At 50.6% G+C, this 68,013-nt stretch overlaps 1 protein-coding gene across 1 annotated transcript; it reads right to left on the reverse strand.

The window, feature by feature from the left end:
* Positions 1–15,264: 15,264 nt before the first annotated feature.
* B4GALT5 (beta-1,4-galactosyltransferase 5) lies at positions 15,265–53,090 on the reverse strand. Its single transcript, XM_061442102.1, has 9 exons — positions 52,916–53,090; positions 28,362–28,496; positions 24,119–24,232; positions 23,215–23,339; positions 22,430–22,546; positions 21,418–21,605; positions 21,069–21,191; positions 20,565–20,666; positions 15,265–18,365 (listed from the first exon to the last, which is right to left on the reverse strand). The coding sequence occupies exons 1-9, from the start codon at positions 53,040–53,042 to the stop codon at positions 18,218–18,220; spliced, it is 1,179 nt and encodes a 392-aa protein (XP_061298086.1). The 5' UTR covers positions 53,043–53,090; the 3' UTR covers positions 15,265–18,217.
* Positions 53,091–68,013: the final 14,923 nt, after the last annotated feature.

Genomic DNA, 68,013 nt, shown 5'->3' on the forward strand with positions numbered 1-68,013 from the left:
AGGTTGGAGCCATCTTAAGATCACATTTATGGATGCTTGGATGGCTTCTTTTTGAGGGTGACAGGGACATTTCTCCTTTGCCTTGGATTTGCAGCCTGAGACCTTCTCCTAAAGGTAGCTTTATGTGCTGCGTCTTTCAGCTCATTGCTTACCTGTCATTTTGCTTTTTAAAATGCATCTGGAAAAGGTGGAGCAAACCAGGTTTGACAAGTGCTCAAACCAGCAGTGAGCACCTGTCCAGCGAGCAGAAACCCCTCTCAAGTCCTTCAGCACAAAGAGGCTCAAATCCACCCCCAACTCTAAGCTTAGGCAGCAGAATTCCCCACAGCCTTGCAGCAAAACTTTTACCTCAGTGTCTGACCCCACCATCCCTGCCCCATTGAGACTCATTTTCCAGCGTGACTAAGCATCTAAAAAGCTCAGTGGTTTAGAAATCGCTATAATCTCTGAACTTCTTGTGTTGGAGTGCTCTGAAAAGCATTTTGCTGCCCAAACTCCTCATGATAACCCAGAATTAAAAATCCTGGTGAATGCTTTATTTTCTGCCCAGAGCAGTTACAACACAGCTCTTCTGTAAAGCACTTGTGTGCGAAGGGCAGAGGATCTGGCAGGGAGGCCTTTGAAATCCCTGCCTGTGCTCCTGCCAGCTCCAGAGGGGGATTCAGCAGGGAGGTTCCCTGGGGAAGGCAGAAATCACTGCCGCCTGGCTGCAAGCAGATGAAGAGATGTGGTCTGGCCGAGCTCCTGCAGGTAGTGAGAGCCTTTGGGGAAGCAGTCGTGGGTGCTCCCATCCGCTTGCTGTTCAAGTCCCTGCTGGCTGGGAAGGGCAGGGGCCTGAAGGGAAGAGGAGGAGAGGTCCCAGGTTACAAACCAGCAGCATGGCCCCCAGCTTGGGAAGCATCTCCTGCTCCATGCAGCAGGGGCACAGCGGTCACAGCCACAGAGCAAAAGCACCCAGCCCAGTGAATCACATCATGGAGGGCTGGTTTAAGGGCAGTGATGAGACATGAGAACTTGACATGGTCACAGCCTTCACTAACTGGGGACTAACTCCTGTCCCCATGTCTTCCCTGTCTTTCAGGCTGCAAGCCTCTGACCATCCCCATTCACATGGTCCCTGGCACGGTGAGGTTTCCCTCCCTGCTCCTAGCATTTATGTTTTGCCATTCCAGTAACCAAAGTAATAATGGCAAAGATTCCTTAGGATTATTGCATTAGAGATTCTTATTTTAAGAGAGTTGCCAGCTTCCCTACCTTTTTCTATTTACATGCATTAAATATTAACAATCCAGCCAACATAATGCAAAATTTAAAAGGCCTTTAATTCAGGCAGTTATGCCCCAGTAAATCAGAAAATCCCATCAAATTCCCAAGATTATCACTCCTCAACATGTTTCAAGAGCAAGCAGCCATTTCAGTGGTCCACAATTGTTCTCCAAAATCCTTCGACGGCCTATCAAGTTCAAGCTTAGTCCCCATTTTCAACTTACCTCCTCACTCCTGATGGGATGTGGAACAAGGCAGAGTACCCAGCCGTAGCCCTGGGGAGCTGCTGGCCTTTGGGGCTGTGTGAGGCTGTTGAGGGGTGACCCTCTCACACCTCTGCCTTGGGGATAACAGCTGGAAGCACTGACGTCCTCTGCCCTGGCACCTGGACTAGGAAAAGCCCACCTTCCTTCTTCCCTTCAATGTCAACACAGATCCTCTGCTCGGAGGCCGTTGCTTGCTTGCTGGAAGGAGCAGGGTGTTTCTCCACCCCTTACACACCACCTGTATCACCCTGCATGCTGGGGAGCACAAAGCATGTGGAGATGCTCTCTCCAGGTTTATTCACCCTGCCTCTGTTTTCTGGCATGTTCACAATGGTCAGCCACAGTCTTGCGCTGGAAAACCAGAGGTGAGTGAACCAAGCCCATCCCAGCACTCACTTGTGCATCTCACAGATGGCTGCTCCTCAAACAGGCTCTTTCTCTTGCACATAAAAAGTGAAGGTGGTTCTTAATCAAAATCAATAGAGAAGGTTAATTAAATACCTCTGCTCAGCAATATATCAAAGCCTCCTCCTCAAGCCCAGCGTGTGTGCGGGTGATCTTTGCCTGCCTTGCCCAGTCAGATCACTTTGATAGAGGAAGGGCTGTGCAAGGGGGGGACTTAGGGAAACCAGCAGCAATTCAGCTTTTCTGATTACTAAGGGCAACACAAGTATCATTTCAATAGATCTTATGGTTCATAAAGCAGCTACAATTTATTCTTAGCCGAAAGCTATTTATCCTGCATGGGAGTTTTTCTCCTTTCTCCGGAAAAAGACTGGGTAAAACATGAATTGACTTTTGGGGTGCCACATGGGACTACACAAACCCTGGTCTTTGCCCTCCTGAACCCTGCCTTCAAAGGAAAGGAGGAAGGGAGGTGGATGGTAGCAGTTCAGAGACCTATGTGGGCTGAGTGAATCCCAAGGGCTGGGGGCTGCAGGGAACATGCTGCCTCTGAGAGCAATTACCCAGGGTCCCAGCAGCTGCTTTTTCAGTTAAAACAGCCAACAGCCCCAAGGAACACTGCAGACAGGGGAATTCAGACATGCATTGGAGAAAGCACGATTTTCGAGCTTGCATAGTTTCTTCGGTGTAATAAATGTATTTTATTCTGTAATAAAAACTAGATTTGCTTGAAGCATCTGTAACAATAACTTGAGGATAGCTCAGCTGTTCCGCTTTTCCAGCCCTGGGGGCTAGCAGCTCCCCTCCACCTCTTCTCTATGGCTGCTCAGATGACTTGGCTTCTGACGAGTCACTGTAGAAGGAACCATGAGTGGGTCCTACCGCAGCCATGCAAAGACTCAAAGTAATGTTACACAGGTCATGGACCACTGAGCATGTGGCATTAGAAACGCTGTCCTTTGGTTTCTCTTTCTTGCTTACCAAAGATCCTGGCTTTGTCTTGTACAGATGTGCGTGCAGAGAGGATGTGCACCGGCCACCCTGCTTTAAAGTCAGAATCAACAGTATGAACAACAGGTCTCAAAGGATCTTTTCTTAAAGCAGCCATCTTCATGGATTTTAATTTAGCAAACCAAGAAAGACCAGCTCAGTTTGCAAGAAATTGACTAAAACAAAAGTTTCCCTGTGGAAAAAGATTAATTAGGATAGAAACAAGGACAAACAAGCAGCAATGCCTTGGGAGCCATCCCAGAAACTTCAGTGGTTTGTTTTACAAGTCTTTGCAGCGCAATCTGAGACCAAATCTCCCAACCATTTGCTTCATCAGGAGAAATGTGATGCTCCAACCCTAATATGGACTAAAGCACATTTTTGGGGGGTGACTTTGTAGATACAAATAAATCTTTTGGCCTGCTCAGTTTCCAGGATTTAATGCAGTCTTTCCATACCCTGCAGAAGCACCCCCAAAATAGAGCAGGAGGCTGTCTTGGCAGTGAGCAGCCTGGAAAGCTGCAGCATGGGAGGAGATGTACTTTCTAGCCAGTGCCTTGCAGGAGGTCATGTACAAACATCAGTAATTACAGGCAAAGCAAGCCATAGTCCTTCCGTGCCTTTGTGCTGGGTACCACCAGGCTTACCAAAGGCACTGCTTTGGCTCTCAGGAAAAATAGGTCTCTCCAGGTGTGGAATAAAGGGTCATAAAACCAGCTACTGCCTCCTCTTCCCCGCTTCAAACATAGCTGTCCTGCTGGGGAAAGCTGCATGGGGCAGCAGCTCCCTGGTGCTATGAGAAGGCGCCACAGCAGCTCTGAGCCAAGCAGATTGCACAGGCTCCAGCCCTTGGGGAACACCAATGCAAACAGAGCCAAGACTTAAACACCCAACTGAGCATCTCCTGCCCAGCCGTGCTGTGTGCAGGTCTCCTGGACCAGCCCGTGTTCGGGCTAGGAGCCTGAACTCCAACAGGAATTTTTCCCAGCATCTAAATACTGCACTAATGCACTTTATACGTACACAGGTGGGATGCTGAGTCACTCCAGAGCATCTTCCCTCCAGTTCTCACTTGCTATGTTGCCATCAAGGAACATCAGCTCTCTGCCCAGCCCCTGGGGCTCACTCTAGAAATAAAATCACAGTGTTGTGAGTACTTGAGCTCATGAGTCCATTAGCTATATTTAGTTCCCATCTTCCCAAGGATTTGCAAGAAAATGGATGAATGTGCAAACTTAATTGCAAGTTACATCCTATAGATTCTGACAGTTATGTTCTCCCTTGAAATATGCCTCCAGGATGCAGTTCTTTTTGAGTGTATCTAGTGTTTAGTTACTCAAAATGACTGCACAGCATGCTGGACCTCCCCCAAGCACCCCCAGACACTCGGCATCAAAGCTTCAGTCTCAGAGCTACAAAGCGGAGTGCAACATTTTCTACCAGCTCTTCATCGCAACGGACTAGTCAATACATTACTTGGTTAAAAAGCAGCAGTTAACTATTATCAACAAGCATATGGAGAAGTGGAAGATGACCAGGGAATGGAAGGCAAGCTCTTGCTGGTTTACTCAGTTTTCAATTTATATTGAACCCTGATGTCCTTTTCTGGCTGTGGCATCCCGAAACAGCATCTTGCCTTGTTAAACCCCATTATTTGTAATCTGATCTCTTTCAACTCCAGTTCAGAAGAGGCCAAGAGGAGGAAAATACATCTAAAATGATAAAACAGTCACTTCAGAAGAACCCACTTCTGCTTCTGCATTTGGAAGACACCTGCTTGACCGACCCAAGTTATTCCGTGTTCAGCTACTTGTATCTTTGCCAAAATTAGACCTGTTGAGCTTGGAATTTTCCATGTCATTTGTTGGTCTCTAGTAGGAATAAAAGGCCATTTCAGGAAAATTAGCTATTTTCAATGACCAGATCAAGGAAAAATTACACATTAACAGGGACGAGATGGTTATTGGAAAAGAAATAAAAAAAGTGAGAGATTCATCTGACATTCTCAGGTTGCACCTCTCTCAGATTAACAGGAGAGAAGAATTAGGATTTTATGGGAAAACACTAATTTTAGCATTTCATATCAATCAGATGCTTGATTTTGCAATCCAAATATCCTTCTAGCAAACTAAAGGAATGAAATTACTCTTGACTGCACTGGCTACAGTGGAGTCAGGATCTTAGGAGCTCTCGCTCTATATTGCGCCAGTAAATAATTCCTGCAGTCTGGGACTCTTCTTGGTCAATGGTATAAAACCCAGCACCTAATTAAAAAGATGAGTATGAATTTGTAAAAGCATCCGTACAGTTTGCTGAGGAATAAGCATAAATTTAACAGATGGTTTCGCTGTGTGATCATACACTGGAGATACCAAAGGTATCCGGTGATTTTTCTATGTGATGGTCTTTCTCCAAGGCTAAGGGACTTCAGCTGGATTCATCAGCATCACCATCACCAGGAGTACACTTTGGAGGAGAGCCACAGTCCAGACTTGATGCACGCTTACTGCTTGATGCCACTGACTGCACACTGTTGTCCAACACACTTGCCCCTGCTCCCCATGGCATGCTGCAGTACTGAGGAACCCTCCTCCTGGAAATCTTTCTTGGTGTTGTCTGCATTGAGAAATCTGCTCTATTTAAGCTCCTTGGAAAAAAAAAATGCCACATCCCAACCATTTGATCCATCCCTGGTGCAGCCAGCTTGGTGCATGTCCCTTGGTTCTTTGGAGTCTCCTGACCTCATGGGAATGGAACAGTAGCAGGGGGTCACAGGGAGGAAGACCCCAGAGGGGTCAGTTCTTTGGACAGCATTTCAAAGGAAAAAGAAATAGGGTAGCTCACAAAACCAGGGCAGCCCCTTCACTGGAACTTTCCTTTGGCAAATAACAAGCCCCTGCACAGAGTAAGCTTGATGTGGTGCTCTGGTGTGGTTTGTCTCCATCCTTGCCCATCTCTACCTCTTGTATTGTCCCCAGAGCAGTGATGGTCCCCTCCCAGCCTCCACGGCAAAGCTGCAGCAGGGAAGAAGCTGCTTCAGCAGTTAAATGTTCCCCATTCTTGCTAGAGGATTTTGTCTTTCAGTCCAACCTATCCAAGGATTTTCAATGAGCCAGACCAGCATTTGGAGCCCACACACCAAACCTCTGTATGGAGCAGGACCACCAGACCCAGTATTAGTGGGTGTCCTGACCTCACACACAACACCTACCGGAGTTTGCATTGCTGCAGGGCTGGATCCATTTCTCCCCTTTCTGACCATAGCAGCGAGAAGGCAGCAAAGCCCATTTGCTCCTGTGTTATAGAAGGCAGGACAGAGGGGAGCTATGGGGTAAAACTGGTTCTATATTTAAGGCCTGCATTGGGTTGTTATGGCAACAGGAATTCCAGCCACCACCGCGGGCTCCTCCGAACGCCTCCCCGCTATCCTCTGCGGAGCCCAACTCTGCATCACTCAGCAGCCGCCTGCCTAACACTAGGGCTGAAGGGGAGGGGAAAGGAATGTGCAACTCATCTTGTCACAGAAAGCTCTTTCCTCCAGAAGTGAAAAGCAAATGAGAAGAAAAAGCTTAAATAAATATGCCTACAGATACAGGCACTGAAAGCCAAGTCTGGCAGCAGAAAGGCTCAGACCCTTTCAGCTGATGGGCCCACAGGGGCTGGGAGCCACCAGCACAACAAAACCCACTTGGTGTTTCCCCAGGGGGGACAGCCACATGGCTCTTGATGAAGGCAAGGTGCCCAGGGGGTTCATCCCAGAGGAATGGGAATGAACCCCTCCTTCCATACCCACTACTGGTCCTCACCAGGGCAGACCAGAGGCTCGCACATACGCTACCAGCAGTCTGTCTGTTGTGGTGCTGCCTCCCCAAGCTCAGTGTCCTTTGTCTGACTGTTGAAAGTCTGCGTTTCATCCATGCAGCAATAGGAGTGACCAGAGATAAAGAAAACAGCCTCTAAGGAGAGATGGAGGGAAACAGGTCAGCTAACTTGTGAAAACAGAAGGTGGAGCGGAGATGGAGTAACAGTTTTCCATTCATAAAGATTCCTGTGGAAGAGAAGGATGACTTGCTTTCCATATCTGCTGAGAGCCAGACAAAATAAAAGGATGGAAGAATTAGGATGGCTGTTGGGAAAAACCTTCAAATCAGAAGCACAGTAAAGCCCTGGGGTAGCCTGCCCAAGGAGACATCATTAAGACTTCCAAGAACAAGGTGCTTCATCATCTGTTAGGGATGGTCTAGACATATTGATCTCGGCCTGGTACAGGAGGATGGATTAGGGTACGTCTTCATGTCTCTTCCTGCCATACAGAGCTGTGATTTTTCTATGAGAACCTCATGTGTGCATTCACACTGTTCTTACACACACCACAGCAACCATTTACAGCAACCAGAGTCTTCACTGCAGTGACTGGAATTAGGTCTGGTATTTTAGGAGGCAGCTGAGGTTCCTGTTGTCACCCCTGGCATCACTTCACTTTGCACACTCAGCAGTTTTCAACTTGCCTTTTCCTGGCCACACCAGCCTGGATGCTGTGTCCCCAGCAGCAGCATTCACAGGTCTCTGCTCCATTTCCTCCCAGCTGATGTCCTTAAATTAGCAAAACCCATTATTAACCTATCAATCACAACCTAGCACTTAGATACGGCTGTAATGCAATAACACCTTTCCTGCAGCCCATCAATTCCTGTTCTTCTAAGCTGCTTCTGTTAAACAGCCTTGCTTGCTCTGGAGTTAACAGCAGCTCATTGCATCCTACCAAGAGTCAAGACTCCCTTGCTTACTGCATTAAAGAAGTCAGGAGACTGCGCACAACATCCCCGTGCACCTGAACGGCCTGCATTCACTAATAAGGTCTACAGACCTCTTGTGCTGTTGTATAAACCTCTTTACCTTGCACGCCACACCAGCTCTATGCACAATGGCAAAACCATGCACAGCGTGCAATGGCTGCAGACCACGGACACAGGGCAGCACCTCTGTTCGAGGCACTCAGTCCCCTTAAACACAGTGTCCCAAGCTGTCCAAAAGTTTTCTTTTCTGGTAAATTCAATTCTATGAACATAAAGCTTGGATTTATTGGTAACCAAAGCATGCAGAAGAGGTGCACCAGCCCCTGGTTACATCCATGGATCAGCTTTGCAGCTTCTCCTCTGCTTCTAGCTACTTTTTCTATTCACCTTGAACTGCTGCCACGGCTGCAGGATGCTTTAGGAGAAATAGGAGAGGCCAAAAAACCACAGGGCCTACTTTACCCTAAAAATAAACCCCCGAGAGGAGTCAGAGTTATTAAAATGGTGAGTAGATGAACTCACCAGCTCTGTTGGTGAGCCCCCAGAAAGCACGGGGAGCAAAACACAAATCAGTGTCAGCACCACTGTGGTGACAAATGCCACCATCCCAGGTCACACACAGCACCGAGTACTACAGCTGGCTGTGAAACAGCCTCTTGACAGTGAAAACACAGTTACTGCAGTGTAAGACAGAGGAAACACAGCCCATCGGCAGCGCAGCAAAGTATCAGATTGGCCAGAGTTGGGTATTTTTGTTCTTGTTGATAAATAAATGTGAAGAAATGTGATGATTAAGTGGAAGCAAAACAGCACTGTTATCAATACAGGGTGCCTATGCAGTACATTAAACCCAAGTAATGTAAAGAGCAGAGCATACCACATAAATAATTGATTCTCTTTTGGTAAGCACACTGCCACTTTAGCTGCCTAAGTCCTCAAGAAGGGGCTGCTCTTTAATTAAAATGTAGGCATTTACAAATGCACGTGGGCCTTTAATCATTCATATTTGGCTTGGCTGTGCACTAGAAAGAATAAAGCGGCTTTCATCTTTCTGTAGATTACACCCAGCAAACTGCCAGGGCTGTGAATGAGCCCAGGAAGTCTGTGTTGTGACGAGGGTGTTTCGGTCCCCTGTGCAGCAGAAAGGCATCTGGGAAGATGCATCTGCTGAGGTCAAACCAAAACCAGAACAAAGTTCTGGAGAGCCAAAGCGATGCAGAATCAAGCTGCCTCAGTGCCTGTATTAAAGCGGGTGCTCCCCAGCAATTAGGGATATTATGAAGGCAGATAACCAGAGTGCAGATGATTTCAAAGGGTTTAATTGCTTTCTTCCTAATGACACGGCAGGAAGAGCCCTCTCCCTCTTTCTCCAAACCTCTGGCTCAATGGGAACTTCTCAGCTGGTTTGTGGGGGTCTCAATCTGGCCTAGGAGATGGCAGTGCAGTGGGAAACTCAGCCCTGGTCTGAGCAGTAATGTCCTCAAAGCAGATTCCAGCCCAAAATACTGTGCACAAAGTAAATCAAATGCATTCAATGCTCATTATTTTGAAATCCCTGGGTTTGTACCTTAAGCTGCTGAGTCTTGAGAGCCCAGCACCACGAAAGCAGCATTTACCTGCATGGTCTGCTGTGAGGCATAGGTCCATGCATGGATCCTGGACTGCTCTGCCCCAACCTTCAAGAGCTTCAACAGCTCACAGTGGCCAATGATCAATTCCACAGGTTTTGTATGCACTGAGTGATCTAAGCCTGCCTCAAAGCAGATCAATCACAGTATTTCAATGAAAATTAACAAAGGAATATTTAGGTTAAAACAGCCCAGGGACCATAACCCACTCTACTGAGAGCTTGCATCCCACAGGGAGGTGAGAGCAAAGGAAGGGTTTGCAGCTGAGGTTCTGTGCTGATGACGTGTGGCTGCTCAGGGAGAGGCTGCAGCTGAACCTAGTGGCACCGAGCATCAAGAGAGGATTCTCCTTCACCTCTGCCCAGCCAAGCACGTCCACCTGCATGGACCAGAGCTGGGGCTCTGCCCTGCCTCTCCCCTCCTGCTCCCAGCTGCGCTGCTGCTCTGGCTTTTCACAAGCAGAAGTTTCCAGAGATGCCCTTTGACAATGGCAGCCTCCTTCTCCACTGCACAGAAGCAGAAATTCAGGTATTCAGGTGCTAACGTACAGCCTTGCTGCAGCAGAAATGCAGCCAGGAATGCAAAGTCTTGCTGCAGCCACTTCGCACTATGTATCTGCAGCTAGGAAACCAAGCCTGAACTGATGTGGGTATGCATACCACAGAAACACCCATCTCCTTTCCCAGGTGCTTTCCCAGGTTGTCCCAGCATACATCCCAACCTCCCATGCAGGCAGACAGCCAGACTGTCACAAACACATTTCACAGCCCACTCAGAGCTCATAAAGCCACAGAGGACTCAGCTCCCCCCAGTTTCCCTCTGATAGCCAAACAGTTTATCCAAACAGAGCATCAGAACGTGGGGGACTTCAGCTCCTTTCTAGGCTTGGCCAGGTCTCTGCTGGGGGGCCAGAAGTGCCAGTGATTCCTGGAGGATGCTGCACTCTCCTAAAAGACAGAGGAAGGAGCACCACAGAGGCAGGTGACTGAGAAAGACTGGTGCAGTGAGCAGGATGGGGACTCCAGCTGAGCCCCAGGGAGAGCAAGGGTGCTGGCAGTGGTGCCCTACTACAACACCAGCCACAAGAGCACTTGGGCTTCTAAGCCCGTTCCTGTGAAGAAGTGGCTCCAGCTCCCTGTGTCCATCTCCTGGCGTGACAAAGAGCTTGCAGCTCTCAGGAGGCTGACGGCGTTAGAGCTAGGCTTGTTTATCTGATGTTCCTACAGAGTAATATCAAATCAGACTGCAGTTTATGCCAGGGGAGGAGGAAAGCGGGAGCTGGAAAACGTCCAAGCTTTAAAGCGTTTTATTCTAGCTTTGACATTGTTTGAAAGAAGAACAACGTTGTGTTGATAAATATTAATGGAGAAAAGGATTAAACAGAAGGGTAAAATGAAGAGGAAACATCGTACCGGCCTTTGAGGACAAGCATCTCTCTTCAACACAGAACTGCCCCGGATCGTGGCCACAGGACAACAAAATCCTCCGCAGGCCCAGTTCTGCCCCGTGGAGGGGCAAGGAAAGGGAGATCCTTACCCGACATCACCGAGGGGACGCGGGTTTGGGGTGTCCCCAGCGCCGGGGCCGGGCTCGCTCCTCCCGCAGCCCGCCGCCAGGGGGGGCCTTGGGACCGCGCTGCCGCCAGCACCGGGCCCGCAGCATCCCCGGGCCCCGCAGCATCTCTGGGCCCCGCAGCATCCCCGGGCCTCACCGCGGCTAGGGCCCGCTCGCAGCTCGGAGGAGCTGGGGGCCACCCCGCTCAGCTGAGCGCTCCCCACAACGGCCGGCCCATTGCAGAGCATCTCCCAGGCCCTCCTCTGAGCTGCTCAGGGTCTCCTCCACGCCCGGTCCCCAGCCCCGATGCTCCCAGCCCCATCAGCATGCCGGCCTGGGGCGAGGGGACCAGGTCAGGGTCCTGTGTAGCTCTGCCTCACTATTCCTCCTCCTCTGGGTGGGACGGGACCTGCGGGCACAGCTCCTCATCAAGGTGGGAGCGCTAATTGCTCTCCCCGACTGCACTGCTCAGCCCGGATTCTGGGTTGCTCTGAAGCTCTTGCTTATTTGCAGCCTGTTGAAATCAAGGCTGCTCTCACCCACCTCAGGTTAGGTCTGAGCTGTATCTCTGCAGCTTTTCCTTTTTACCCCATCCCTGGGATTGTCCGGCTCGCAGAGGTTTGGCAGGAGGGCAGCAGATGCAGCCATCCTGTGTGCTCCATAGGTGGGGTGCAGCCCCTTCGCAGGGTGTGTGGTTGCTTTCATTGGCAACGACCACCTCAGGCAGGGAGGCAGAGAGCAGCTCGGTGGGGATTCACTCAGGCAAAAGCTGACCTGTGTTCAGGTAACTCCCCTGCTCCCCTCGGGCAGAGCCCTCAGCTCCCCATGCGCCCAGTGCCAGATGGAATCACTGCTCATTGAGCTGCTGTAAACCCTGGCTCCTTGACTCCCCTCTACATGGGCTCTAAGCCCCAATAGAAATAAGCTCTGTTAAAGACAGGTGGCTCCATCCCCCTCTGGGCTCGGCTGGCTCTGGGGTTATGGCATCTCCAGGCTGCTCAGTCACCTGTGAAGAGTTTCCAGCAGCTCTGAATTATAAATGAATTTGCTTCTCCAAATGAAGGTTTCTGCTCAGGCTCAGGGATTAGGTCTCAGCCATGTGCTGGAGACAGTTACTGGTAACAAAGCCTCCATACATACCCAGCGATGGATCCCAAGCCATCACCCCCGTAACATGATTAGCTGCCTAAATGCAATCAGAGAGGGAGCAGTGCTGGGACAGGAGTGGGGAGGCTGGATATTGGCTGCCCAGGAGTGATTCCTGGGCAGCACAATATTGGCTGCATCATCCCCAGCCTGCCTTGAGGGGAAATGCAGACTGCAGCATGGCCGAAATGTGGCTGCAGAGACTGCGCTGAGGCCGTAGATTTACTGTGGTGCTCTCAGGGATGCACTGCCTGTCCCTGACACCTCCCAGAGCAGAGCAGGGGAGGGATGATCCACCTCATCCGGCCAGCAAGTCACGGGGCACCACCACAGCTCACGTTGGTCCCAGAACAAGACACTTATCACAAGGTTTTATGGCGGGGGAAGCATTCCTGTTCAATGGGAACTCGCTGCACCAGTGAGCTCCCAGCAATGGAGTCGGTTGTGCAAGAGAGTCCTGGACGTGGCCATGCATTCCTGGCCTTTAGAAACTACCCCTGCGGCTCGGGACGGCACTTACAAAGCTGATTTCCCAACTGGATGTCCAAGCATCCCACAGCTCTCCCAGGCTGACCAGCTCTGCCTGTTTGACCCAACCACCCACCCACCCATCCTGTATCCCCACCAGTGCTGGAGCGGGTGGCATCTGCCGTGTCAATGAGGGTAAAGGAGCAGTCCCAGCGCCTGTGGCTCACAGGGCAGTGTTTGCTCTTGCTTCACCCAGGTGATTGTTATTTTTTCCTCTTTGCTGTTCTCTTATCCAAGAGCAAATCGCAGGCACACACAGTGCCATCACCACTGATGGAGAGCCTGGGGGCCATGGCATGGACCGGCCCCTGCGGCACTGCTCATTGCTCCTCACACAACACAGCCTGCAAGCCCAGATCAACACTGCCCAGCCCTGGCCTGATGCCCTCCTGCAGCCAAGCTGCCACACAGGAGCAGGGCTGGGGGCTCTCCTGCCCCCCAGGGAGCACAGGAAGGGGCTGCCATAGCCCAAGGGATGCCCTAATCCCTGGAGGACCATCACCAAGGCTCCTTGCCCCAGTGGGTGCTGCTGGGGGCACAGCAGGGCAGCCGGTTGGCAAAGGGGACACCCGGGGTGGTGAGAGAGAAGATGCTAAGGGCAGGCAGCAGTGCAGCAGATATTGCCATGGGGCTGAGCTATTGCTACTGATCGTGGGAGAGGAGTGGGGCAGCCCTTGGCTGTCTACCTGGGAGAGTCTTTGAGAGGGAAGGGGTTCTTTGGGCAGCCCTCCCCAGCAGGGTTTACTGAGGGCAGGTGCCTGAAACCCACAGTTAATCCTCCATGAGCCCGCTCCTCCTGCCCCCTTCTCCCCTCACCTCTTGCCTAACAAGAGTCCTTCTTAAATAACAGTCAATATTGTCACACTGCTCACCTATGGGAAGAATAAGTACCAGGGGACACCTTGCCCTTCCCATGGGAAATGTGCCTGGAGCAGCAAATCCCCAGGCTCAGGGGGCCATGCCCAGTGGGAGCAGCATCCTTCCCTCTGTGTGGGGAGAGGCCAACACAAGAGCCACAGCACCTTGGCAGGAAGCTCGAGCACAGTGATTCATGGCCCTGCCTCCTACCCACCTGCTCCAGGGAGGAAATCACTAACCCTGAAAGGGAAGAAACTCATTTTCATAGCCCCATCTTTAGTTACAAGGGTGCAGCCACCCCTGCTCTGGTGCCTATAAAAAAACCACCTCTGGCAGGAAACATTTATGCTGCATGAATCCTTGGGGGTAAAAGGTCATTATGGCTTCTGTGGTATTTATCTGATGTTTGGAGAAAGCCTCATTTCTAGAGCAGGTGCTCCAAAGGGGAAGGGATGGGTGCAAAGCTTCATTAGCCTCTGCCGCTCCACAGCTCACATGGGATGGGTGCCATAAAAACATAGGTGAACAGGACAGAAACTCCTGCCCCAAGCTCCTGCCCAGCCTATCCAGCAGTTCCTGGACAGGGCACCCGCCCCAGGGCTGCTCCAGGTGGGCTAGGATGCTCGAAGCCACAGGTGCCCTGTGGTCCAGCTGCATCCCAGGCCATTGCAGGTAGGTTTATTGTGCCACATGGAGATGAAGGGGAGAAAGAAGTGGGAGGAAACACCCTGCTTTGGTGGCTCTTCCTTTATGCACTCTGCATAAAAACTTGAGGATTTTGCACTGCAAAGGCTGAGCTGTTTTCCAGCCTGAGCAGGGAGCCCTCTGCTCCACAGACATGGGGTGCTCAAGAGGAAAGCCTCAGCACTACCATAGCTGGTAGCTGTGCCAGAGCTACAGTGCCATGCTGGGCCCTCGCAGGGCTCTTCTCTTGGGCACCATCCTGGCACAGCCCATGCAAAAAGGGGCTTGCTCCCAGCTCTTTCTTTCACAGCTGGCCCAGTGCGATGGTCCCATGAACAGCTGAGATGAGAGCTGGAAGCTTCCCTAACCCTTCCCAGTTTCCCTGCACTGGGCAACCCCAAAGTTCTGTGTGCACCCATCTCCTCCAGCCCCTGCAGGGGTGATGCAGGCAATGCAGCCCCCACAGGTAGGGTGCACCCATGGAGGAACACAGCCACGGAGGAACACAGCCCTGACCCATACTGGGGTCAGGGAATCCCAACAGCTCCCAACCTCACTCCTGCAAGCACAGGGGGAAGCAAGGCCATTGTCCTCAGGGTGGTGGCAGTGGCTGGAAGGATCCTGCCATCCCACAGGCTCCAGCCAAGTGCCATGGGTGGGAGGAAGATTCCCAGAAGACAGAGAGCTAAATAAAGGCAAGGCCTGGAACAACCCGGGCTGCCAGTTATTTATTCTAGCATGCCTGCATGCTGCCCGGCAGGAGAAAGGTATTTTAGAGCTGCCACAAGGACACTTGTCTGTGTGCCTGGGTTTATTGATCAAAAATCTCATCTCCAGCCCTCCCCATCAACATCTTTGAGCCCTGCACCACCTTCAAGCCAAGTATCTTCCTAAACACACCTCCCTCAAAGCAGCCAGCCCCTCCATCACTGAAGCAGATGCTTGGAAAATAATAAGAGTAATAAGAGGGTAATAAGAGCTTAGGGAGCAACCCCATCCTGCACTCAGTTTGCTTCTGGCCAGCCCTAATGAGACATTTCTAACCAGGGCTCACCTTTCTCCACTCAAACTTCAACCAGCACTTACCTCCTATGGCAAAAAAGCACCCCCCAACCTCCTACAAGAACAGCAACCAGTGCACTCTTTGTTCTCGAGTATGTATTTTTTACTGAAAAAATCATTCATAAATTAACAAATACAAAAATGTACAAACACATGGGTAAATAAATGCAATGACACAAAGGATTGCTTTGCTGAGAAGTGTGTGTGTGTTTTCAAACACTAGTCTTCAGTGCAAAAACGTCCCCCTGGCACCTCTTACAAACAGAACGGTAAGCTCGAAAGCCATGACGATGGAAAAGCTACTTTAGAGTTTAAAGCCACTTCTGATGGTGAGCGACCCGAAGCGCGCGGCTGTTGCTCTGACGGCACCTCCTTCAGAGGAGCAGAGCTTTACAGACAATTATTAACTGTCAAGAAATAGTTCTGCAAATAAAGCCCACATGGCTCATTTGAGAGAAAAAAAGAAGAGAGAAATCAGCATTGAACAGGACCTGCCCTGCAGCGGGGCTGAGCGACGGTGGGGACACGGAAGGGGTGAATGAGTGGCCTTGTTGGATTTCAGCTGCCAGAGTATGTACAGGTTCTCCTTAATGCGAGAATTTCTTACACCATAACAGCACATGCGCTCGACAGTATGTTTTTAACAGTTACATTTACTATACAGTATTTGACATAGCTGATAAGATTAACAGTGCACATTTTCAGATATTCCACGTTTTATAAAAGGGGGGGGGGAATCCAACGTGATTAGAACAAAGGAACTATGAAGAGGGATGCTGCTGGGGGGATGGACCCTTTCGTGCCAACCGTAGAGTGCATTTCTGAGCAGAGGTAACAGCTTTTTGTTCAACACAAGGTGCGATGGGTGTCAGGTACACATCGAGGGCTGAGGATCCCGACTAAGGTAGTTTAAACACCTACTCACACACACATGCATGATTCCTGGGGTAGTGAACTTGGACTGGTTGAAATACATTCCTTGTTTGAAGCACCATTAAACAAAGACAGATTTCTAGCAAGGTCTCAAGATGAAAGAAGAGAGGAGCAGAGCAACGCGGGTTCAGCATCTGAAAAGGGTCCACGTGAATTAGAGATCGAGATTCAGAAGCAAAAGTCTTTATTGCTATATGCGCCATCAAAAGCAAATCCTCACCTCTGCCTACAAATAACCAGGTTGAATCCCCTCAGGAAATGAGTTTAAAGCACATGTAAATTCAAAGACTTTAAAACCTAAGTTACAAACTTATCAGCACTTTTCAAGGGCAGGCTTGCTGTCCTCTCATACTGGCCGATAAGGATCTACACAAGAACTCGTGTTTTCTAAACTAATGTCTTCTGGATACAGGTTAGGAATGCCCTGGGCAGTCACACCCACAACAGATGCGTATGGGGATCATACGTCCATGGAACTGAGAAAACAATGTAAACCATGAGAAGGAAACTGAAGGCAAACAACGCAATTAAAAGAAAGTTAAAGTACTTTGGAGGTTAAGTACCCACCGCTCTTATGTATAAACACAAATTAAAAAGCAACCCCCAATGTATTTACTTTTAAGTCAGAGAGGTCCAGTAAAAGTGACTGTGTTGGTCTGTGTAAGGACTGGATTGAGTGTCAGTGGGGAGGAGAGCCCGGAGCCCAGCTACCCACAGCAGCACAGGACAGGAGGGGATGGTAGATGGGAGAAGGCAGGGGGCACTCCAGTTTGGATGGGTATCAGACCAAGCTCCCTGGTTCCCGGTCCTCATGTTTTCACTAGCTTGATGCACGTGTCCTTCATTTCTCTTGCTCCCACTAACCTGTGACAACCTGCCCCATGGGCTGCGCCTGTGCCAGCGCTGCTGTGCCGATGGCGATAACCAAGTGCACTGCCTGGCTCTGACAGCACCTTGGTGTGCTGCTGGACTTGCACACTAAATACAGACTAAAACAACTTCTAAAACTGTACTATTATGTTGTAGGAGCACTAGTAGGGTGCTGTTGGGCTGGGGAAGGCTCAGTGCCCCATCCCAAGAATGGCACATGGGCAGGAGCGGCCAGCACAGGGGCTGCGCTTCCTGTGGCAGCATGGATGTGAGCTCGAGCAGTCTGCCAAGCTCACACTTGCCATCCATGGGGTAGAGAGCAACAGGCAAGAGGTTTTATCCCATATGGCTTTTGGATTCATTTGCACATCATGTTGCAGAAGTGACAGAAAGGGGAGGTTTACCATAAATATTCCCATTTCCTCACTCTCCCTGGAAAAAGCCACCCGCATGGTTTCTGGAATGAGCGATGACATGGCTGTGTTTCTCATCTGCTACACTGGAAAGTTTAGGGCCCTGTCCCACAGACATTTCTGCATATGCACATATTTAGTCATGCAAGCAGCCTCACTGGCTTAAAAGGGAACACCTTGTACAAGTACAGTGATGCACACACAAGTGTTTGCAGAAATCAGGACTAAAATGAGTGACCGTATGTAAACCTCTAGCTTGGATTTGAGCCATAGGAGAAAAATTAAAAGGGGCAATTTACACAGCATATTTACACTTACACTTCTTTAAGAAGCGATTCTGTTGTATATACTTCAAGCAGGTCATTTAAAAAACCCCACAGACATAGAAGAATGATATCAGAAGTCATTTGATCTCCCGCTGGGGCAGCTGCTGACTGAATCGCTCCCGACGTTCACTATGGAGAAGCTGGAGTCCCTCAGCTGAGCTGCTTCCCAGAGGAGAAAGCACATCTGAGGTGAGTCCCAGTGCCAGAGATTGCTGGAGGAGGAATGTGGAGGAGACAAGAGCAGCAGGCCAAACCGTTGTCCTGAAACCCAGAAAGCAAATGGCGGAAGAAAGAGACTGCTGAGCTTGCTGCATGAGTATCGGGCTGGATTGGTACAGCTAGGGCAATTTGTGCGTGCACTTTCAGCCTTATTCTCCAAAATACTGTGATCCTTCATTAGACAAAGTGTTGCTTGTCCTCGATAACCCTTGGAAAAGGAAGTCTAGCGTGGTGCTTTCGTGGTGAAGGGCAGAGCAAAGTTATTTTCTCCTCTCAATATTCGGTCACCAGAGCCAGCTCCGGTGTCAGGTTAACAGTGATGTTCTTATACAAGGCGTCATACGTGACGTTTGGAAAGTAGTTCAAGTTATTGAGGCCGTCCAGGGCTTGTCTTTCTTTTGACTTCCTCAGCAAGGCATACCTATGCAATGAGAACCAGAGTCCAGAGTCAGTTCCACATATCCCACAGGCCTGCGAGGTCCTTCCAATGCTACTAAAACACCCTTTAACAGTCAGTCCCAACAGCAGCTACAAAACAACAGATTTCAGAGCCCTTAATAAAGATAAATGTCACATTTTCTACATTGAGTATCTACATTAAATGCCCCAAAGTTTAGAAAATTACAGTCCATCACTTGATGAAGAGCAAAATGCTCTGTCCCGCCAGCATCCAGCTGTAAAAACAACCTCTAACTTCAGCCCAAGGCCTGTGGGTCTCATTCCTAGAAGGGGGGTGAGCTCAGGGGGTCCTGTTGAACCCTCACCACAAAGCAGATGAGGGGTGATGTGGACCTTTCCATTTTTTAGCAACTGGATCACAAACAAGAGCAAAACTAAATGGTTTTAGTCAGGTGATAGGGGACGAGGAAGTAAAACTAGAATAATGATGATTTGGGGAAGGAAACTGCAGCTGGTACACAAGAACAGCCTCAACCAAATTTAGGGGCAGCATGATGAGATGTAAGGGCTAAGGGTGGGGGGGAAACAAACTAAAATAAGCACAGACATAGGCAGCACCAGGGCAAGAGGGAACTGAGCTGAGACAGGGAAGGGATATGCCAGGAGGAAAAGGAAGATGCTGGCTAACAGCAAAGAGGGAAGTGCCAAAGCCAGTTTCAAAGAAGTCACAGCATCAGAACACAAGCAGGACACTTGGTGTCTTGGTGAACACTTTTCTCCTCCATGGATGAGTTTTGGGTCTCCCTGCTTGGGTGGGAGAAGCAGCAGACTTCCAGATGGCAGCAGCTAGCACTTGTCCATGGCTAAGGGCAGAGCAGAGGGGAGCAGAGATTTCAGGAGGCACAACTCAGAGAATTATCTATTGCCAAACCTTGCCTAGGCTGGGTGTCAGGCTCCAGAGACAGCAGTGGAGGCAGAAGCACCCAGTGGCACAGGTATCAGCCTCACCGGGGAGAACCATTGCCTTGCTCATCTTCACTGCAGATCCCTCCCTCCTGCAGCACTGACCCACAAATCCTGCTGACATAGGACTAGAGCTCCTGCCCAGGGTCAGGAGGAGACCAGGGAAGCATCAGGAACAAGTGCTCAATCCACTGCACTGCCAGCCTTCCACACCTCAAGGGTTTGACCACATATACAGCTTTTTAAGCCAAAACCAACTTCTGTTTCAAGAGTGAAATGAGAGAAGCGTCTCTTATTCTGCTTGCACTCTGACAGAAATGAAAACTAGGGCTAAAGATGACATAACCTCAAATGGAAACTCCCTGAAACGAGTCTTCTGTAAGAAGAGACCAGCAGACAGCTCAAATGGTATCTGCAACATAAACCCTCCCTGCTGCCTCTTCTGCCAGCAGCAGCCCGGAGCCCCTCTGCAGAACAGAGCTTGCACTGTCCAACAGCTCATCACACGAGAGTCAATTCCTGCAGCTGATTGTAAAAAAGGTATTTCTCTGCTGATGAGTTTTCAAAAGACTCAAATTCTACCAAGGTTCCCAGTCATGCAACCAACCTCTGCACCCTCCAAACAACCATGTGAACAAAGGGGTCAGGGCCCTCTGGAAAGCTCCAAAGAGAACATAGCTTTTTGAGAGAAAAGACTAAATGCACACAGTACTTGTGCTCCTTAGGCACAGGGGACAGCCACGGCTCCTGACGGATGTCCAGAGTCTTGCAAAAGAGCAAAGCCTGAATTCAGGGGCCCTGTACACCCACCCTGATTTGGGGCCAACAGGCAGGAACAGAAGAATGGAGAGGGATGAGTTGCTCCATCTCAGCACTGCAGTGGAAGTGTGTCGGAGCTGCTGCCATCTCCCTGCTTGCATACACCATCATTATAGAATGGTTTGGGTTGGAAGGGACCTTAAAGCTCATCCAGTTCCAGCCCCCTGCCACAAGCAGGGACACCTTCCACTAGAGCAGGTTGCTCCAAGTCCTAACAAACCTGACCTTGAAAACTTCCAGGGATTCAAGGACCTCTCATCAGAGGGATACAGGGTATGAAACAGAGAGACGGAGGAATCCAGGCAGCACTCAGTCTCCATCTCCCTGCAGTTAAGTTTCCCTCGTGAGTTAAGGCTGTTACTGCCCTCAAACAGCTGCCTTGTACATGGTACAGATTCTTTGCAAAGAGCTTTGGGATTCTTAAAAATAATGTACTTGCCTTCCTAGGAACTGCACTTCTCCTCGATGATGGTGGGGAATTGATTTGTATTTCCCTGTGTCTCCTTCTGGTCGAGTTACCGAGTAGCCTGCGTACTGCACTCTGCGTTAGAAAGGGGAGGAATAAACAGAACATAGGAATCAGTCATTGCACTTGCTGTGTCATCAGCACTTGCCAGGGCTGCACAGTTCATGCGCACGGGGCTCCAACAGCAGCTTTGCCTTTCCACCCAGCAGATAAGCTTATCCTTATGCAAACCTCCCCATTCCAGCCTGGGCCCCGGGCAAGTCACACTTGGCACCTCCAAGCTTCAGCTCAACAAAGATCAGCCTGAGCTCAGCAGTGTGGGATACTGCAGACAGAGACAGTAATTTCCCAACCAGCACTTCTCTGTTTGCTTCCCATGTACTGCCTGGAGCAGCCACTGCTCCCTCCGAGACACTGCAGCTGGGCTGGCTCACAGAACCACCTTCAGAAGCAGAGCTCAGGCAAGAGCTCCCATACCTGTTCCAGAGGTCATCATCTTCACCGCCCCAGCCCCAGAAGGCATTAGGGAAACCGTTGATCTTCTGAAACTGCTCAACAGTCAGGCCGCTCACCCCACCGAAGAACTCGTTGTAAGGGAGCCTAAGTAGGAAAGAAGGGGTTAGGGCAAAGCCCACCAGGGCTGCAGCTCTCCCGCCTGCAACGGGGGAAGCCTGAGCTGTGAGGATGCTTTCTTCTATTGCCCTCTCATGCTCACTTCACACAAAGCCCCAGAAGCAAACAGAGATTAGTCTTTCCCTTTAAAGAACCAGAATCTAACACTGGCCCCTTAGCTGTTATGGTAGTGGGGAGGAAGAACAGTGCTTACAGATACATGTACTTATCCAGCTTGGCTGCAAAGTGCCTCGGCATCTGTCCACACCCATAATAGTTACGGTCATTTTCTGGTATGTGGTCCACATCGTGAAAGATGAGACAGTCCCAATCCAAGTCCTTCATTGCTTCCCGAAAGCCAACGTTGAAGAGCATGGCACGGTTAAAGGGTTGGTTTCCAGCCTAGGAGGGAGAAAGTTCCTTCTCAAGAGAAGTCCCGTGCAGTTCGTGCTCTGCATCTGCATTCTCAGCCTTGTCTAGAAAGCTGCAGAGGGCAACCAGCTCCCACACTGGTGCCACAAAAGCAAATGATGTATTGGGACAGACTGGCAAGACCAACCAGGACTTAAGTGTTCAATTTTGCAGGAGCAAAAATAAAGATGCTAAAGTCCTATTACGTGGATGCTTAAACAAAACAACCCATTTTTGATCCATCTTTTTAAGATGAACTAGATATGGAGAAACATCTACTGGGCGGATGAAGCCAGACAGCAGAAGTGACAGGTTCACATACACATCAGATGACTGCCTTATGTTTTACATTCATGAAGGTCATCTAGAAACTGGGCACACAAGAATTGCCTAACTCTGGTCAAGCCATTTCTGTGCCTATGGGATGCTCCACAGCACTACTTCAGATATACAAAAATAGCACACTATTTAAACTGCAAACACCTGGATCACAGTTGCCTTTTTAAAAAACACCTGCTCCAATACAGGATTAACAAAAAAAACAAAACAAAATTATCAATTTTTTACGTAACTTTTTAGGTAAAACCAGTCATTTTGGGTCACACCTCTCAGCTGTGCCACTTTTATGCAGAATGGGACAACTTCCACATGGCAACATGAACCCTGAACCTGCCAAGGGTCAAATGATGTGATCTGGCAGGTAACCTCCTTGGCACACAGCGCAGAGCTACGCCTGCAGCTTTGGCAGGCACATCTTTAGCGCAGCACATCCGTGCCCCAGCGGCTGCTGCTCCAGCCCCCCAGGGCTCACTCACTTGTTCCACGACGTAAAAGGCGAACTGTAAACGTTGCCGCTGCAGCATGGGAATAAGGTGCCTGAAGAGGACAGGAAGATGCTCGTATCGATTGCGGAATGGGATCAGGATCGCCACCTGACAGGGAGAGGACACGGCTCTTACTGCACCGAACCAGCTACTCCTGCTGCCGAGCAACCCTTGGGACTGGCTGGTGTGGTGTTACAGGAGCAACACTAACCATGGTGTCTCAGCTGTGCCATGTAGGGCTGAGCAGCATGAAACCCTTCCAACCTCCACAACATGGATTTCCTAGTCACTTTGGGGGAAGCTATTGCTTTGGGGAAATTCAATGCAACCTTGAGTGGAAGGGAGACACACAGCTCCCCACCTCCATTGCTTCTGCCCATGCCAAGACCTGCTACCACGCTGCCCTAAGCCACCTTCCTCTGCGGTCAGGAGTCTCCCACACTGCCACCTTGCCTCCCTGGGTCAAATCCCACCCAGGATAGGGCAGCAGGGGCAACGGGAGGGTCAGCAGCAGGGAAGCAGGGAGGAGCTTGTTGCCTGGCTCCTTCATAGTCCATGCAGAAACTCAGAGCTGACTCATGCATCACTAAAGCAGCCCTTGAATTCAGTGTTTCCTCCCTAGGCACTGCAGCTCCACACTTCAGAGATCCTTATATTCATTACTCTGAAGCTGCAGTACATCAGAGATGTTCCCAGTAATGTCTTTCCACCCCCACCCAGGACTCTCTGTTCCCCTGTGCTCAACAGTGACATGGGGCTGCCCAGCTCCCCACTACCTTCCAGCGAGGCAGGCAGTCACTCGGCTTCCAGTGGCCTCCCAGCTTGATGGAAGGGTCTTTTGAGAAGAACTGGTGGATATCCTCCATCGTGATCTCGCTCATATTTACATCAATGGGGCCCTCTGCAACACAGCGGGGAGAAGCAGAAGAGGGGGTCAGGAACTGCTGTGGTCCTGAGGCAGCTTGTGCCTGCTTGGGACAGAACATTGCTGCACCCCTGCCCTCTAGCCCCACCACTGAATGCAGACAGCCTCTTCTTTTCCCAAGCACCAACAAAAATGAATAGGAAATGCTGCTGGCATGACTTGCAACACCTTCATCTCCTCAGCAGATGGGCTCTGCTCAGCCTTGCGACTGCTGTTGCAGTTCTTCCATCAGAGACCCGCACTGGCCAGGGCACCCTTCTACACCTCCATACAGTTTTCCAGCACACACAAACCCCCACACCTGAGCAGGGAGCCCAATTTTCCACTGCAATTTTGCTTTGGTGGAAGCATTTCTCCCAGCTGCAGTTCCCTCTGGGGTGGATCCAGCCCCGTGTCCTGCACCAGCCCCTCCTCAGCTGTACCAGGACAGCTCAGAACTGGAACCAGCAGCGCTGCCGAGGGGGCACCAGTGCCCCTTGAAAAGGTCTGGCGAGCCTCTGCACCAGCTCACAGTGTTTGCCAATCAAGGGGCTCCTGCTTCGGCATCGAGACCTGCCTCCAACAGAGCAGGGATTAGTGTGAGTGGGTAAACAATGAGTTTCCAGGAGGGGACCAGGCTCCAAACAGCACTCTCATTCATCTCCAGGAGCTGGCAGGGAAAGGTGCAATGCTGGTGAGCTGGGGAATGCCACAATGTGCCCTCTGAAGCCATGGGGAGCAGGAAAGGGGTACAAGGCCACTGGGATGCTACTCACTCATAGAAGGGAGCCTCTCAGGACAGGTGTGGTTGGGGAAGTAGGTAAAGTCTTCAGGAAGAAACGTTGTGGCTTGCAGAAAGGTGTCATTGTGGTTCAGGTCAAGAGGATAATCTGGGGGATGGGGAACAAAAAAGGGAAGATTTAAAACAAGTTTACTTTTGATCTGCAGGTCTTTGTTATTTCCAGCCACCTCCTTGTGTGAGCAGCCTGTAAATGCATCCATGGCTGAGGATGTCCCCAGCAGCATGGGGTGTCCCCGTGCAGCATGAGCTCTATCTGGACCTGCAATTCAGGCTTCACATTTTCTGACCTAAGGAAGAACTTTCAATGTCACCTTTAGGTATCACAAACAGCTCAAAGCAAAGGAGCACATGGCACTTGGAAGGAAAAGCTACTTGGCACCTTGTCCCTGAAGGACCACGGCACAGTGAAAGGGAACATGCTCCTCCAGTGGGTCTTTTCCAGGTCTCAGTGCCAGTCAGGAGGCAGGGAAATCCTGCCTTCCATCCTCCTCAAAAGATCAATGAAAACGATCATGTTACACACAGCCTCTCCTCCAGCTTGTATTGTGCAAGAGCAGAGGAGCCCAGCACAGCATACTTCCATATTTCTCCAGTACCACCATTTCTCTGCATCCTTTTTCCTCCTGGGCAAAACCCTTCCAGCCTCTTACACCTGTAAATGTCTTCAGGAGGTTTTACATTACTGTAGAAAGCAGAAGTTCATGGTTAAGTTGCAGCTTTGCATAACGCATCCTAGTCAAGCACGACTTCATTTTAGGCACTAGAGTTAAGTTCCCTGCACCAGCTGCTACAGAAAGATGCTGCCTCTCCGCTTTCTCCAAGCATCAGGTGCTTAGCAGAGGGTTGGCCTTTAGATCCACAGCACCAGCACCAACCTTACACCCTGCAGAGGTCCTGGAAAGCAGCCATTTACAGCTGAGCCACCCAGTCCCATCACAGGCAGCTACCAGAACAACGTGCTCTCGTCCTTTCCAACTACCCTGACATGCGCAGGCATTCCTGCAGCAGCTAGCTGCAGAAGCACGCCATGGGGCTGACAGTCACCATGCTAATTCAAAGCAAGAACAGCCCTGGTTTCTCATGGGCATAGAACAAACCAGGTGGTTTTCAGGCACATGGAGACAAAAGAAGGTCTAGTGTCCACCCCATCATACACTGAGAGCTGTCCAGGTAGCTCTGCAAAGCCTTGGGCACAAGGATTGCAAGTGACCCATCAGTAAACAGTCAGGATGGAACTGGATGATCTTAAGGTCCTTTCCAACCCAAACCATTCTATGATTTACAGGAGGTAGCCAGATTCAGTTATTTTACTGAACCAAGTGTGAAATTCAGTTTTTTTTTCTTTTACCCAGCAGCTATAACCTTTCAATTCATCTCACACTTAGTTTCAACAACATATTGATAGCGAAAAGGTTTCACATATTTCATCCCCAGAGCAATTTAATAAACCCAGAATTACAGTGTAATGAGGTGAATGAATCTGCTAAGATTAAGAGACCAAGTCATATGTAAGGATAGAGACATTTAAGTCATTGCATAAGCACAGTATATTTTCCATAGCAGAAAGGGTGCTGCATTTAATAGCCACATTAATGATATATCAAGAAAAAATAATCTAATGACAATTTCATCCTTTAAAGCAAAGCAGGGAGGGTTGCCTTTACCTGCAAGGTCAAGAATCTTTCATTTAAATCAACTGGGGCAAGTCATTGCTGGCCTGATATTCCAGCTTGCTTTATTGTGCTAGTAATCACATCATTAATACTGCTTATTCATGCTAATAAGTGGTACACAAACTATTTCAGACTCAAGATGGACTTCTAAACAGAATCTAAGGGCTTTCCAAGTATGATAGATAATGTTTTGGATGCTTGATACTGCTCTGTATTTTAATCACCAGATTCCCATTAAATCCCTAACACTAGAGCATGCTCTCAATACTTAGCCCAGCAGATGATGTACAGTGAAGCTCAGCTCCCCCTTTTTGCACCAAGGGCTGCCTTTTTTGCTTGCAAAAGCACAGAAGGGATCCCTCTTGGCTCACTGAACAGGAAACCTATTACTGCATCTATTAGCAAATGCTGGAAAAGTTATAAATTACTTCCTCATTTTAACACGAGAGGAAAAAAGCTAAGGGCAAAGAATAAATGCAGATGGATGGGGACAAGCGCCCTGTGCTTGGTCACCTTGCCATTCACAGTGGGGTACTGCATTTTTAAGGAATCTGCCAGAAATTAAGGTCCCAGGAGGACACATGCACAAGGCAGCACTGCACAAAGAACAGCACACATGATGTATGGGAAAGGTTGCAGCTCAGAAAGCATCAGCCTCCAGCTTCCAGTGCTCCCATGCAGCTGGAACAGGGACAGCTAGAGAGGGGCCGCAGTGTCTTCTGCCCAACTGGTTTGTGACCTTTGCCAGATCACTCCCAGCTGCAGCATCCCTGTCCTTCCTCTGCACGCCTCTCCTTGGAAGAGTGGAAGGAATGCAGGGATGAACACCCAGTGCTGCCCACAGGGTAGGACAGGGGCAGCTGCTGGGGCAGTCAATGCCTCTGGCTGGGTCCCCCCTTGCAGCCATACCATGTGGGTTTGCTCTCCTGGCCATTGCACTAGGGAAGGATGCATACACCAAGCAGTGCCACCACTCAGATCCCACCAAGGCTCCTGAAAACAGAGTCAAGGAGGGAAGATACTGATCCTGGTGTTAGTATAATGCTTGCAGCCACAGTGCCATGTGCCTTCCAGATGTCACCAACATCAATCATGTGCCTGCTGCTTTGACCTGCCTGCCAGGGAAGGTCACCGAAGGATGGTGCATATGTCAAAAACATCCTTGCAGCTGGAGTTCTTGGGGCAGGATAGGCATCAGCCCATGCCAGAGCTGGGATGGAGATGAGGCTCAAGCAAAGCCAGTTATTTTCAGTTGCAGCAGTACTGGCATTGCTGACACTAACATGGTAACAACTTCCTTGTCGGCTGCAGGCAGGTTTTTGGAGGTCTCAGAGTCCTGAGGGTCAGGACCACAGCAGAACAGCTCTTGACTCTCATCACCACAAGCAGTAGCACTGGAGTGTCCAACCCTCCTCCCTTCAGGGGCTCAGCCACTTCCTCACCCTGCATCTGCTTTACGCGATGTTTCCAGCCTTCAAAACAGCTCAGAATGGCAGCCCTGGCCAGCTTCAGCAGGGGGAGGAGGTGACCCTGGGTGTCAATCTGTTGTGCAAGTTGATAATTCCCCTCCCGTGCCCATCGCTGGTCAGAGTACAGCTGAACGGGCGGCCACATCACTGCCCCTCGGCATGCTGGGCAGCAAGGACACAGCTCGTGTTTTGCTATTAATTAGGAAATAATCCTGCTCTGTAAAACTCTATCAGCCCCTGCTGAGGAGCCCTCACAGTGGAGGAGCTGAGCTCCCTGATACCAACTGCACCAGCAGGATGCACCAGTGACATGTCAGCAGGGGAGGCGCACGCTTGGTGTCACACCAGCCCAAAGGCAATGCCTCAGCCTGGCTTACGCGGCCATGTGCATTTATGCTTCACGGTACCATATTTACACCAAAACTTGTAACCCTGTTATGAGCTTTGTATTCCGGATGATGAACAGCCTGGGAGTGGGAGCCTGCAACATTCTGCCCAAAGTTTAATGTATTATTTGTGGCACATCTCCAGCCAAGTCATCTCTGTTCATCCTTGCATGGGAAGAGCGAAGCTTATGAGCACAGGCTCCTCCATGTGCACAGAGCCAGAGCTCTGCACATGCATGTGCCTGGGAAGTGACTTTTTACCTATGAAACTGAATTTGAAAGTATTTACCCTCAGACTGGTTGAAGCTAACAAATGGAACTGCTGGAAAGCAATTTCAGCTCAATAGCCCATCGTTTGAGACCTTTCAAGGTTTTTACCCCTTGTCCAAGTTAGAAACATTTGAATTTTATATGTATATAAAGAAAATAATTATGATTAATATAAAGAAATTCTATTCTATTAATATAGTCTTTATACATAGCATATATACACATTAATTATATACATAATAGGCATCTATGTTATTTGTAATATCTATTCATACATATCAAAAATAAAAAGGAAGCCAAAGTTCCCACCCTGCATTTACCAGCACAAATTAATCCCTTCAAGCAAGAGTGGTTCAGGCCAACCTGATTTCCAATGGAAATGGAACCTTTGATCAAAATGACAATTACTCAAGGAATACCTGAGTCATTCACGCTGCTGTTCCTCTTGGCATAGGCACTGCGGACCACCTGCTCGTACACCTGAGCTCCTATTGTTCGCATGTTCTCACGAATCATGATGCCTCGGGCTTGCATCATGAAGAGGTAGGTGTTCACTGCAGGGGAAAGAAAAAAGGAGCATTTCCATGACCATCAGGTTCTGTAGAAAAGAGTCTTCTGCAACCATTCCCTGCCTCCTGCTTGGTTTCAGCTTCCTCCTGCCTGGAGGACCCCCAGGTCACACATGCCTTGGTTATCTGGTGGAGCTAGGAAGAGCACGGACTTGGGAAGCAGAGGTGTAAGGCTATTTAGAAACCCAGCTGGTTAATAACAGGACCATACCCAGCTAGACCTGATGATGCAGACTGTAATGCAGCACTGCAGCTTAAACAACTGTACCTTCTGCTTCCTAACCAGGGAGATTTAATTAGGAAATATTATTATAACAGGAAACCTAAGCTGCAGGCCTGCAGAAGGGCATCCATTCCTAGACTGCAGCACCAAGGGCTGACACTTGCTTGGCAGAGGTACCACAAACCCCATCCCAGTACCAGTCTGAGCACACCAGCAATCCATATGTGCCAGAGCAGGCTGCGTTTTGCAGCACAAGCCCCCTGCTCCGCAGGACCAGCCCCCCCCCCCCCCCCCCCCCCCGGGCAGGTTCCTTCCCCTCTCCTTTCCTGCTGACCCTGTGCCCTGGCACTGCTCCGGCTGAGCCTGCTTAGGTTTCAGTTTAAGCTGACACCCGGCACTGGCAGGGACGGGCCCCAAAGCAAACAGCAGCAAGCACAGCCCTGAGTCACCAGCAGCACCCACAGGGATGGTAGGACTGCCACCCATAGGGACAGGAGGACAGCCACAGCACCCCTGCACTGACATCTTTTAGGCTTAAGAATGAAGGGGCGGGGGGGAATGATTTGAAAATAGGGAGGAGGGGAGATCTAGAAGGCAAATTCTGCACTAGTAATTACAAAAACAGGTCAAAAGACACCCCAGGAGGGATGAAGAGGGCACCAGGCCAAGGAAACAACAGGGACCCATCACAGAGGAGGGCAGCAACTGATGAAATGTCACCAGGAAACATCCGTAACAGGTCATTTCTACAGCAGGCGTACCACAAGATGCAATAGCCCGGAACCAGTGGCTGCCAGCGCCAGGAGGGTGCAGTCATTGCCAGAGTCACCGGGAGCACAGATTAGATAGGACACCTGGGAGGTGTCACCACCACTGGAAAGCAAGGGTCACCCCAAACACCACCCACCGGTACATAGGCTGATGTCCTGGTGTCCTTGCCCTGCTTTCCCCTTTTACACCCACAGCTCGAGCCGGGCTCCAGATGGGCTGCCCACACGCATTTCCCAATCCCAACCGTGTTTTGTTTCCACACAGCTAAGCAAATATTTGAAGAGGCGATGGAGCCCCACGCCGTGCCCAGAGCTCGCACACCATGCCCGGGTCCTGTGCCCAGCCTATCCATGGGGAATCACCACATTTTCAGCAAGAAGGGGATCGGCTGCATGTACTGCTTGGCAACTAAACAGCTTGCAATGAGATGTTAAATGTCATTCGAAGCCCCTCCTTATACGTGTACCCTTCGTGGTAGAGGCAGTGATAGCACCTTAAGCCGGTGGTTACACTGGCAACTAGCAGGGCTGCCTCAGGCAAAGCTGCACCCAAAACCTCTTTGTTCACCCACTGCTTCTGGGGCCAGTTCTGCAACCGCCGGGCTGGTTAGTGACAGCAACAAGATGAATGTGTGCTCTGCTGCAGTTTCCTGGCAAGATCCTGGAGTTGCAATGACAGTGAGAGGCAGAAAGGGCTGCTCCTGCTTGGAAAGGCTGGGAATTTGCTTTAACAGATCCCCAGGGCAGAAGGCTCAAGGAGAAGCTGGCATTTGATGCGGCACTACAGGCCAGAAATGAGTGTAGCTGGAATTCTGCTCACAAAGCCTTACACCCAGCCCTAAAGCCTGCAGAAGCTTGCACTTGGACTCAACTCCTGCTTGGAGGTCGGCATGAAACCGCATCATCACCCAACACCATCTCCAGCCCCAGCATCCCTCCCTGACACAGCCCCAGTTTAGGCAGCTGCCAACCAGGACTTACGGAAGTGGGAGTTCCTGTGGGGAAAAGAAAGGTTTGCGGAAATGGGCTATTTAGGGTTAGTGTAAGTGAGCAATGCAATTGGGCTGGCATGGCCGTGGGGTCGAGGGCAGGATGCACGGGGCAGCTCCAGCCTGACCTGACCATACAGGCCAGGCAGAGGGCAGGTCTCCCAGATGACCACAAGACATTTGTGGGGCAGCTTCTTCTCCAGCTCATCAGCCCAGGTCCCAGCTCCGCCTCAGTTGCAAAGGCAACACATTATGGGTTGATGGCTTGGGCATATGGCTCCTAAGGACATGTCTATAGCATCTTGCACAAACGGCAGCATCCACCCCAAGCTACAAGCAGAAGCATTGCAAGGCTCTAGCAGGAAGCAGCGCAAACCAACACATCCAGCAATAGAACAGCATCCTCCAAAGCCAAGCAAGCACAGCAGTGCATGAATTCATAAGGGAGAGCAGCACCACACAGTTTCACCTCAGCCATCAGCAAGCAGTGAGCTGCCCAGCTCCCTTTCCAAACTCCAAAAGACTAATCAAGAGCTCCTCTTTGCACAGAGCAAAGGGTGGCTGAAGACACTCAAGACAAGATGTTTATCAGGACCAGGTTATTGATAAGGGAAGAGAGAGCAGCAAGCTTGCACTTTCCAGCTTGCATGGAGGCATAATTCACTGATGCTGAACAAGTGATCTAGCTTTCTACTTCATTATGCCTTCTACTCGCTGGGTAAAGCAGAACCAGGTTTGGTGAAGCATGAAAGGACAGGAGGCACAAATCAGCATCCAATCCCTGCCTCATTTAAGGAAGAGGGAGGTTTCTCGGGCACAGTGAAAGCACCATTTGTTCCTGCTCCTCGGCGGGCAGACGGAGCAGGGCCTCGCCACAGCCACATGACACGGCTTGCTGGGTCGGACTCGCACGGAGCGGCAGTGGGAATCCTGAACAGACTGTCACAGCAGCCACCATCCCAGGGGAGCGCCAGCACAAACAACACCAGCTTTGTTTAAGGCAGCAGTTGCCTTCTCACATATTAACCCCTTTACTCAGACGATGAAGGAGATACCTGGCCACGGATGAGATGTGCCATCAACACACCACACACACAGAGCATCAAGAACCCCACACGACCACACCGACCCGAGCCCCTTCTGCCCCCAGAACCGCCTGCCACCATGAGATAAGCTTCACAAAGCCCATACTTATCCAGCACACACAATTCATTTGGGTCAGAAAATCAGACTTAAAACACATTATTGAAAACATTTCATTCCTCATAGCTACACAGTGCTTGATTTAGCTCCATGGGGCCACCATGTGCAAGGCTGGGTCTGGACCAACATCTGGGCATCACTGTACTGAATTCAGACCTCACTCCTCAGTTTACTTTGCTTTTGATGAGCAAATCTGCCATGTTTAACATTTATTAAGGCTGACCCTACAGAGCCTAAGGCACCTGTACCCAAAAGGCAGCGTTTCCCATAGCCATAGTCCCAGAGCCACCACCAGCACAGGAAGGAGATGCTGAGAATCCCCACCATGGCCTCTGTCAGGGAAGAAACACGTACACATGCACTGGCAATGTGCTCAGCCTGAGCCAGGGTGCAGCCAGAAAGCAATTCTCTGTGCTGCAAGATACTGCTAATCTAATCACACAGGATGATCTCAGAAATTACACTGGCCTTCTGCCTTTATTTCATTTGAGCACAGAGCACTTCAGACCACATACACGTTGTGATAACAGCCTGGCTGACCAGCAGGGCAAGGACAGGAGAGGGATTTTAGCTGCTGTTAGGGGAGATGGGGGTGGGGAAGATGCCCCTTTTCCTACTGACTTCCAGCACTGACCCTCACAACCCACATAGAAAACAAGCAGAACTGAAGAATCAATTTACCCAAATGACTGCATTAAGCTTATTCTTGTTAGTTCATTACAGGATAAGACAACGCTGCTGGGATTTAAACACATGGAAACCATGACATTGCACCTACAGCTTGCCACCAGCTGGAGCAGAGGCATGTGGCTGAACCCCAGGGGCAGTGCAACCTGCGGGACGCTGCACCCCAACCTCCCTGCTCACAAGTACCAGGGAGGCCAAGTGCTTATCCAAGCCAGGAATGGATGCAACAACTTCAACCAGGGAGGTAAAGTCCAATTACATAAATGAGTGCTGAAGTCTTCCTGTAATCATTTCTCTGTTGGTATTTTTGGAGCACTTCTAATCAAGAAACAGCTGACTCTCCCATGGAAAATTAATTTCACCATGATGATATGTACTAGAAAAGGCAGCAGGGTAATTTGCAGCTTGGGAGTTGATTCAGAAGAGGTCTGACTGTGATCCATGCCAGCTACCAACACAGGAAGGAGACAGACCTGACACGTCTCGCTCCTGACCCCAACACGCTTCTTTTGCCTGCGGAAAAGACCTTCCTCCAGCACCCTCCGGCACAGGGGATGGTGCGGTACCCGAGGCCCCGAGCCAACAGAGACAGCCGCCGGAGTCAGGAAGAGGGGCAGGAGGTCCACAGCAGGCCTGTACGCCTGCAGCAGTATCAGCACCCAGCACAGCAGCCAGGCTTTCCTGAGGAAGAAGCAGGTCTTCCTCTGCTTTGAGATTTAGGGTTTTCTGTCCCATTCAGCAGTTTTTCCCCAGTTCATTAGTCCATCAGGGGCCCTCTGTGAACTCACTGTGGGCCCATTGCAACGTGCAGCCTTCTGCCAGCACTGGGGTTCTGGAGTATCTGGACCCCATCCCAGAACAAGGCAGCCCCACCAGCCCCCCTCCCAGCCCCGGGAGCACACATCTCAACCAACAGAGTCATAAATCAATGTACAACCAGGGAAACTGCTGCTGTACAAACCGCTTTGCCAGATGCTCAGAGCAGATACGAAGCACCCAGAAGAGCTTAGAGGATGCCTGCACGTGGGAAATGTGACAGATACCCTGATGGGATGAAGGTCCCGCAGGCAGCAGGGATGGGTGCTCAGGTCACCCCCAGCGCCCCACGCAAACACCTCTGGTGGGGCCCAGAGACAGCAAAACCAGCAAAGCCATGCCTAGTTAAGCCTTTTGTTAAGCTCTCCCAGCAGATCCCCAGCATCAATTCAGCTCCATTAGCAATACAAAGAGGTTTAACCAAACTAAACCTCCAAGGAACAGATAGACTGTTAGGATTGTCTTAACTTGCAAACAACCTAACCAGGAAATTTAGCAGCATCCCATAGGTAATACGCCACGAGACCTCTGTCGCTATTAGCCTTCAAGTGGCACCGCACACCCCAGACAGAGGGTGCCTGAACAATTCAATAACAGGTTCCTATCAGTTTTAGGGAATTCCATATTAATGCCACCAATGTTACTTAGCTCTTCACCTCCAAATAGCACAGGAAGGAATAACTGGGTACGTTAAGTGATCTAACAATTAATAGTGCAGCAGCACTGAGCTGGAAATGACAAACCACCCATCACCAAAACTGGCACGTTCACAGCCTGCACGTGCATGAAGAAAATGTGGAAGATGGGAGACTGCAGTGATGCTCAGCCAAAGCTTGAATACAGGGAACTTGTATCTGAACCGTCTTAGGGAAAAATGACCCCAAAGGGGGAAGCAAATTCATATTAACCTAATAGTGAACATTAAAAATTCAGGAACATTGAAGACAGCAACTTTTAGTTGCAATCCCACAGCTGGTTGAGCTGAGGCATTTGTGCAACTCACTTTGAGGAACAATTTTAAGATACCTATCAGGAGGAACACGATGTGCTCTGTACACATGGGAAAACTCAGAAGGCCAAGGGAGTTCATGGAGTGTTTGCAGCACCAAAGCACGCATGGAAGGAACTCTGTGCCCCAGCAGCAGCCAGTCATACCCAATGGGTCAGTGAGCAGCCCAGCGCTGACACTAGTGGTACCCCACTCCATGCAGGTGATGCTGCAGTGGGGAAACCAGAAGGACACAGTTTACCCATGCACCAAAGCAGGAATATCAAGGATGGCTTAAGATCACACAGGGCTTTGCAAAGCCCAAGAGCAGCTCGACTCCTGGCCTCTGCTGCAACTCCTCTTTGGAAAGAAGGGCGTAGTGACATGTGCAGGCTGGAGCATAGAGCATAACAAGCATTTGCCCAAGTTAAATATTGCCCTTCCTAGAGGGATTCGGACTCTCCTACATTAACTGCAGTTCAGGAGATGCAACTGCACATGACTGCATCTCCTGTTTATTTTCCACCCCTCCTCCTCTGCAGTGATGGGCAGCTCTCCCCATCTACAGCCTGCCCTTCCCATCTCGCCTCCCTTTGCCAGGGTCAGTGCAAACGCTTCCAAAGGAGAAAAAGAGCATCAGCTGCCAGCAGATTTCTCCACACACAGAGCATAAAAGCACAGCACTCACTGGGCACTTGTGGGCACTGCACAGTTAAATGCGCAATAAAAGGCTCTTCAGCAGGCGGAGTGAAATGGTTGCTAACCTCTCAGGCTGGCAGCACTGCCAGGCTGCTGCTGGATACCGACAGCAAACATTTACAGTCCTGCGTTTGTTCCCTAGGTTCATTAGGAGACAAAGTGGTGGAAATTCCTGCTTCCTGGACACAGTCTCGCAGCAGCAGGAATCCTGATGCCTGAGCCCGATGCTCATGTGGGATCAGGATGAGGAAATGGAGAGCTTTGGTTAAAATATAAATCAATAAGAATTAAGTGATGCCCCTGATGCAGGAGGGCAGGGAAGGATGTGGGCTGCTTGGGACAACTCCTTGCCTCCTGGGTCATGGGAAAGGAAATCCTCCACTGCAGGCAGCCCCCACCACCAGCCTGGGCATCCTACTCATCAAACAAGCATTAGGATGTGCAGGAAAAGGGGATGTGGGGTGGAACTGTCCAGGAAATGCATTCAATAGGGAGTTTTCATCAGGGCTGTCCTTCGCCAGTTGAAGGAATCTAGAATACAGCCAGACCACAGCAGATAATAAAAGGCAGGTTGGATGGATTTTAAATTCTATATACATCACACACCACTTAAACAGATTTTGAAATCACCAATTTGTTAGTGCTCCAAACTAGGAGATTAACTATACCCACTGGAGAGCATAAAATTGTCAAGATAAAACCAAGTAAACAGGCAGGGATTTACTGACTCAGTTCACACAGCACCAACTGCACTGTCTAAAGCTTAAAGACCCTCACTCTGATGGAGGAAAAGATAATGGGACTGCTGTTTAGGATATTCCCCAAAAAAAACAGAGACAAAGACCTGATTTTTCAAGCATTTTTTACAAGTTCAGCGTGGCTGAACAAAACGGGTTATCACATGTACAGCCTCCTGTTTGCTGCAACTGAGCTGCTTCAAAGCAGGGTCTGAGATGCTGTTTCTGGTCAGTGGTTTGCCTTCACACCAGGCTGGACCCATCCCAGCTAACACGCACGAAACCACAAGTCCTCTCAGTTGTCATGCTTCCGTGCAGGCACAGGACTCGTGGTTACAGCATTTGTTCCTTGCTCACTCCAGCAAGACCCACGGCACATCTTCCACTGCCATTTATGGCTAAAGCACGGTCCAGCTCCTATTTACATCTCCTTTCCCTCCAAAGAATAAATGAAAATACCGTGGGGAAAGTCCCATCCCTGCCTGGTTTGCCCATGATGCACGCACCCCAGGGGACCCGCTTCCTGCCATTGGAACAGCGAAACCCAAGGCAGAGGTTTTCAACCCCGTGGTGGGCTTGTCTGTGCCAAGCCGCTGGCTCCTTCATGTCTCCAGCCTCAGCAGGGCACACTAGTGGGGACAAACCACCCCACGGAGGTGCAAGGCAGGCTGCAGTGTGCAACCCTCAGTCTGTACTAAGGCATTTACCCTGCTAAAACCTATGTAAATGCTTATCAGCAGGGCAACATCTACCACCAGAAACCACAGGCTCTCGTCTAACACAACACTGGGTGTTTCAGCTCCTCGCCGGAGCTAGAACAGACTGCAATACTGCGGTCAGTATGTGCTAGTGAAAATAAAGCATCATGCAACCCCTTCTGCCCTGGATGTATAAAGGCTGCTTTGCAGCAAGTATGATTTCCACTGTGGAGACCACATCTATGGCGAGATGCCTCCGTAGCAATACCCCAAGACTGCCCCTGCTGTGGTTTCTTTTCCATACATTGCCAGGCCTTGGGAAACCAGCCATTTCAGCAGCCAGGGAAGGAGCACTGCCACAATCCCTGCTACACATCAGCCTGGCTCATCTGCTGGAGAGCCCATCAGCCCTTTCAACTCCTAACACATCCTCCAAGCTGAAATTCTTTAATCACGTGGGGTTATTGTTGCCCAAGATCTTAAAGGACAGCAGCTCAGAGCTCCCTGCCAAGGGTACTTTCGCCACACAGTGCCATTAAGATCCACAGCAGCTTGGCCTCCGCAGTAAGATTACAGAGTTGTTCTTGTCTGCAGTAATTAGAGACTGCACTGCAAACAGTCAGTACAGCTGCTGTGTTTTTATAGGGGAAAAAAAGCTATCAGAGAGAGGATGCAACTTTAAAGTTCCAACACACAGACCATTAGCTACGGGATTTCGTAAGAACTCTGATGTTCTAAGACATTCATGAGCTTTGCTGTGGGCTATGTAGCCTTGGAATACCTAACATTTTTATATGGCTTTCTTCTGCCTGACAAGTGAACCAGTAGTACAGCTGCTGTAACTAAATTAACCAATTCCATTATCAGAGTAGGGAATGACTGCACTGGAAATAATTAATCTATGAACTTACTTAACACCTAAGAAACAATGCATCATATCACTCCTGCGCGACACCTTCCTGTGTGCCAGCAGAAAAGCAATGGCACAAGAACCTGTTTGGGATGCCTTGAATAGGGGAAAATGGGAGAAACCTCCCCTCTGCTGTGCACATTGGAACCAGACCCTGGGATCCAGCACACACAGACCCCTCTCTGTGGGGAGCAGAGCAGGGAAGCACCATGCCCTGTGGCTTCCCTCTGGGATCACCATCCTCTCCCTTTCTCTGCCGACTCGTCTCTTCTGCCCAACCACAGGAGGCATTTACCAACAGTGCTGCTGCCCTGGTGCCAGGCAAAAGAAAACCCTGACCCTTATCACAGGAAGGAGGAAATGAAGCACCCAGGCATCACAAATCTGCATTGCACCGCCCTCTACTACAAGCACCACACTCTCAGAACTGTGCCTAGTGCACTGCCATTAAGTTACACATTAATCCTAGATAAGCAGAAACAAGGCTACTGAGCTCAGCAAGGGATAAGAGGGTCACGCAGCCCCAGGCTGTACGCAGGGTTCAGGATCCACCACAGGGTGATGGGAACATCAACCGAGGGGCAGGAGGCCTGTGGCCCCCCACACTGCCACCCCACCAGGTTGGTGTTTGTACAACCAGGGGAAAAACATGATGGAAGTTCAGTGATGCCACTGTCTGCAGTAGGCTGTGAGCATAGAGCACCGAGCCTGCCTGCACACAGCCTCCCAGCAGCACGGGGCTCAGCCATCACTGCCTTCTCCTGCCCCAAGTCACCAGCCCTCATCACTGTGGTGCCTCTGCAATTGCAATTCCAAGCCAAAGTTCTTCCATATCACCGCCTGGCAGTCCTGGAGCACAAGCAAACATGAGGGCACCCTGGGGAACAGCAAACAACCTCCTCCCTCCATCCCACTCCCTCACACCTTAAAGATCCTCACAGAGGTTTCTTGAAGAGCTGTGTTTACCAAGGGACCTGACTGCTCGCTCATTGATATGAGCAACAGGGCAGGGCGAAAACCCCAATGAACTAATCAATTCCAGCCTGCCTGCAGCCAGCAATCCAGCTCTGCAAACAGGAGTCAGACATTCAGCTACCTTGGGAAAGATAAACATGCTGGGAACGAGAGGCCAGTGCTCCCTGCGTTGAGAAGCTGTCCCCATCCCTGCATGTCCCATTTGTCCCCACATAGGTTTTGACACAGCAGCCCCAGGAGCCCATCCATAGGGAACCAGCACCAGCACACAGCAGCTGGAGGATGCTCCAGCCCAGGCAAACAGGACCCGGGTGGGCACAAGCAAGGAAGAGCAAGAGCCGAGGAGCAGCTCAGTGCTTTGCCACCACAGCACAAGGCTGGGCTCTGGGAAAGCCGGGAGGGAGCATTGCTGGCACCATCCTGCATGACCAGATCCCAGGCAGGGCGAGATGCGGAGGCCCCAGGGTACGCTGAGCATGCAAACAGGGAGGGTGGAATGGGTCAGAAACACAACCTCTGAAAGCAAACATTGGCATCTCCTGCACCAGTGCAGGGCCAGTGCCCGTGGCATCTCCTGCCCTGGGCTCAGTCACAGATGCAGAGGGGAAAGCCCCAGTGCTCACCTGAAGCTGTGGTAATCCCGGCATGGGCTTCACCCAAGCAACTCCCTGTGACTGTACGCAGAGCCCATAGGTGCCCACCTCCCATTTCTGCCCCCTCTGTATCCAGCTCCCGTTTATGTCTCCTCAGCCTCTGATCCCAACCTCACCATGGGAAGTTAAAACTTGCAAGTGCATCAAAGCTGCTCTCAGGTCTTGGAAGTGGCATGGTTCCTTTGCGTCCTAAAAACAACACACCGAAACACCACGTATGTCCCCACGCATCTTGTGAAGACAGACCTGAGCAGCTCCCCAGGGCTCTCAGGGCCAAGGTGCCTTGGCTTGGCTGGGCAGAGGGTGCAGGTGCCCTTTTGGGGTTGCTGGCTGCTTGCTAGGTGGCTGGATACTGCCTGAGCACAGGCAGAAGGTGAAGGTGCAGCTTGGAATAACAAAATGAGGCTTGCAGCCAGGCTTTCATCTCCCAGGTCTGCACTGTAACGGAGTGTGGTATCCTCCTGTGAAACACTATCAGTGCTGCCCTCCTTCTCCCTCCCTTTCCCAAAAGGTCTGCCAAGCAGCATTTCACAACGTCAGGAAGGAACAGTCCTGTTCCTCAGTGTATCCCACTGAGGTATTTGCAGTCATTGGATCAGACAGTGAGCCCATGTGGGTAATAAGAAATCCTCAAGTGTGCCTGGCAATGGAAGAGCCCTGTGCAGGACAGCTGGAAGCAAAGGCAGCTTCATCAGGGGCTTAACCTCCTCCTCTCCCAACATCCCCCTTGCTCCAAATGGTCAGGGTCAGCTATTACAGACACCCCCAGGCTTGGGAAGGCTGCAAGGAGCTGGGCAGGACTCCTCCAGGCTGGAGCAACCCCAAGGGGCCATGTGCTGATCCCCAGGTGCTGATCAGAGCTGGTGTCCCACAGCCCCTCCAGCCCGCAGAGTATGGCACCAGCCCACCCTCCTCCTCCCTGCCAAAGCACCAGCCCTTCACTGCAGATTAATTTATCCACTCAAGTTATCCAATTTGGCCAGGTTGTGCTTGCTTCTCAGGGGCATTATGGCTGAACACCAGTGTCCTCTGCCCCCCCCCATCCTCCACACAGCTGAGTCCCTGGCACTGCTTTGCAAACATAGCCCTGTAAGTGCCATGTTGCTCTTCAGCAGCATCCTGCAGTTTGGGGGATTCCTGACCCACTCCCGAGCCACACAGATGCAGTGCCCTGAATGCAAAGGGGGAGAAGGACTGGTGTCAGCACCCACTGTGAGCCCTGCTTTGCCATCAGCTTTCTGCAGCACAGCAGCAAACAAGACAATTACTGTGTTGACTGGCTTTATTTCTGTTCTAATTAGGTGAAAGCAGGGCTAACCTAGAGCACTCCAAACCTGGGCACCCCCCTAGCACTGCTCCCTCCATCCGCTCTTGCCCTACAGCCCCTTCCCAACCCAATGCACGAAGCAAGCAGCCCTGGAGCAGTTTAACAGGGCCAGGTACCAGCAGACACCCCCCACTGCTGCAGCCTAGAAACTTTAAGACCATTTAATACAACCCAAGACACCAGAAAGCAGGCACTGATGGGATGATTGCAAGCCAGCAAGTCTGCTGAGGCCTCTGAAACGCAAAAGGATGCTTGACCAATCCTTGCCTGTAATTACAAATGCAGGTTAGAGCAGGAGGATGCATAATAGGCTTGGGCTGAAGGAGAACTGAGGCAAAGCCTCATTTGCAGGTTTGATTAGCAATAAATTAAACATGGGAACACTTTGCATGTGGCTGTCACACAAGAAGCTCTGGAGCCCTGTATGAGGGCTCAGGCCATGTCCAGGAGAGATGGGGCAGCCAGGTCTGTGAATGGGGAAGCAGCAGCGATGCTGTGGGGAGCACCGGCACCTGCTGCTGTGTAAGAACTGCACATCTTGGTTCACCTCAAAGCAGAAGTTTCCCATACCTGCCCCCCAGTCCCAACTCCTCCACATGAGCCATCTGGTCAGGGTGTTTTCAGTTCTGCAGTCACGTCCATGGAGTGGAAGAGCAGCAGCGAGCTGCGCTGCCCTCCTATGCTGAATGGTAGCGAGATGAAAAGGGGCTACTGGAACAAAGTTCTGTTTTCAAGAAAGAGGAAAGCTGATGTGAATAGCCAGTGTGTTCCAACAGCTTGCCCAGCTGATGGCCGGTGAAGCAGCACAGGATATGCTCGTATCACGCTGAGTGCAGACACAGGGACTGGGCACCCACAAACACTCCTCCCCACAAAGAACCCCTAACCTTGCAATGAGGAGATAGCTGTGCACCTTGGATGCCCTTACCCTACCGCCCCAGGCAGACCCTAGCAAGCACAACAGCTCATAGCTGGAAAGTCACTTTCAACTTGCCTCACTATCTGCTTACAGCAACACTTCCCCCTGCCCGCAGGCAGAAACAGACCTTGTGCAGCAGATCTGCTGCCATGTCCACGCACACTGCTCACAGTGCTGGGGTGCGGGAGGGGGCACACAGCCCCCTCAACCCCCATGGGGACAAGCTGCAGGCAGGGCAGCACCAGCCTGTGCCAAGCAGGAGCCCCAAAATGGGGAGAGCTGCTCTTGCTGTGAAACGTGGGCTCCCACCACACAGCACGCCTCCAGCACGGCAAAGGCCAAGGCAAGGAGCAAGCGCCTCTGGGCTAAAAGAGGCATCATCTGCTTCACTCCTCTGCAACCAGCATGAGCAGCTCTGCTGCCACATCCAAAGTCCTGCAGGGCTCCAGGACAACGCTGCTGCAGGGACCAGGACAAGGGGAGATGAGGCTTTTGTGAGCTCCAGTGCTGCTGATGGCCGCTGCAGGGGGTGTGGGGTCCCTGCTGCAGAGCCACACAAGCTCACACTAAAATCACAGCTGCTTTTCTAGGATGTGGAAGCCTGATGCCAGAGCATCTCCCTTACCTACCAACATGGAGCTCTAGGTAGCTGGAAACATGGTTTCAAACTGAAAGCTAGAGAACGAAGCCTTTCCCCCCTAGATCCAGGATGCTGGATGACTAACATTTGCACGCTCCTACCTCCCCATCATTTCACTTTTGCCATCTGGTTCTGCATTTTGGTCACTGCTGCAGTCTGCAACCTGCCTGCTGAACTACTCAGCTTCTTCGAAAGCGACTCTCACACCACGCAAACACAGCTGAATAATATTGCCACTCAGTAGCTGGTCTCCAGACCAGCATTTTCAAAGGCTTTGATCCATTTCAAATAAGGCAATGAGCTTAGCCCTTGATTAAATACATAGCATAATCCACCTAAATCTTGTTAGCCGAGAAGCAAGTCACTCGTCTCACTAGCTGTGGGTGGCATTGCGTTTCACTGCCAGGCAAGCGGGGCTGCCTGCAGCCTGAAGGTGCCCATGGGGTCACAGCCCAGGCAGGCAGAAGCACTGGTGACTGCAGCAAGGAGGCACAGGGCTTGCCCATATGGATTCAAGGTACAGGAGTTCATGGGATCCTCCTGCAAAGTTTCCCCCTGCAACAGGCAAAAGCCACCCATGGAAAGAAAGCCCCTTCCCTGCTGAAGGGCACAGGGAAAGTGTCTCCGGGCTCACCTTCAGCCAGGACAGTGGGCACCCGATAGCAACCAAAGCCCTAAATAAAATCCACAGCAAGAGAAATCACTGAGTGAGGGAGCCAGGCTGCAGCACGGGAGGAGGATGCACTGCAGCTTTGGGGGAGTTTCACACCATATCAGTTGTGCTTCCCTTTCCTTGAGAGGAATGAATCAGCACAGCATTTGTAGAGTCTTAACAGAAAGGACTGGTGCCGAGTGGGAAGCACATCACAACAAGGACAACTATTCCAGCTGCTGGACGAACAAGAGCCTGGCTCCAGGCGAGATGCAGGTGTGCAGCCAGGGTCAGCATCACAAACATCCCATTTCCCAAGGGCAGCATCACCATCTGCCTGCTCTGGTCAGCGCTCACCAGCTGTAACAAGCAGCAGCACCACTTCCCTCCAGGTCCCAGGCTGCCTCTCTTCCCACTTCTCTGCAGTTCCCAGCACAGACACCAGTGTGGGTGTACACGTGCCATCCCCAACAGCAGGATATGGGGGAACCAGGCAGCTTGGGAAGTCTGGCGAAAAGAACCCCTCCTTCCCCAGGCAAGCCCTGCTCCCATCCTGCTTGTCTCTGGGATCACTCTATAAGTGTACAGGCGAGTCTTTCAAAGCGCAGAGAGGCAGAACAGCGAGCAGGGGAACACTATGAGGACAGGGACTGTAGTGATAGGACAACGAGTAATGGGTTCAAACTGAAACAGGGGAAGTTTAGATTGGATCCAAGGAAGAAGTTCTTTATTGTAAGGGTGCTGAGGCACTGGAATGGGCTGCCCAGGGAAGTTGTGAATGCTCCATCCCTGGCAGTGTTCAAGGCCAGGCTGGACAGAGCCTTGGGTGGCATGGTTTAGTGCGAGGTGTCCCTGCCCATGGCAGGGGGTTTGGAACTGGATGATCTTAAGGTCCTTTCCAACCCTAACTATTCTATAATTCCATGCTGTTTTCTAGCCCCAAGGATGCTGTTTCCCAGCCTGAGGCTGCTCCCCACCAGCAATTCCCCCTACAGCCGCTCCTGCCTAAACAGAAAAATACACTAGGATATGGGACAGGAGATATTTGCTCCCGAGGTTACGCTGTATTTATTATTTGAGTCATTATAAGACAAAATCCCTGAAAAGTGCTATTGCTCCCTATTTCCCCCTGGGTTTCAGACCCAGCATGCAGGGATCAGCTCTGCAGGGAGGTGACCTCCCCCAGGGGCTGATCTCAACTAAGAGGCAGGAGCTCTGCAAATCCCTGCTCCATTAGCAGCTCCAAGGCTTCCTGCAGCAGCCAGGCACGTTTCAACAGCCACTGGAAGGATTTTAAGTTAATTTAACCATGTTAACACATTATGTGGCTTCTGTCATCTCAATTACCTTAAAAAGCCCAGGCATAAATCTCAGGGGGAGTGCAAGGGAGGAGGGAAAAATAATGGTTTAAGAATTAGTAAGAAGGAAGAAGGAAAAAATAAGGTCTTGGGCACAATTCCAAAGCACAATCTTAGGCAGATCAGGGGGAAAAAAAAACAACTTCACAGGATTTCAAAACCAAAAGAAAAAGCAGTGAACAGAAGCAGTATCTGCTTTAATCAAATACTAGCCAGGAAGGCTCAGCAGAGCGGATCTCACCAGTCACCAGCTGGCATAGCACAGAATCAGCCTTTTGGCACTGGTATCCTCACCCAGAGCCGGGCAAGGCAAAGGGCTGCCCGCAGAGGAGCCAGGATGATAAATGACAGCAGTTGAGCATTGCAGGGGCATTTCACTGCTTCAGAGGTTGCTGCTATAACAATCTTCTCTGACTCAGCAGCTGAAAGGGATGCCGGGAAGGAAGCACCATAAAAAAAGTCATGCATTATTAATATGGGCTCTGGCAGCAAGACATGAGTTGGAAAAACACTGAGGGGGAAAAAAAATGACTGCAGAATGAGAGCGAGCTGCATGTGTGGAAGCATTTCACACTCCTGCCAGAGCCGCTGTGGCCAGGGGCCACCCTCCATGGGGTCCTCATCTGCAAGCAAGCCCCATGTTTGCTGATAGCAACTTAATACCCACTATGTTCTCCCTCGGAGCAGGTTGCTGCAGAAAACACCGCATGCCTTGGGCATGGCCCGCTCTAGTTTCAAGCTACAACAGCCCCGGGCTGTCCTGCTGTGGAATACAGCCATTTTAGCAGGTTTATCTACCTGCGGTCTGTGCATCCCTCGCTGACTCCCAGGAGCTTCCCCCTTTGCCTCCCACTGCACGCAGTCTCCCCTCCAAGCCCTTCCCAGCCACCCCGCTGGTGTTTCAATGGGAGCACCAGTCACACCAGGCTCCTGCAGCCTCCTGCCAGCGTGCTGACGCAGAGGGCACGGGAGGCAGGAAGGGGAATGAAATGCTTTCCTCTTCCTGCCAGGTAGGTGAGGGAAAGAAATACCAATCGGCACTTGAGTACCCGGTGCACTGCAGTGTTTGCTTTCCTCTTTCATGCTGTATGCTTTGTACCATCACTGCTTTCCGTCCAAAATCCCTGCTTCCAGAGACAGCCTCTCCCAGCCTGCTGCCGAGGGGAGACACCATGCATTAGGAGTACGTGTTCCCCTATCGCAGGCATGACACCGACCTCCGCCAGCGTATCCTCCTCATTACAGGGTAACCCTCTGATCCCTGCACAGGAGCCTCCTGGCAGCAGATCAGCATATTTAAAGTTTCAGCCCGGATTGGTCCCCAGCCTCTCCAAAGCAAAGGAGGTGGCTAACACTGTGCCAGGATTCAAGTGGTTCCTTTGATCGCTTTGTATGGCGATAGCATTCAAGTACAACCGATCAATTATTTTGCCATCGAATTCCCTAGATAAGCAAACACACACTGGCTGAAGACTGCTTACACCACAGTCCAATCCACAGCTGTGCAATGGGGTTTTTGCCTGTATTTGTTTTCTGCCATTCTGTGTGCAGTAGCATCCTCCATACAGAAATATTTCCTACGCTTTACCTTTCAGATTAGAGAGGCACAGGGAGAGAACAGCTTTGGAGGCACTGTTTTCACACACAGAAATGTGCCTGCTCGTCAGGGAAGGAAAACAGCAGCTTTCTAACACAGCAAACTCCCACTGAGCAGGGAAACTGAGGCATAACCCAGAGAATAAACCATGGTGTTACTTTGAACCTACATCCCCTGGAAGCAGCCTCTTCCCTACTGCAAAAGCCAAGGGGACAGGGACAGGCACCCTGGCTGCGGTCCCCTCTGCTGCAAGGGGGGCTGGCCAACACCACAACGGCATCTTCTGAGGGGCCCCAGGACAAGACTTGAACACAGAGCAAGGGCTTTGGAGGGGTTCACATCAGTCCAGGGCCACCACACACAACCACAGGTTTGCAAAAGGAGTTCTTTGGTTTTGCACCTCAAAACAAAAACACTATAAAATAATCTTTCAGGAGTCACACACAATATGGTCACTTGCTCTCAACTACAGCCCAGTCCAAGCAAGCACTAACCCTCCTCTCCTTCCCTATGCAGCCAGGAACCAGAAGCTCAAACCAAGTCTCCTGCACTCCTGAAGTAATATTTACGTGTGTTGGAAAAGCTAAGTGTCAATAAGGTGTACTAAAGCTTGTGGCTCTATGCAGAACACCCACAGCCACTACAGAGCTCAAGGGTTTCCCCCAAGCATGATAGCCCATTCCTTCACTTCGGGTTCTTCCACTTTAGGTCTGAACCACCAGCAAGACCCAGAAAACTCCTTTTGTAATGGACAGAAAGCACCACAGCTCTGCCAGTCACACTCCATGCTATAGCTGCACCCAATGGGACATGCTGTCCCTCCATCACCCCGGGATCCTCCCAAGCAGCAGATGAGGATGGCCAAGGGTAGTTTTACTGCCGGGCACCGACTTCACCCCTCAGCTTTTCAGTCTACCTTTCCTTTCAAAATCAGAGCAGCTCAGGGTGATGCTAAAAGCCCTCGTGTTTTTAATGTCCTCAATTTCATGTTCTTCCAAAAAACATACAGAATATCTCTCGAAAAAAATCCGATTTGGGTTTTTTTCTTGCATTTCCAGAGCACAGCCTCACTATACACTTCCTGCTCCATCTCCAAACAGGCCTAATGCCCACTGCATGTAAAAACCTCCCATCACACATTAACCATCCCAACACACCGGTATCTAAAATGCTGTCAGACCAAACCACAGTCAGAACAGTCCAAATGAAAAGGAGAAGGAAAAGCCAGTATGAAAATAAACTTTACTAAAATAACCCAGTGAAGATTTTGTCAAAGTAAACACACATTGTATTGTAATGATGATGTTTTAAAAATAAAGCTGTTCAGGGGAAGACTTTCTCTCTCTGTAAAGTGGTATATCAGTTTCTCTTCCAGACTATTCACCCTTTGGTGCTGTCACAGGGAGAGCAGAGGGTCCTGCAGAGCCTGACCCAGCACCACTGGTTGAAGGTCACCAGTGCCACCGTTATCAGGTTCCCCAGAAGATGCAATAAAATTAAGCATTTCAAGACTCCATGCACTGCTTGGATATCGAAGTCCAGAAACAGCATTCAAATATACAGAAGTGCAAACATATAGCTTCCCACATTGCTCATCTCCATTCCCTGCAGGGGTCCCTGGGGTGTTCATTGTGCCCTGCAGAGCAGATGCTGTCTGAGTTAATGCAATTAATGACTCCACCTGGAAAAGAGGCAGTCGATCAGCTCAGCAAACAAAGCAGTAGTGTCAGAGCCCTGATCTCCTCCACAGCCAGCTGCCACCTGAAGTGACCAAGTGCCTGATAGCGCTGACCATGAAGGGTCCCCATGACCATGAAGATGAGGTGTCCTGGGACTCTGGGCTCACAGCACTAATGGTTTTGCTTTAAGGTTTGGTTCACTGCAGCTCACTGAAGTTTTGAAGCACTTCAATTGCAGGAATGAACCAGTACATGGAAGATTGTGACTGCTGATCAGCTTCCATAAGACAGGCCTTCCAGAGATGGATGGATGAAACATGAACTCTTCACATGCTCCCTGCAGCTGCAACACCCATCAGCAAAATAACCCAAACCAGATGTGCCTGACAGACAACACAGGTGCTTACAGGCAAAGAAAGCCTAGTAATTCACCTGCCCTCAAAGAACCTTGTAATTTGTTAGCCTTGACCAAAAGGTGGTCTCCAACCAACACTCTGCATCACCAACGCCTTGGATGCATTGCGAGCATTGCTGTCCTGCCTGCATGTGAGGCCTTTAGGGAGACTCTGTGCTAGAAGAAGGCGTTGCTGTCAAAGGAGCTATTTCCCACAGCCGTCACCACTCTCCTTCTTCATGTTATTACAGAAGATCCTGAGCTCAAGTTATTGTATCAAGGCACACTTAAGGATTTCTTACTACCCACATTGGCTCACTGTCTGATCCAATGACTGCAAATACCTCAATGGGATACACTGAGGAACAGGACTGTTCCTTCCTGACGTTGTGAAATGCTGCTTGGCAGACCTTTTGGGAAAGGGAGGGAGAAGGAGGGCAGCACTGATAGTGTTTCACAGGAGGATACCACACTCCGTTACAGTGCAGACCTGGGAGATGAAAGCCTGGCTGCAAGCCTCATTTTGTTATTCCAAGCTGCACCTTCACCTTCTGCCTGTGCTCAGGCAGTGCCCAGCCACCCAGCAAGCAGCCAGCAACCCCAAAAGGGCACCTGCACCCTCTGCCCAGGTGAGCAAAGGCCACCACAGCTCACCAGTGTGCTGCTGAGCTGGGCACCAGCTCCCTGCCATGGCCAGCATCCCCTGCTCCCTTGCTCTTGGCTCCGCATTGCCATCCCACTTCTGCCTTTCTCTCTACCAGCCACCGAATCCGAGCAGGCCCCTGCTGACATCCCCACTAGAAGGGCATAGAAGCCAAAAGCAGCAGCTACCCACTGCCCCACACAACCTCCCCACTCCAGACTCACCAGCCCCAGCTCCATCCCACAGTGCCATCCCCCTTCTCAGGACCACAACCACTGCTCTTCCTCCATTCCTCACCACCAAGCAGGAGCCATAGCCTCACCAGCCACTTCCCCCAGCACCATGGTCCCCCTACCTGGGGGTCCCCCCACAGGAGCAAAATATTTTCCCATTTTCACCCTGGAACTCCTCTGTGCCAAGACTGCCAGGCTGATGCACTAAACTGAACTGGACCAGCCACGTTTGGCCATCTAATACTCTTGCAAGGGACCAAAGTGGCAAACAAGCTGTACAAAGGATGCTGCTGGTCTCTGCAGTACTGCCCTCCTGTCCACCAAAACAGTGAGAAGGAATAGCATTTCAGAGCACTTCTGCCCATCAAAATCAAGGCTTTGTGCCATAAATATGACTGAGGGCTAATGCTCCTACCTCATGCCCTGTATGACTGGTCTGGAGCAATTCCTGATAAGTTTTGAGGAAATAAAGCCAGAGACGATTACAGCTCTCACACAGGTCAATCTTTCACCGAATAATTTGAATTCTCTGCGTTACCTCCCTGCATCAGACCCAACCATGTAAGACTCCTGTGCACACCTAAGTATAAAGGCACAAAATACAATAAAAAGGCTCCAACATCTGGAGAGACAATAAGAGAAAAGCCTGGTGCAGCCACACAAGCACCAGGGAAGGCCCCTGACCTCCCTCCTCTCAGTGAGGACCAAGTCCAAGGTCTGAGAAATTCCAACTGTGGCAGCAAGAGTTATCAAGATGAAACAGCAACTTGCAGTGCAAGCAGCTTGTGAAAGCATAACTGTTCTCAGCTGCAGAAAGGAATTCTCCTGGTTTCCTAAAACCTGTTAAAAGAGCACAAAACCAGATGTTTTTAGGAAAGCTGTATGAGCCACCATGACATGGGAACACAGGACAGGCAGGGAATGCAACACAGCTCCTGGGAGGACCCACAGTGCCCTGGACAAATTCAGGAGCAGAGGTCAGGCCTAAATAGGAGCAGCTTCTCAATGTTTCTCCTCCATGTCAGCATGCTCTCTGTACCCACACCATCCTTGCTCCAACCCTGAGTCCAGGCACAGACTGAACAACTTCGGCCAGCCCATTCCTGAACATCCCTTCTGGATAAGCAAGGGGCACACAGGGCGGCTGCCCCACAAGGGCAAAAGCCCCAGTGCCAGGAATATGCCCTGCAAAGAACACCCACCAAGGTGCCCATGGGACTCCAGAGCAGGATAAAACAGTTCACCCGATGCCAAGCTCTGCTTATTCCAAAGACAAGGCCAGTGCCATTTCTTGTAACTAAAACAGAGTCTGCCACACAGCACCTTACCCTGCTCCTGCTGTTTACAAGACCCCTGAACAAGGCAGCAAGGTAACCTCCTGAATGGTCCAAGCTTCACCTCATACCTGCTGCCTCACAGGGCTCCCCTGGCAGGCAGCGGGGACCTATGCAGATACAGGAGCATCTCCTGGATCCTCCAGTGGCTGCCTCTCCACCAGCCCCATCATGTCCCAGCCCCAGCTCACCGCGCAGCAGAACAATCAGCCGCCTCATCCAGCGCACAATGGCCACGATGAGACAGACCCACATAATCACCCCAGCCACGGCAGGGACAAAAGCAAGCGAGCGCCGGGGAACAGCATCGAATGACAGCAGAGCCTGCTGTATTTGTGCCATCAGCCGGGTCCCTGGTAATTTACTTTCAGAGTTGGCTGCAGGAGCCCGGGGATGTGAATTGTTAGGGTGGCACATGGGGAGGACACACGGGTGTTGGATGCGAGGCTGGGAAGGAGGCAGCACTGCCTGTTTACATTGGATTGCTCTGCACAAACTTGGATCCACAGGAAAATTTCCGTTCCATAGGAAGAACGCTTGGTGAAGGACAGCGATGAGGAGCTCACGAGGCATCACAAACCCAGCACAATGCAAACATAAGTCCCCAAAACCTTGGGCTCCCTGAGGGTAACTAGCATGGCTATTTGCTGACAGTAAACACGAATTCCTTCCTGCATTTCCGTCTCAAGCAGACCGCTGGCATTACCTGGGCTGCAAGGAGCCAAACACAATGGCCAGCCAGGCAACAGGCCAGCATTAGGGTAGGCAACCCACAGCCTGGGCTGGGCTCCCCTTCCCCATCTCCAGAGGACACCAGGAGCAGTTTTCCAGCTTTTCCAGCCAGCAAGGGATCCGGCAAGCATGCCAGCTCCACATCAATGCGCTGAGACAGCACCCAGAAGTGCAACTGTCCCAGTTTTCTCCTGGCACTGGTGCACAACTGCACAAACACAACAAGCCTCAGTGATGCCAATGAATTCTCCCCCTCAAATCAGGAGCCCAGGGATAGGCCCAGCTCTGCCCTCTGCTACAGTACAGCACATCCTGCCACAGGGACGCTGGGATATTCCCATAGGGACACAGGGATGTTCCCAGCCCAGGCAGGCTATCCTGGATCCAGCCCTGGGGCCACCAGCCGCTGGCCCAATGAGGGATGCTGGCCATGGCAGACGCTTCCAGCAGCCTGTGGCACTGAGCAGATCAAAGCCCTTTCCAAGCCCAGGCTCCATCTGGTTCAAGCTCACTTGGGGTTTCAGGTCTCATTTATCTGGACTTTCCCACTCCGCTGCCCGTGGTTTATCTGGTGAGCTGCCCGTCCTTCTTCAGCCACTTCCCCAACACATCCTTCAAGGGGTGGTTTTAGAGGAGAGGCTTCTCCAGGCTCTTTAGCTGGAGAAAACCAGCTCAGCCCTACCCCACCACACCAAAGGAACAGTGGGCAGGCCAAAGGCCCTAGAACACCCTGCTGATGGCATCTCTCCATCACACACCACATGGCTGGTTCATTAAAACCTCCAGTTCTGCTCATGTCCTAGCTCATTCACTTTTCTTCCAAGCTCCTCCTTACATCTCTGGCCTGAAAAACAAACTCCCTCCAAGTGCCAGGAGGACAAGCTCAGCCGCCCCATGAGCACTGGGCTGGGTTTTCATGACAGAACAGTTTTGGCTGAAAGAAGGGAAAAAGGAAAAAACAGAAGCAGATTTGTTACTTGATGGGGAGATGACTCAGAACATCGCTGGCATCCATGGACAGAGAACACCTTCACCTCTCTGCCTCCTCTTTAGCACTGCAGATAGCAAGAACATCAGGTGGGACATGACAGTGTTATCCAAGATCCACTAAGGGAAAGACCTCTAGGCACAGAGCTGGTTTTAAACAGTACTTCATACCCTACAGCACCTCCAGGACTGGGGACAATGCAGAGGCAGCACAAAATTATTTTGACAACTCTAAAAAAGGAACAAAACCATCCTTCGAAGTTCCCTTCCTGAACTGTACAGCTGTTCCCTCTGGGCCAGGGGAAAGCCCATTGTTGTGGTTTAAGGAAAAAAATGACTGCTACAGCTGAACCCAGGACACCCATCCACAGCAGCTCTTGGAGAAGACATCTCCTACAATGCGCTGCAGGATGCATTTGATTTAAAAAACTGACATCCCCATAGCAGCATGAGAACAGGACGAGCCAGGCTGTGTACAGAGCACCATTAGCACCAGTGTGAAACTGTCCTCCAATGGATGCCACAGAGCAGCTCAGCAGGACAAAGCCAGGAGCTCGGTGGCATGCCCATTGGGACATCAGAGCTCTGAGCCATGATGGGAAGGTACAGGATGCCAAGCCCAGGACATGAGCAGATGGGTCCCCACGCTAGCCAACCCCTACATAGCCCTAGGAAAAGCTCCCAAAGCAGCAGCCATAGGACACGACCTGCAAATAAAACCCCATGGAAGTCATCTTGGAAAGAACACAAAGGTCTCCTTGAGGTGCCCAAGCAAGGAATGGCACAAGCAACACCAATGACATTTCAAGGAGAAACTCCCATTCAAAAGACTTCTTCTGAAAGGGTTGCTTTTACAGAAATAAATTGTTGCCAAAGTTTGGTTGAAGGCCAGACCAGCAGCTCGGCTCCTTGCAGGAGCGAGATACACTGTATGGAGACAACAGCTGCCTTCCGATCCCATCTCGGGGGAGACGAGCGCGCAGCCTCGCTGGTACCGGCACTAGGTGCTAGCCATTTGGGTACGCGGCCACTCCAGTCCCCTGTGAAGCCCGCTAAGAGACAGGACACAGGGACAAGTACGCTCTCCTGAAATACACACTCCTCATCTTCCCACTTGACAAGAAGCGCAGGATTCCCACCGGAGAGCGCGTTCAGACCACAGGCGCTTGGGCAACGCTCCCCTTCAAAACAAACTCTCCAGCAGCAGCGGGATCGCTGCCCCCGGCTCGGCGCTGGCAGCGGCACCGCTCGGGCCCCGCGGCCGGCACCTCCGCGGCGCCTCCACGCACCGGGAGCCGGCACCGGCCCACGGACGCCCCTACCCCGAAGGGCACGAGTGGGCACCCCCTTGGGGAAGGGTGGGTGAGAAATCATCCCCCAGGCTCTCTCCAGCGCCGGAGGGAGGAAAGGACGCGCAGCCCAGGAACACCGCGGAGCCGCCGCCGGGGGCGCCGGGCCCGGGCCGCCCCTCTCCGGGCAGCGTCCGCCGGGGATGCGGATTACTCAGCGTTTCCCGCGAGAGACGCCGTCCCCCCGCCCCGGGCCGCGGCCCACCGCTTACCGATGCCCGGCGCCACATAGACGAAGTAAAGGAAGGAGGAGGAGAGCGAGAAAAGGAAGAGCGCGGCCAGCAGCGAGCGCCGGGGCAGCAGCCGCCAGGCGCCGCGGGAGCCGCGGGGCCACCGCATGGCCGATGCGGCGGCACCGCCGCCGCCCTGCTGCTGCGGCCGCTGCCGCCGCTCACATGCGCCGAGGCCCGGCGGGAGGCGCCGCGCCGGGGCCGCTCGGAGCCGCCACCCGCGCCCAGCGCCGCCGCATGAATGAGCCGCGGCGGGGCGGGGCGGGGCGGGGCGGGCGGGAGGCGCGGGGCGGGGCCGGGCGCCCCGGGGACCGGCTGCAAACTCCCGCCGCTGCGGCAGCGCCAGGGGCCGCGGCTGAGACCACCCCGGACCGCCCCCGGGGCTGGCCCTGAGCGCCGCCGGTGGGCCCGGGCACCCGGCACCGGAGCTGGGCACCAGGGATGGCAGCGGGGCACCGCGCAGGTACTCGGGGACACCCGGCCACGGAGCTGGGTACCAGTGATAACCCCGGGACACCGGGCAGGGACACCCGGCCACAGACCAGGATACCGGGCAATGACCCAGAGACACCCCGCAATGGCCCTGGCACACGGGGCAATGACCCACAGACACCTGGCCACAGACCTGGGTACCACTGATGTCCCCGGGACACTGAGCAGTGGGCTTAGGTCACCCAGCCATAGTCCTGGTACACTCAGCATCAGAACAAGGGCTGATCCCCCCTCAACTTCCCAGGGTCCATTTGGACAGTGCTGGGTGCCCTCCAGACACTGTGCAGGAGGAGGCACAGCCTCAGTGGAGGTGATGGGTGCAGACGAGCGGAAGTGAAGAGCAGGTGAAGTCATCACGGTCAGCGCAATAATGAGCACTGCCAGCAATCAGCAGCCCAGTCGGTTAAAGAATAATTAAGTGGTTTTGCACATGTTTGTGGGCAGTTCCTCCGTTGTGTGTAGGAGGAGTTGGAAGGAGATACAGAGATGCCTGAAAATGAAAAAAAAAATGGGAGAGAAGAAACACCATCCCCATCAGGGGAGCCAGGAGAAGGAGCTACAGAGCAGATGGGGCCTAGTTCAGCCCTCAGAGCTAAAGGGTTTTGCCTCATTTTATGATTCCAGGATCTGTGCAACTCAGACTTTGTTCAGGGGAGGAGTAATTCCTTATTTCACCATCAGAGCTGAGAAAACCAAGCCTTGCTCCAGGCCTGGGGCAGGAAGCGGGGCTTTTGGACTGGTGGCATCTGCCCAGGATGGGCAGTGAAGGCAGCAAGACCTCCAGAAATAATGGGGTGGGAGATGGGGACAGACCACCTGCCAGCATGTGTCCGGTGTGTCCACAGCTGCCTCTGCATCCCCAGAATGAGCCTCTTCCCAGAAGGGAATTGTGGATTGCTCAATCCAAACCTCTGACCCTGAGAGTGACTGCCTGGCTGGGGGTGCCCATGACAGCCTGGGGCCAGACGCTGGGATAAAGGATTCTCCAGGTACAGCTTGTGCCACAGTAATCTCGGAGGATTAGTCCCCCTTACAGTCAGGATGCAGTACAGGCAAATAAAGAAAACAGTTCTCACATTCAACAAATGGAAGACAAACATGCTCCTGTTAGATACATAGATTCTCAGAGGAGGGATGAGATAAAAATGAAGATAAAGTATTAAAGAGCAAGGATTAGCAGAAAAGTTGAAATCTCTCTTTTAAAGGCAAGGAATTAATTTTCTTCATGTGCCAAGGTGCAGAAGGATCTCGAGGACAGAGGTTCCTCAAGAGCCAGGAGGCTAAGGAGGAAATCAGGGATTTCCCTGGAGAGGCAGCACGAGCTGTATTAACTTCAGGAACAAGGAAACTGGTCCTTGTTTTCCAAGACTGCCACTCCACCACCCCCTTCCTTGGAATAAATGAAATCCTGAGCCCTATTAATTTCTCGAGCCCACAGTACTCCAGCAGAACTGCATAGCCAAGCAGTGGCTGGATTTGCTGTTCACAACATAGGTTTTATCCAACTCCTAAATGATGCCTCAGGCAAGGAAACCCAAGAAGATTTCTTGCTTGGTTTATGATTTGTTTGATGCAGACATGGGCAAAAGTGAGACATCATCACAATAATCTAACCTTCTGAGCATATTTAACTAGCAATTACATTGCTGGAGGAGCCACCCAGAAACTCACTCCCAGGCCCGGGCTGCCACAATGGGGACTGTCACAGAGGAGTGGAGCAGGGAAGCCCTGGAGCCACGCTGGGGCTTGCCTTGTCCCATTGCCCTGCTCTGACTCACCTCCCCGCTCACTCTCTCCCAGGGCTCAGCTCAGCTCCAGTCAAATCACTTCGCTTTCCCCCCTTTGGGTTTTTTCTGCTTACTCTCTCTTCCCCTCCTCTCCCTGCCCTGCCTCTCTGCTGTATCCCAGCTAAGGGATGCGAAACACCCACCAAAGCCGTTCATCATCCTTTCACCCTCATCCAATAAAATAAATTGAATCAAACAGGAAGAGAGGTTTAAAAAGTCTCAGATCATTCCACAGGGGCAGGTTAGGAGTTCAGGGCTATTGCAGGGAGCACATGGGTTGCTCCTGCCTAGGGAGTCCTGGCTCTGCTCCATCTTTTTCCTCCACCAGCCCTGCTCCAGCCTGCACCAGCTTCTCCAGCCCTCCCAGCCTGGGCAAATAAGCAAAGTCCCAGTTTCTGCACAGTTTAATGTACCAGTGGTGCCTGAGACACTTTAAGGAGGGCTTGTGTGAGCAACTTTGTGGCAGCCTGAAGGGGAAGATAAGGTCTGTTGGTGCATGGCAATAAGCAGCCATGGAGGGACTGGTCCTGCCAGTGCACCTATACTCACAAGATGCAGCTGCACCCTTAGAGCGTGTCTCCACATAAAAGGCATTCTGCATCACTGGAGGGAGAGCTCTGTTTTGATGGCTTGCGGGTGCCTGGCCTTAGCGTGGTGCTTGGAGGGAGGGTACGGACAGTGCTGTCTGGAAAGGCTGGAGCTACATGTTCACAGTGGCACCAACACATTGCTCAAGTACTGTGTGTGGGAGACCAGCCTGGCAGCTCTCATTGCTCACTCCTGGTGAAGGCTGGCCAGTTTAGGGGTTTGAAATGGTCATCTAAAGGCTGCTTCACTGTGACTGCACATCTCTTACTGTCACTGTATGCGGGGGCTTGACATGGACTGTCTAATCTGGAAGGATATTTGTTCTGTCACTCTGGCGAAGGACAGATTGTAGCAAGGATGTTACAGCCCTCACTAGAGTTTTGCAGCCCTTGTCACGATCTCTGGAGCTTCTGGCACCTTCAGCCCCAATGGCAGAGACTTTCCAGAATAGACTCCGCTCTGTGATGAGGAAGAAGCCTCCATTTATAAAGCTGAGGACAGTCAATGTCGCACCGTGTCAGCCCTCCAGCTGCTCAGCCATGCTGACTGCTTTGGATCTTCCCTGGAGTTCCTGCTGCCAGACGGTTTGTGAGTGAAGTGGGAACCTGAACTGTGTCACTCAGAGAGAGACACGAGACTTGGGGTGGACTGGGTGCTGCTTAGCTCTCGGCTCTGCAAAAGCCGTGTGCTCCTTCTATGTTTTACTTACTCTTTGCAACCCAGGGCTTGCTTCAGCTGCATTTAAAGCCAACACAGCATCACCACTGGCTTTGAGCAGGAGCAGGACACAGAATCATGCATAGCAGGAATGTAAATATTTGCTACATGTACACCCACAGACACAGCAAATGCAATGCGATTAATACCCACTCAGCACATCGTTTGCTGTGTGCCAGATCAGAGACATCATTATTGATGCAGCAGGTTTTCAGAAAGACACAACAGGGTGTGTACTTAATTTGGCAATAAGAGCACACCTAAGTGGCCCTGGCATTTTCAGCTGGATATTAGACCACTGCCACCCACATGTGCTGCTATTTTATCTCACACTGTTGTGTCAGCAGTAACAGAAAGGAAACCAAAGGCTGATACTCGTTTATTAAGATGGAAAAACTCCACTGCAAGGTGCTCCTTGCAAGCAGGACTTCTGTAGGCCAGTCCTCGCATTATGCCACCCACTACACTTTCTAACAAGGCTATTAGGACTCTTAATCTTAACAGCACCTGTACATGTGCCTAACCATAGGGATGATTCATTCTACCACAGTCAACAGATGTGTCATAGCTCCCGAAAGGAGGCGATATCGATAGGAAGGATACTGCGGAGCTCCATGCTCACTTGGAAGGTGGCTGTCATCAAACAGGATAAAATACTAAGCTTGTCACGGCACTTTGCAGAGATTCAACTCGTTTTGTCACCTCTGTTTGTGTCAGCCCACCTCTGAAGGCAGATAATCCGTCCCAGTCCCAGTGGACTTGTGCAAACACTCATGATATTCGAGATCTAAACACACTGTTGAGGGAATACACCAGGCTGTAGTTTCCAAAATATCCCAAGGAAGGAAACTTCAGCAGAGATTAAGTTATTGTGTATTTTAGCACAGGTAATTTATCCAGATTTTAAAATAGCAATTCACAAAGTCCCCCTCAAAAAGTTATGACAATGCCTGGGCTAAAATACTGCTGAACAGCCCAAACTGTCAGAAAATAAACAGGCCGTTTTCAGCACACCAGGAGGTCAAGATGGGGATGCCAGGAAATTCTCCACTGGGACCAGCCTTATTTGTGGATCACGTGGAAGAGTGCTGCTCTTCCCTAGTCGGTGAGGGACATCAAGCAAAACCAGATGAAAGGGTGGTGCAGGCAGAGGAGAAACCCTGCCTACATCCTGCCAGGTAACAGGGATGGAAAAGAAACAACTGGACTATTCAGACACACAGCTAGATTTCAAAACTAACAGTGGAGGCAAGAAAATGGGATTAAATTCTTCCTCTATTGAAACCACCTGTAAGAAAGACTTGAGGACTTCACACCATGTAGGAATGTGACCGCCTTCCAGAAATCTGGGAACAAGGACAACCAGGAACAAAAGAACATTTCAGAGGAAATTGCTTTCTATTAACTCATAATTACATAATGCAAAATTAACTCACAAAGGCCAACAGCTTAACTGGATTTCCAAGCAGGGAAGACAGCTGCACAGTGAATAAGAACCTTCCACGGCTATGTTAAATGTGGTGTTTCAAATACAGTATATAAATTCTTCTGGTGTCCAGCAAAAACATATCCATTATCTTCAACAGCTACAACTGAGGGGATTTTAACCATCACCACTTAATTGTTGACCAGTGCCAAACTACCCTGGTGACCCTATGGGATGGCTCCATTCTGGGCACCTCCTTGTACTTCCAGCCACACAGCTGAGTCCTAGTTAATGCTGTGAATATGTCTGGATATTTTGCTGGCATAAAATATAAAGGCTTCTAGCCATCCTGACCTTCTTCTCACATTTCGATTAACTGGAATAAATATTTAATTAGAAAGGCAAAGAGCTGAACCTCTTGTCCACCCAGTGTTGCCTCTGTAGTCATTGCCCTTTGATGTACAAGGAAAGGGCTTGTAGGACTTTCTTCAATCATGTGAAGCCTTTCATTTCTCTTAAAATTGTGGCAAAGTCAGGCTCTGTTTTGGGGTTTGTTGCTCAGAAACAGCACAGTGAATACTGCACAAAGTGATTCCCACTCATCTCGGACTGATGAGAGGAAGAGACTTGCTTTGCCCTCCACAGCCAAGAGGAGCTTGGGCACTTTGTTTCCAGGTCCTCGTGAAAACCATAGGGCTGGAAAAGCTGTCCCTGCTGTCCCACACTTGCCTGCCTGCTACTGGCTCCTGCAGCAACTGCCTGGCTGAGTGTTTGCTGTGATGAGATGTAACGCAGCCCCAGGAAGAGCTCCTGATCACAGCCGCTGCACAGCTCCATGGTAGAGGAGCATGCTCTGTATGTTTCCCCTTTGTGCAGAGCACTGATGTGGGCTGACATGAGCCAGGTAACATTGACATGTTAAGCTGCACATGGGTGACTGCACCGGGTGAGAGAGGTGCTTGTTCTGGCCATGCTCCCTTTCCCCTCCCCGTAACCTGCAGTTCAACAGAGCACTCAAATGCCTGCTTTAAAGTCACCAGCTTCAGCAGGACTTAGGCATGTCCTGAATCAAGGCTTAGGATGGAGCTCAGCCTGTGAGAGTGATCTGCTAGAACCATCAACGCCGCCCTTTAGGGTTCCCTCTCCTCTTGGCTTAATTATAGCCTGCTCTTGGCACTGGCACCATTTGTGCCGTATGCTCTTATTTTCCCCCGAAGGAGCATTTGCACCTTTACTACATTTATTTTATTTTATTCTGAGGAAATCCTAATGATTTCCTTTCATGCTTGATTTTGTTCCTGTTTGCAGTGGGACTCCTGCTGTCACTCTATAAATATCTGACTCTGGAGTCTTTGCAGAAGCAAGCACGACTGAGAGCAGGGAAGGTGAAGTCAAGCTAAAGAGACCTTTACCAGCTCTAAAAACAGCTGCTGCTCTTGCTGCTGCAACTGATTTATACCTCATCTGGAGAACAACAGTTCTGAGCCCAGAACCGTTGCCTCCACTGATTTATTTGGCTGTGCTGGAGTTTGATGACGTGCTGTATAATGTTTTCTTGCATGGAAGTGCCATTCTGAGGGAGGTTTAATTGCTTTAAATGTAGATGGTGATGAGAACGCCTTGGTAAAAGCTATTTGCATACATTTTCTCGAATGCCAAATGTGTAACTTCCTTCACATTCGGGCAGTCTGAGGCTGCTTCCCTGCATTACTCAGCTTTGCTGGGTGCCTCTGAAACATTAACAACCAGGAATTCCACAGCACGGAGCAGAGAGGGAAACTCAGGGCCAGTTGGTTTGAATGTAGGATTACTTGTAACAGCAAAACCAGCACGACTCTGAATACGGGGTTGCAAACTACAAACACAGACTGCCCCAGGCCCTGGCATTCAGGGCTCTACAGCCGACACTGCTTGCACGAGTCCAGGGTGAAGCAAGGGCAAGGGCTTGGCACTGCCTGTTCCCAGGGTACTGGCTTGACTCGCTGAGCAGAAGAAAGTAAATGAGCAATTCTATGGTGTCAAAGAGCTGAGCTGCCATCAAGGGCAAGGCACACACCTGCGCGACGCAGCACCGCATCACTGCTCATGCAACAGCTTCACATCCAGAGATTGTGCAAAATGCCCACAGAGACATCCCCCAGTGACCTTCACGCAAGGCCAGGAATCCCTTGTCCTTTCTCTATAGGATTCCAGGGCAAAGTACCTCCTGAGTGGCCTTGGCAGGTTTACACAGCATCAGTCACAACAAACTGGTTTAAACAGATCTTTACTCCACCGTGTACCTCACTTTACAGCACAGTTCACTTTTGCAACTACTTAATGAAGCATCAGCTGTGGATATAAGCACATGGGAGTGAAACAGGTATTGATTCAATGCCCTCAGTTCAAGGCATCCTAAGGCACCTGGAAGCAGCATTTCGGAACTGCAACCATCTCCCTAGGTGCACTTGCTGCCTGCCTGCGTTTCCCCAGACACAAGCTCTTTTTCAGCCTAGATGTTGTACCTGGAGAGCAGAGCAGAGCTATTTACAGCAGGCCAGGATGTGCAGGCTGGTTGGCAGTGCTGTACGGCAGCCCCAGCTGTGCTGCCACACACAGCAAAAATCAGGAAGAACAGCCTTTTTCTGTCCATCACACAATGAATCGTGCTGCAAGACCAACACCTTCTGGAAGCGTCAGATTTGTTGTGGAGGTGCTGTGCAGCTGCATACCCGTGTGTGATGGATCAGCACCTTTTGAGTGCAATGGATTTGCTGAATGGGTACAAAATCATCTGCCCGGGAAAGCCACACAGAAAGGCACCAGCCCTTGTCCCACACACAGGACAGCAATGGTCCTGTTTGCCCGCAGGGACAGACGGCAGTCGGGTCAGCATGCACCTTGAAAGAGGCAGAGCATTTTCTGATGGACACCACTTTTCTGTTGTGACAGAACTGTTTGTGCCAGCCTGGACACTGCAGGAATGGTGGAAACTACAGCAAAGCAGAACACAAGCATCTAAAGTGGAACTTAATCAAGGCATCAGGGCTCATACACACTTGTTACGAACAGCCCGAGTGACTACATGACGCAACTGCAGCCAGAAATACTCCAATTCAAAGGCAGGGTGCATTTTGTAAGAGCAGAAGAGGAAGTGATATTTTCTTTATATCTTGCAGTTAAAGCAGGGTAATTCTGTGGAATCTGTGTCAGCCACACGTCCTACCTTCCTGAAACACAAGCCATGGAGCTCATTACAGGGTTTTATAGATGATACTTGTAGCCTGTGATACCGAGGTAGCCAGACACAATGACCTAATGGGCCTGCCAGCCCTAACTGCTCTGTGTCCCCAAACAGCCACCACCTCATGACTCACAGGGAAGAGAAGTACTCCCTGCAGTACCAGCATGACGGCTGGTTTCAGCCAGGTTCGAAGAGTTTCTCATCTTATGCAACCCCCATTAGTTATTTCCAACAGCTGACTGCAGCTAGCAGGGGAGTTTGCTAAGAAGAGTGCCTAGTTACAACAACAAAGCAGGCTCGGCTTTGCCATGGGCATATTTTCCTCAGATAAATCAAGAGAAAACCTAAAACTTACAGCATGCAGCTCATTGTACACAACCTGGATTTAAGCTGTCTCACTTGCAAGGGTATTTTCAACTAAACAAGCAGCTTTTTGTTAACATTTTCACTGGCACTGCAGATTTATGGTTTAGAAGAGCACTGATCACTGTGAACTAGACATCCCAGTCGAAACTCTGAGACCACGCAACCATGTTTCTGGCAATGTCCCTGAAATTAATTGCAGTATCAGCCAAAGTTGTCACCCAAAGGCCTGATCCTCAGGCTCTCCCTTGGCTTTCAAAGTGGGGAGAAGTGGATTACAGCTTCATCTCACCCCACAGCCAGGGAGACACAGGGGCAGCAACACCATGTTGCTGCCCACCATGGCAATAGGCAATAGGCAATAGGCAAGGCACCCATGTCAGTCCATGTGCCATGCTGGATGGATGTGGCAGAGGGAAGGAGCTGCTGAATCCATCAGAAGAATCACTGCAGGATAAAAAGGAGGTTGCTGGAGCTGATCTCTTCTTGGAAAGAGAGGAGGATCCAAGGAGAATGGCCTTGCAAGGAAAGAAAGAATTCCCTTGCCCTTGGCTCTTGCTCTTTTTTCACCAGGCTCTCCTCCTCCAGTGCTGTTGGACTGGGTGTGTCTGGGGCAGACTGGGGTTTCTTCAGAGGCACTGGTCAGGTTTTGGATTGCTGACTAAACCAGTGTTGATAACACCCCAGTGTTTTACCTCCTGCTGAGGGGGCTGGCACAGCATCAAGGCCTTTTCTTTTTCCCACTCTGCCCTCGCAACAAGGAGGCTGGGGGGGCACACAGCTAGGACAGATATGACCCCCAGTGACCAAAGGGATATTCCATGCCATAGGATGTTGTGCTCAGCAATAAAAGCTCAGGGACAGGAGGAGGACAGGGGGATGTTCAAGGTTATGGCATTTATCTTCCCAAGTAACCCCTATGTGATACACTAACGACAGCCAAACACCTGCCTGCTGAAGGGAAGCGGTGAGTGAATTCCTCATTTTGCTTTGCTGGGTGGGTGCTTCCCAGTCCACCACAGTCAGATAGGATGAATGGAAGGAAACCTTTCTGTTTCTTTTGTTATATACCCCCACCCCCCCCCCCCCCACCTATAAGATAGTTACCACTTTTGCTAGTGTTAAATCTTGTTATTGTTACTTTTTCACTTTACCTCTTTTAAACCTGTACTTGTACCCATACCCATGCTCCAGGCCAAGACCAGCAAGACAGCCATGGGAAGGGAAGATATGGGGCCTGCATGTTGTGTGTCAGAAGTGATTCGTGGAGTAGGTGTGAACAGGAGCTGTGCTTTATCAACAAAGCAATTGCTGTCCTGTCCAGGGATTAGAGAGATAACAGAAGCAGCACAACATTCTTCTAGGGAGACACTTCAGAGGAATGCCTATAAAACCCACCATCAGCTGCTTCTGATGGAAAGGAGACATGAGAGAAAGTGTGGTCTACTAACCACAGCAGAAGTCAGCATATTCAGACTATTATTTTGCCCTCTGTGGTCACTTTGCTGGATACTGAACTAGATATCTTCTTCATTTCAGCTGGGAAAATTCTTTCTTCCTGTCTATTACCCATGGGCAGGGTAATAGAGTCTACCAAAATATCCAGGTCCTACCCCTTGGATTCCCATCGATCCGCTAAACAACACTGGGCAGAGATCTCCATTCTTCTGGCTGCATGAGGGCTACTGAGCAGAAGGAGGCTGGAGCCTGGGAAGACCCAAAGGGTGAGAAATCTGTGTTCACACTCTCACCAAATCACACTTTGAAGCGCCCACCACAGCTGCCTCCCCATGTCCCTGCTGTCTGTGCCATACCATCCCATTACTGGCAAAGGGCAGAGAAGACTGGCATCCTTCTTGGAAGGGCCCTGCATTGCCTCCTGCAAGGGCTGGCAGGTTTCAGAGGCAGCTCAAGAGCAGACTGCTCGTGTAAACATGAGGTGACAAGTCTTGGGAGTGCCCAGCAGCTCCAGGCTACCACCTTGAGCGAGAAATGCAGTTGTTTGTACAGCTGTTCTCTTCCTATTGCCACTTGCTTGTAGACATGTCACAGCAGATGCTTCTCACCAGTACAATGGAGACTTGAACTCATTTGCGGCTGGTACCAGTAACTAATCCAGCAAACAAAACGTTGTTTATCAGAGTTGTCACAAAGATTTGTGAATTCCCTCTGACACAAGGGCTCTCGGGATAGTCTGTAATAAGGAAGGAGGAAGAATGTTTCATTTATATGCCAACAAGAATGTCGTCCAGAGAATACCTAAACACTGCCTTTAACAAAAAGGTATTCAGCATTAAAAACAATCCCTGGCAGAAGGGCTGGCAGTGAAGGACTGCTGTGGGAAGGAGGAAAGCAGGGCACAGCAAAGCCAAGCTTCCTGCAGCTGGTATTTGGGTTTCACCTCCCAGGTGATGAATGGCTTCTGTTCAGGAAGCAGCTGCTGCTGGTCACCAAGGGCAAAGGCGAACATAGCACTCATGGCATAGCACATGGACCCGTGTCCAGGGAAGCTGATGGTAGCCAGGTTGTGGACAGAAAAGAAGGTGGCTCTGCTCACAGCCCAATGCAAACAGGGGACTGACTGGCAGGGGAAGCTGCAGGTACTGTAAGTTTCCATGATTTCAATACACTGAAGGGTAGCTGGAGAGGCTATCAGGAACAGGACTGAATCTGCTTGCCCTCCTCTTTGTCTCACAAGATATCTGCTTTCAGCCTCTGCTGGCTTTCTGCGGGAGAAGGGGCGGGGGTGTTGTCATTTGAAATTCTAATTCCAGCCTGACCATAATTGATTTTTCCATTCTTGGTCATTTTGTTTGTTTTTCTTAATTTACAAATGATGGTTTCTACTGCTGGCATCTTCTTTCCCTGTCATCCCCTCTACACATGCACACATGCAATGTGCCATCAAATTCTGACACGGGTACACATGCACCAAATATACAGACACACTGCAGATATCACACCTGTAGCAGGGTACAGAAGGCTGAAACTTGCAGTGCTTTTTTGAAATTAAGCATCAAACAGCCCTTTAAGAAGAAACTAGACTGGCTTGAGGAAGACATTAAGGAAGACACGGAAAAGGGCAGTATTTTGTCATCACTGCCTTCTCTCACCTTATTTTCTGAGCATGCAGAAGTGTTTGGAGGCCACTGCTGGAAAGAAGACCCAAGGCCTGCAGGACCTGGTGGACTGACACAGTGCGGCTGCATCCCTGTGCCTGGCAAGTAGACACAACTATGAAGCTGCATCATGCTGGGCTCCAGCCCATGGTGTGGTCAGCCCATATGGCTGGTTGCCTGCAGTGGCCAGAAAGGTCAGATAAGTCAGTGGTGTAAGTGAGAGCTGTCTGTGTCAGTAAACAAAGAGAAGCCTGTTTACTGGGAGATCAGGGTGAAAAAGTGGGAGCAGATTTCCCCAGTCATTGCGGGTCTTGAGATAAAGTGTGGGTCAGAAGGCAGGGTAGAGGACCCTGTGAGATGAGGGGACCGAGCTCACCCGCTGACTTGCTCTCTGCTTCAGGACTGTTTCTTCAGCCTCTCTGTGTCTCAGTTTAGGCATTTGTAAAATAGCAACTGCCTCCTGCCAAAGCCTGTCACTAAACATAACCCATTCATGCTGGGAGTCACGTCTTGAGACAGAAGGCCCATCACACGCTGCTGCGAAAGCGGACTCGGATGAGTCACAGCACACAAGCACAGCACCAGCTCTGAAATACATGAAATGCAAGAATTCTCAGTCCAAAAAAATTCACTGTTTAAAAGCAAAACCAAGGGAGGACAATTCCTCCATGTCCTGTCTCTGGGACAGCACCTCCTGGCCTCACTTGACATTGTTTGAACCATTCTCTCAGCAGAAACCATCTATGGAGAAGCCAGCAAGCTCTGTGGGTAGGGACTGTCCTCTGCAGCATGGCAGCATGGCTGTTGGTGCATGGCAGAGCACAAGCCAGCATGATCAAGCATCCGGTGCTAAAAACATGGACATGAGGTTGGGTCAGAAGGGATGCATTTCCCTGAAGGGAAGGCTGGAGAAGTCAGCCATTGCTTCTCAACAAGTTGCTCCTCTCCCCATCCCCACATCCAAGGCAAGGGAGCAGTTGAGACTCCTCCGTCTGTGTATTCAGCAGTGCCAGCCTGTGACATGACAGTGTCCTTGGGAACATTCCCTCCCAGTGCCCTTTGCATCCCTGTCCCCAAACGCTCATCCCATTTGTTTGCATTTCAGATGGATCACAACCTTTGGTGACTGGCTAGAGCAGTACATCCTGCTGGGCACTGACCGCAGCCATGCGATGTGCTTCCCTCTGTCACTGCTTCCTCCTGGATAAACTCCAGATTTAGCACGTCAAAACAAGACAAAACATGAAATTAAAAGCAAACAAACTAAGCACCCAATCATTTCAAACAATAAATAGCAAAGCACAGACATTAGAGAGACATTATCTCCTGAAAACTGGCATTTGCCTCTCTACATATTTGTTTGTATTTATACATGTAAGCACAAGCATGTGTATGCGCACAGGCATATGCTTACTGCATATATGTAGAGAGGAAGAGAATAAGATGCTACATATACTAAGAAAGAAACGTTAAGAAGATATAAAACCAAATCTATATAGTGAAGGATTTAAAACATTTCAGCATTTCATCAGTCAGCCTGAGAGAATCATCCCCATCTGCCCAAAAGCAAATTACACAGCTGACTTTCCCTACCTTCTTAAGCGGCATGCTTAACCTTCATCTGTACAACAATAAATGTCCAGAGTTTGATAACAAAAATCATTCACCCTTCCTTTTAAAGTACCCTCAGTTGTCTCTTTCTCAGTCTCACACAGGAAAATCGAGAGAAGGGAGTAGATCTTTTTGCACAGGAGCTGCTTTCAGGCAATTCACATCCCAGCTGCCAACATCTTCAGGAACTGTGATGGGACCAACCCTGGGGGATGATCAGGTCCCCAAAAGGAAAGTCTTTTGTAAGCAGTAAGTGCCCTGCTGGCACTTTGGTGCTGTAGCCATAGGCATTTCCTCACATGCAGCCTGCAGATACTGACATTTTAAGGCCACTGCTGGTTTTGGTATTGATAATATTGCTGATTTTATCATATGTCTTTGAAACCTCAGGTTCATCTCGTTGTTTCGCCTATACCACATTCCAGGCCAGAATCCAGAATCTGGCTTCAGGTGAGCTTAGAGATGAACCCCTCTCCATATTCCTGAACCCCAGGAAATATTTTATCTTTACTATAAATGCCAAGCTATGAAGGTGATTGGTGTAGGACAGTTCTACAGTAAATCTAGATGAAGCACTTCCACCTTCCCTACATCTAACAGCATCCACTGTTTAACTACACAAGGTTAGTGCAGTCCTATGCTGCAGGAGGAAGTTCAGTGCTCTCTCTTTTAGAAATACCTGAATCAAGTATTCGGCCTGCCTGAGATCACCATGTTTGTAGATAACCTAAAAGGCTAACCCAAATCCCTGCAAGGCCAAAGACTGCCATAACCACTAAACCAACTCCCTGGAGTAAATCTGGTGTGCCCTCGCCCTTTAGAGCTCACAGCCTTCATTTATAAGAGAGAACAAACTCCTGTGCCTGTAAATCAGTGCCTTCCCCTGCGTTCCCAGTTACAGCTGGTCACTTACTCATCTGTGCCTGCCCTCAGTGTCCCACATAGCTATCTATTTAGGCTGCTCTGTATAATTTAAGAGTTAAATCTAAACACTACGTTACCTACAGCCACATCATCTTAGATGAGCTTAAACAACTATGAAATTCCTGGGATCTATTAAAAGCAACATTCAGCGCACGCATTAATCAGCAGATGCTCAGTAGCTGTGCATCAGGAAACCACAAGTGAAAAGCAGGCTTAGAGACCTCCTGCCAAAATTATTACTTTCTATTGTAACCAAGTCCTTGAAAAATCATCTGTACAGCGATGCTAGACCCGTGCTTGGTTCTGTAGTTATCTCAGTTATCACCCCTTCTCACTAGCAACAACAGGTCAAGCAAGCAGTGGTATTTCCTGCTAATGAGTCAGAGACGAGACATGACAATCACCACCTCCTCATCCAGAACACTTTAGACATTATAATTTGATATCACCTGTGGTTACTTCACCCACAGCGTGCTGCTCGGAGGGACGACACTTCATTTCAGTGGAAATGTGACAATTCCCAGCAGCTGACCCACTGCACCTCCTCCTACCTGGGGCTTTCTGTTCTTACAGTTGTTTGACCCAGCAGCACTTCATGCCTCCGGATGCTCTGATGCTCCTCCCTCTAACGGGGTCTCTGGGATCCTCACCCCCCTTCTACCTTTTCCCTTTTTCTTTTTTTTTCCTTCAGATTCTGGCTTTTGTGAGGCTCAGTCCTGGATTTGTGTTTCTTCAGGTTCCCAGGCCTCTACTTTCCTGACTCAACCCTCCTTTCTTTCACATCCTTCCTGTACCCTTCCCATGGTCCCCAACACCCATCTGCTTTGGCC

Source organism: Pezoporus flaviventris, unplaced genomic scaffold (assembly GCF_033815535.1).
Source record: "Pezoporus flaviventris isolate CSIRO_AGI_PZ_B2104156 unplaced genomic scaffold, CSIRO_AGI_Pfla_v1 ptg000213l, whole genome shotgun sequence".
In the NCBI taxonomy this organism is placed as follows: domain Eukaryota; kingdom Metazoa; phylum Chordata; class Aves; order Psittaciformes; family Psittacidae; genus Pezoporus; species Pezoporus flaviventris.

What these genes read in the sequence shown, in the direction of transcription:
- B4GALT5 (XM_061442102.1), bottom strand. Translation starts at nt 53,042, where the DNA reads ATGCGGTGGCCCCGCGGCTCCCGCGGCGCCTGGCGGCTGCTGCCCCGG. An exon ending in CTATGTGGCGCCGGGCATCG is followed by an intron (nt 28,497 to 52,915) that starts GTAAGCGGTGGG and finishes TTTCCCCTGCAG; the next exon opens with TGAACACCTACCTCTTCATG. An exon ending in CTGGATAAGTACATGTATCT is followed by an intron (nt 21,192 to 21,417) that starts GTAAGCACTGTT and finishes TTTCCTACTTAG; the next exon opens with GCTCCCTTACAACGAGTTCT.